Here is a 72,089-nt window from a genome sequence, read left to right as displayed (position 1 = left end):
TCTTGCCACTTGGCCCTCTGGAGCCGGCTTGGCTTCTGCCCATGCCCGGGCCTGTTTTTCCAGCCTTCTCATTGATTTTCTTAGCTCCTGTGGGCGGGTCTAGCCCAGAGTCTGTTTGGTTTTGGCTTTTTAGTTAGCAAAGCCAGAGCGAGGGTTCTAGAACAGAGGGGGTGTGGGAATCCCCTCCGTCCACAACAGGCAAGGCAGGGGCTGGGAGCTTCCTAGAGCGGCCACCTCTGCGTGGTGCGCAGTCCCTCCACAGCCCGCCAGAGTGCAGCCCTGGCAGGCCTCCCCAGGAGGAAATGCCAGCCGCGTTTCTTTAAGCCTCACTCGGCCTCCCCAGGGACCCTCTGGCTGCCCTAACGCTTCCTCTGAGGCTGTGTCAGTGGTGCAGGCCTGGTCCGCCCCGGGTGGGCCTCCGGCAGGGGCCTGTGACTCAGGGCTCAGTCAGGCAGCAGCAGGATGTCAGCGCCATTCACTGGGCCACGAGGAATCTCATTCTTCTATTTATAGGCTGCGCCACTGCTGGCCCAGCTTGGGGGGAGGAAGTGGCCATTGCTGCCGTGCATGGTGGGGGACGGGATAGCAGGTCAGGAACCAGGACCGGGGGAGGCATTGGGCCGCCCCATCTGCCTGGGGGGACTTCCAGGTTAGGACTAGTTCTTCTATTCCAGGATGGCCAAGGCTGGGACAGGCCAGGACAACGGGCCCATGTGGCCATATCACATATTGACTGATGAGAAGTGGGAGATACTAGTTAGGCCATGAGCTTTGAAGGGTGAGGTAGGATGGGGACTTCCCTGACCCTGTTTGGGGGAAGTGCCCAGTAGCCTGGCATCCAGAGATTTCATCTTACTCTTCCTGTGTCGGGGTCCCTACTTGCTTCATCTGTCAAAGACCCCTGTTCTTACCTCCCAGCTTGTCCCCAGGCCAGGATGGCTACTTGTCCATAGGAAGCTGAGACTCTGATATCTACTAAGGACTGAGCCCTGTCAGGTAAAGCCTCTCAGGCTGACATCAGCTTTGTGACATAAGCCCATTTAACAGAAGTCAAAACTGAGGTGCAGAGTGATCATGGTACTTGCTTGGCTTTGAGTGAGAGTACAAATATGCCCCCTATGTAAAAATAGATAAAATGTGGGCTTCTGGGCTGGGGATGTGGCTCAAGCGGTAGTGCGATCGCCTGGCATGCGTGCAGCCCGGGGTTCGATCCTCAGCACCACATACAAACAAAGATGTTGTGTCTGCTGAGAACTAAAAAATAAATGTTAAGAAGCTCTCTCTCTCTCTCTCTCTCACTAAGAAAAAAATATTTTAAAAAATGTGGGCTTCTCACTTGTCAGAGGGACATTGTGAGGGACAGAGTGGGGTCCCTTGGCCATTCTTAATTCGATGCCGTTTCTTTGCAGGAGCAGGGCTGACAGTTCTCAGCTGAGCCTACCTCTCAGATTGAAGGATCCTGCATTTGTCTTGCTCCACCCTGAGGTCTGGGAGCAAGTCCTGCTCCTCTCAGCCCAGCCCCTGCCTAGAGCCTGGTACCTTGCTAGGGATCCCTAGAGCTCCGCCTCCCCATCCTGGGAGCCCCAAAGGCTCTTGCACCCTCACATTCTGGTTTCCCTGGCAGCAGCCCTTCCAGCTCCTCTGCTGCGTGGGGCCTGAACACAGGGCAGATGCTCAGAAAACAAGCAACACTGCTTTCAGCAGGGGGGCCAGGCTGGGAGTCTAGGCCTTCTGTCCTGATGTCCTCCTGGTGGGATCCAATTTGCTGAACAGCAGATCCTTCCCAGAGAGCCCACTGGGGCCAGTTCAGAGGGATCCAGGTGAGGGCCACACTGCACAGTGCAGATCTGCCCTCACTGTGGGGAAATGTGGGAGGAGCCCTCGCTCCTTTGTATTCCCCGGGGCAGCCTCCCAGGCCAGTTCCTTCCCGGGGCAGCCTCCCAGGCCAGTTCCTTCCCGAGGCCCTGAGTGACTAGTCTGCAGGGGTGCTGCACACTCCCCCGGGCCCCCATGCACATGGCTGAGCACAGGCCAAGTTACCTCTCCCGCTCTGCCCTGCTCCATCTAGCCTCATGGGCCCTGGGGAAGCTTGAGACAGCTACCAGGGCTCAGGCAATTGTCCCAAAGCCAGGCAGAATTGGAGGGAAGAAAGGAGCGGCAGAAAGAATCAGGGTCACACTGCCCTGAGCCCCCAAGGAGTCCCTCCAGCAGTGCCTGTCCATCTCCTCCTCCAGAAGCCTCCGACCAAGTTCTCACCCTTCCTTCCAACCACGGGCAGCACATCTCCTCCCAGGATGATCCGCCAACCTCGGGACCCTTCGAGTCCCGCAGAGTTGGCAAGTGTGACATCTGAATGGCTTCTCTCTTCTGAGCAGGACCCAGAGGTAGCCAGCACAGAGGAGGGAAAGGCCGGCTCTGAAAGGCTTCCCAGGGAGGGAGGCCGAGTCAGAGTTAGTGCCCATGGCTGCTGGGGTGAAGGTCAAGGAGACAAGCCAGAGGTGGGCAGGATGCCATCTTCCCGGTGAAGGCTGACAGGGGCCAACCTGGTGCGGGGGGAGGCTGGGAGAGTGTGTGACATGGCACTGAGTGGCCTGGACACCCTCCCCAGGGCTCACCCACACTGGAGAGTGAGGACAGGGAGAGTCCTGCAGAGGCCAGAGACCCCGTGGGCTGCGCCAGCTGGATGGGTACAGAAGTGACATCACTTTCGTGTACTCAACACAAGGTAAACAGGGGTGGAAACCCAGGGCTCATTATCTAGCTCGGCTGCTGCTCCTTGACAACTGGTTTCCTGGGACTCTGCTGTCCTTGAACAGAGGGAGCAGAATGGGGGCTTCCCTCCCGCCCACAGAGCCTCTGCCCGTGAGGCCGAGTCCTTCCTAAGGGTTTCCGGAGGTTGCCCACTGAAGGTCAGGCCCTGGGCTGGACAGTGGGCGCCGGGGATGGCCAAAGCAAGCATGGCCAGGGGCTCTGGTTCTAGTGTCCAGATAAGTCCAAGACCCCAGGAGTAGAGGGAGGAAGGGGGTACAGAGCGGAGGTGGACAGGAAGCATTCGTGCATGAGCTGCAGGAATCCCCAGATACTAGACAGCAGCTTGGAAGCCACCTAGCCTCGCCTTTGACTTTACAGATGGGCAAAGGAGGCCCAGGAAGTCGAATGATTCAGTGGAAAAGAAGCAGGGCAGGACCAAAACCCAGGCGCTCCCAGAGTCCAACACAGATATTGGCCGACTCAAAAATGGGGAAAATAGACAAAACCAAATGGACACTTACAGACCAGCCCCCCCACCCCCACACCCCCACTCCTGGGCATGCACACATGTGGGCACTCCAGAAGGTCAAAGGAAATCTCCCACCCCATGCGCTTTCCCTTCACCCCAGATGGAGAAAGAGAAGGTGCCCCCTCCCCAACCCTGCGGATGTAGGGAAAGGGTTACCAATGACAGCCTGGCAACCTGGAGCACTAGCTCCTGTCCACCCACCCCGGGGGCGCTCCCTGCTCCCCACATGGAGGCCCCCATCCAGGAAGAAACTTTCAAACCACCCAGAAGTACAGCAAGCCCCTGGGGCTCTTCACGCTCAGGGGCTTCCACTTGCAAAGTAAATCCTCAAAAATAATCCTGTAGATTTCATTTTTTGCCTTAATAAACAATCGTGATGAGAGCCCCTACAGAATGGAGAAAATCTTTGCCACCTATGCCTCAGAGCACTAATCTCCAGGATATACAAAGAACTCAAACTTCACACACACACACACACACACACACACACACACACGAAACCCAAATAATCCAATCGATCAATAGGCAAAGGAATTGAACAGGCATTTCATAGAAGAAACATGAGAACGGTCAAAAAATGTATGAGAAAATGTTCAACTTCTCCAGCAATTAGAGAAATGCAGATCAGAACTACACTGAAATTTCATTTCACTGCAGTCAGATTGGCAATTATCAAGAATCCAAGTAACAATAAGTGTTGGTGAAGATGTAGGGGGAAAAGGCACACTCATGCATTGCTGGTGGACTGCAAATTGGTGCAACCATGATGGAAAGCAGTATGGAGATTCCTCAGAAAACTTGGAGTGGAACCACTGTGTGACCTAGTTATCTCAGTCCTCGGCATAAACCCAAAGGACTTAAAATCTGCATACTATAGTGACGCAGCCGCATCAATGTTTACAGCAGCTCAATTCACAATAGCTTAAGCTATGGAACCAACCTAGGTACCTTCAACAGAGGAGTGGATAAAGAAAATGTGGTACATATACACAATGGAATATTATTTACCCATAAGGGAGAATGAAATTATGGCATTTGCTGGTAAAAGGATGAAACTGGAGACTATCACGCTAAGTGAAATAAGCCAATCCCACAAACCAAAGTCCAAAGGTTCTGATATGGGGATGCTATCACACAATAAGAGGGGGAGGAAAGAATAGAAGTGTATTGATTAGACAAGGTAGAATGAAGGGAAAGGAGGGGAACGGGAAAGACAGTAGAATGAACAGGACATCACTTTCCTCTGTTCATATGTGAACACACGACCAGTGGAACTCCACATCACGCACAACCACAAGAATGGGATCCTAGTTAGAATATGTATAATATGTCAAAACCCACTCTATTGTCATGTATACCTAAGAAGAAGAATAAAAAAACCATGAACAATGGCCACACCTCTCCCCCCTTTCTAATGAGAAAAACACGCAGGCAGCATGGAGAAGAGCTGGAGAACTAGCCCATGCCCTGGACCCATCCCCAGCTCCCCCTGGGCCTCCATTCCCCTGCTGGCATTGAGCAGGGGAAGGTGAGGCAAAGAACCTCACCCCCCCACCCCCCGCTGGTACAAAGACCTATCCACAGGTGTGGCTGTATGCTGGACCGGTAGTCAATGACGGGTAAGATCTAATTGCAATGGTACCAACCTAAGACAGGAGGCTGACGCCTTGAGGTCAGCTCATCTGATGATGGTTAAGGACCATATGTAGTACTGGACAACCTAAGGCAGGCGCAGTCCCTAAGCCACATGCTTGTTGTTTAAACAGAGAGGGGGAGATGTTGAGAGCCACAGCCAAAGGGGCCCCAGCAAACTTCCAGCTGCCAGCAAACTTCCAGCTGCCAGCAAACTTCCAGCTGCCGGCTGATGATTGGCTCACAGCGGCCCCAGCAACTTCTAGCTGCCAACTGATTGGCTCCTTTGCAGTGATGCTCATTGGGCTGTTTCCCCGCCCTTTCAGACCTCAGAGCTGTTCATTGGGGGACTTTTTTGGCTCCGTCCACACGACCCAGCCAATCAGCCTCAAGAACAGGAGGAGTGGGGGAGGTCGAGAGGCTTGTGGGAAGCTGGTGGTGGCAGTTGGGCTCTGAGGGTTTTCCTGAAGAGCTGTGTGGTGCGGTGTGTGTTTTCTAAAAATAAAGTTCATTTCCTTTGACAAGTGGCTCCTCAATTGTGCCCAGCCAGACTGTGGCACCAAGCATCCCTGACCTGCGCTCACCTGCGTTTGGATGACCCTCAATACAAAGGCCCCAGTTGGCTTCCCTCGAAGCCCCACTTCTGCCTTCTGGAGTTCTGATCCTCCATGTCTGCTCAAGGGGGGACCTCTGCCCACCCTCTTGGGTTATATGGTCGGCTGATACATGGCCCTGGAGAGATGCTCACATCCTACTCCCCAGAACCTGAAGGTCACCTTATGTGGTGAGACATCCTGCAGGTAGGAGTGGGTAAGGATCTTGATGGGGGTCTGGCCTGGACCATCAGGCCCCCAGGGTAGGCCCAATGTGACCATGAGCGAGGCCAAGGTAGTGGTGCCATGGGACAGAAACAGAGGGGGGAGGGCAGGTGTCACAGAGATGTGAAGAGGGGGCGGAGGGAGCCTTGCCGGTGGCCTCTGGAGGCTGGGAAAGGTGGGCAGCATGTTCTCCCCGAGAATCTCCAGGAGGACACAGCACCACCCTGAGAACTTCTAGCCTCCGGACCGTGGGACAGAGAGTATGCGTTAAGGTAAGGTGGTGGCGGTTTGCTCCAAAAGGGATAGGAAACGGACACAGGTTTGAACAGCCCATTCAGTCACCCAGGGCCACCCTGCCTGGCCTCCTCTGCCCCTTCCACTGGGCATTGCCACTGCTGCTGGCCTCACCCTCCACATGGGCTTCCTCAAAGGGCCCCCAGAGTCTGGAAGTCTCTGTTCCCCCAGCAACACTCATTGGCCACCTTTGAGGAACAGTGGTCATTTGGCCCTTCCCTGGGTCCCGAGTGATACCTACCTGCTCCCAGGTAGAGCCAGTGGTCATGTGACTCACAGGACCATCCTGACCAACCCCACCCAGTCTGGCTTCTGAGGGGCTCCCTTGAGTGGATGTCCCTTTCCTCAAATTCCTCCACTCCTCCCACTGTTTCCAAGCAGCCGGACATTCCCAGCGCCTGACCACAGCTGCGAGTGAGCTACGAGTTCATGTATTTCTTCCAGAGGCTTCTTAGCCCCCACATAAATCACTGACCAGCATCAACATAGAGGGGCCAGGGTCGTGTTAGGGGCCAAACTCTACATGGGTTAAGCCAGGGACTAGCTTAGTGGGCGTGATGTGACCTGCCCACGTGGCTTGTGAACCTGGTATATCTGTGCGGTGGATTTATGGCCATTTATGCACCCTCACACACCTGTGGTCACATTCTTGCCTGGACCCTGAATCCCGACATCCCCAGCTCCTCTACTCCCCCGGGTTTGTCCTCCGGACTCCTGGTTGTCAATGACATCCACCAGCCCCTCCGCCTGGCCCTGTTCAGCAGCTTCTTTCTGAAGCAACCCCTGACAACGTCCAGCTATGCAGGACCTTAGGAACACTTTTGCTTTGGAAGACACTTCCACTTGTCTTTAATTACGCAAGGGGCCCATGTTTCCCAAAGGGGAAAGAGGAATGAGGGGGAAAAAATAAGCAAAAAAATCTCCAACAGCAGCAATAACAGAAAACCCAAAACCCAACAGATGGGATCTCAAATCCTTCCCCTCTAGAGATAACAATCCAATAATCCACAATCTAACCGCCTTACTTAGACTATTAGAAGAGTCTCAACATTCTAAATATTTAGGATCATCTGCTAATTTGTCATTACTGGATCATCATCTGTTTTTACCATAGTCACAGCCATGACACACAAACTACGCCAAGGCGGGCGAGCTGCGCTGTCATGGTAGCATGTGCCCTGTGAACGTGTCGTGTTGCACCATGAAGTTTCCTTTTTTCCCCCAAACTGTTTAAGCAACACTGCCTCGTAAATGCTTCTTTGCTCACTTACCAGCTATTAAGATAAAAAAAAATTGGCTACTTTGCCTCTAGGAGTTTTTTTTTTTTTTTTTTTTTTTTTAAGACTTTCAGGCTCTTTCGGAAAGACCCATTTGTTTTCTGCTCCGGATTTGCCATCCACTTTAGCATTTGCTCAAGGAAAACTAAATTTAGTGGGGGATCTGCTATTTGGAATTCTCTAGGCTACTTCTCTCCATGAATATGTTTAAACAGGAAGGGGGTTAGAAAAAGAAAAAAAAAGACTCTAGTTTTTTATCTTTTTACAATATCAGGTATATTCTCGCTCCAGTGTTCGGGGGCCCCCCGGCTCTGCCTGGTAATTTGGGGAATTGGATTAAATGCCGATTTCCTTCTCGTGTCAGAAGTTCTTGGAGGAAGCCAAAGATGGTATAACTTCGCCGAGCCTCGGTTTCCTCATCAGTAAAATGGCAAGATCATCAAGACCTTGCCGGCATTTGATGCAGTACAAAGAACCCAGCTGGTGTCTGACGCCTGGTGAGATGTCAGCATTTGGTTTCTTTCCTCTCAGCTGGGTCCGGGCAGTAGAGAGCAGGGTTCTCCTGGCTCCTCCGGGCTCTGTTTGTAGCTTTCTGCCCCCACATTTCCAGCTCCCCAAGGCTAACCACCCCCGGATTCACTCTACCTTAAAAGGTCCTTGAGCTCTTGGAAGGACAACCAAACAAGAGAACAGAACATTAGAGAAAATTGCTCGTCTAAAATAGACAAATAATTTCCATTTCATCCCCTGCTCTGTGTTCGGCTTTATCTGTCTCCCCCGCCGTCTCTTCTCCTACATAAGCCAGGCAAGAGGGCGATATTATTCTTATAAATTCTCGAGATGGATTATGTAATAACCTAGATGGAAGACTTGAAAAGACAACTGCTTGGTAAGTGGATAGAAATCTCTGCGACCATTTACAAAGAGAACGCCGGGGTCTCTCTTTGCTTCTCCACTCTGGGTAGCTGCCCGGCCTCACTCTTGGGTTCTGCAGCCACAGTCAAGCTGAGCTTTGCTCTCACTTGTGGCGCCCCTCCTCCCCAGGATCAGAAGCACCCCAGGGGCTGATCAACAGGCAGGTTCCTGGGCCCCAGCCTAGACCTTCCGAGTCAGGTTTTTCAGAGGAGAGCGCTATACATGTACCAAGTGGCCCCAGGGAAGTCTTATTATCAGGAAAAGGGGTCCACGTTATACAAGAGGGAGGAAACCTTGGTGGTTTTCAACCTTGCCTGTACCTTGGAGACTCCCGAGGACCTCTGAAAGCCCAGATGATCAGAACCCAATCATCTGGAACCAAGTTTGAGATCAACAGATAGAACTTAAACTACGCGTATGCAGAGAGTCCAAGTTCTTACCTTGATTTATCACTAACTTGGGGGGTGATGTCTCCATACCCCATGGACTAGCCCAGTGGGAAAGGGCTTCCTGTCCCATGTGTTAGCCTGGGGACTGAGGATGGGGCTCAGCAGAAGAGAACTTGCCTATTATGTGCTAGCTCCCAAGTTCAACCCCCAGCATTGCCAGAAAACAAAACCCAACCCAACCCACACCACGTGTCAGTCTGATGGACGGGTAGCTGTGTCGCTGCCGGGGCCCACTGGAGAAGGATGCCGAGAGGCTGGGTTCCACAGGAAGGCTTCTCGATGAACCCAGGATACCTACCCCGAGTGCAGACAGAGGGTGCGGGCCCCACATCCACCCAGATCACAAGCCAACTGGTAACAGCCCTGGGGCCGGGTGCCATCGCCCAGGGAAGGTGGAGACGGGCCAGGAAGTGGGCCAACAGAGGAAGTCTACTCAAAAGTTTTCCAAGAAAGGGCTCTGGGATCCCCGCTCGCCACAGCCCTGGACATTTCCCCGTGTATGGTCCGAATCTCCTCCAGGGGAAAGGAAGAGAATGTACTGGAACAAACACAGGCCTCTGTGCCAGACCAGCTCGATTGGAGCACCTTTGCCTTTTGTTTGCTGTGGGAGTTTTGGCAACTCCTGGGGCCACTGTGAGCCTCGGCTCCCTCTCCTGGAGAAAGGCACAGCAGCTGGGTGGAGCCGGGAGGGAGGGAGGGAGGGAGAGGAGGAGGGCGGGCCAGCTGGAGTCGGCAGTGCTGCCTCCTGCCCCTCCCTTTGGCCTTCTCCTCCTTGGCAATTAGCTGTGCTCTCTCAAAGCATTACGAGCCATGGTGAGTCATTTCATTATAAAACTAAAAAAAACCGATAAGTGCTCCCTCAATGACTGTCTCCAGAGAAGCCACCGAGAGCCAGGTACATATGTCCCTCCTTTTCCCGCCTCTATCACATCTGAGCAAGAAAATAGATGCTGGCCCAGGGGAGAAAGGAACATCAGCCCCCTGCCGCTGGCTCTACGTGGTGACTCACTCCGCTGGGGAGGAAGGGCTGCCTGGTCCCATGGGGCACACATGGTCTTGCTCCCCCGACAGGACACGTGATTGCTGGAGACCCAGTCCGCCCCAGGGGCCAGGATCCTGGCGATGGAGAGGCTACGCCTCCCCAGCTCCTCTCCCAAAAGGGAGGGCAGGGAGTCCCCCCAGGCCACTGCCCAGGCCTCTTGCTAACTACCAGAGAGGCATTTCTCAGCCGAGTCCAAGTTGAAGCTCTGCTATTTACTAGCTCTCTGGGCTGGGCCAAGTGTGGAACATCCCTGTACTTCTCTTCTCCCACCCGTAAGACAAAATTGAGAGACTGTTTACATGTTGTTGGTAGGAAGGCAAAATGGTCCCACACCTGTTGAGGGGAATCTGCAACTATTCTTTGATCCAGCATTCATACTCCTAAGAATCAATCCCCAAACCATAATAACAAAAATACAGAAGATAAAGACATAAAAGCTATTTGTTATAGCATAATTTATACTAGAAAAAAGGGTATAAAGCACCCAAATGTTCATCCATCAGGGACTGGTTGAAAAAAATATGGTCTCCCCACAATGGAAATGATTCCCGAGACACAGATGCAATGGCTAGAACTCTGGTAACCATCTTGGACCATGAACACAAGGGTCGTATATTCTACAAATTTCAGAGCAGAGGGTTGGGAGGAGCCTGCATCCTTGATAATTCTGTGACGTCACCAGGCCACTTCTGAATTTTAAAAAAGTGAAAAGGCGAAGGAAATCAACTTCTGTGAAAGTCATCGTTGTTTTGTGATTTCAAAAGATACAGTTTAAGAAATCCCAATCAATCCGTTTTTACCCCCAGTAAGCAGTTCGGAAGCACCTCTGCAGGGCTGTAGACTACACTGGAATGTCTCTGGATGTGGTGACCCAAAGTTTCTGCCCAGAACTGATACATGTCAATTCTGCTCACATCTTACTGATTCCAACCAGTCACAGTCTGGCAAAGGGTGGGGATATATACTCCTCCTAGAGGGAATGATAGAAATATCTGGACAGAATAATAAAATCTACCTTAACGGTTGATAAAAACCCAGGCACAGAGAGGCAAAGCAGTTTCCCTGCAGTCTTACAAACAGAATCAGGACTAGGGTCGGGCAATTCCAGTGCTCGAGTGCTCTTTCCATCATACAACTGCCTCTCATAGGGACACAAATAGATAAATAAAAATGCCAAATGTTTTTGTTGGGGAGTACTGAGGATTGAACCCAGCGGTAGTGGTACTTTTACCCCCCGAGTTACACCCTCATCCTTTTTTATTTTTTGACACAGGGTCTCACTAAGTTGTCCAGGCTGGCTTCAAACCTGTGATCCTCCTGCCTCAGCCTCCCAAGGTGTTGGGATTACTGGCGTGCACTACCACACCCAGCAATTTGACAACTTAAAATGGTTCCCCAGAAGGCAGTGTTTGGTAAAATTAGGCTCCCATTCTAGGTGTAAAACACATTTAATTTATAACTAAACATTCTCTGGCAAAGGAAACTGCAGGCCTGGATAACTGTCAGCAAATTCCACCTAATACCTAAAGAAGGGATAATGTCATCATGAAAATGCTTGTAGAGAACAGAATGAGGTATTATTTCCCCAACTTATTTTGGAAATCAGAATGAGTTTCACAATAAAAGCTAGAACACTTGGAGAAAGGAAAATTATAGGCTAATGTCATTCATGAATATAGATGTAAACATTTTAAATAGGAGCTGGGGTGGTGGCTCAGTGGTAGAGTGCTCATCTAGCATGTGTGAGGTGCTGGGTTCAATCCTCAGCACCACATAAAAATAAATAAAGATTTTATGTCTAACTACAACTAAAAAAAATATTAAAGAAAATTTTAAACAATATTTTCAAAGTGATTTGTGAATAACTAAGTTGAAGTTTATTCTAGGAATGCAAAGTTGGTTTAATTAGGGTTGGGGTATAGGTTGGGGTGGAGCGCTTGCCTAGCATGCACAAGGCTCCAAATTTGATCCCCAGAACTACACATACACAAAAAAATTGAAGCTGGGCATGGTGGTGCACACCTGTAATCCCAGCGCCTCAGGAGGCTAAGGCAGGAGGATCAGGAGTTCAAAGCCAGCTTCAGCAATGGTGAGGCACTAAGCAACCCAGTGAGACCCTGTCTCTAAATAAAATACAAAATAGGGCTGGGGTGTGGGTCAGTGGTCAAGTACCCCCAAGTTCAATTCCCAGTATTAAAAAAAAAATTGAAAAAAAATCAATGCAATTTTTTACATTGACAGCATGCATAAAAATCATTATAATATTGACAGGGGAAAGGTTTTTATAAAATTCAATATCTATGTCTGATTGTTAGGAATAGAAATAGATTTTCTTAAAAATATTTTGGAAAAGTCAATAGTAATCCTTATAAGTAATGATAAAATGTTGAAAGTTTTCTCTTTGAGATCAGAAAAAAAATAAGGATGTTTGTAAACACCAATTTTATTCAACATTGTATTAGCCAAGAGCAGTAAAATTAGATGAGATTGAAAAGGGAAAAAAGTCATTATTTGCATATAATAAGATATACATTGTATAGAAAATTCCAAAGAGTAAAATCTATTAAAAATTTATTCAAGAAAAATTTGGAGAATAAATAAGCTTAGCAAGGCATTAGGAAACAAGGTCAATTTTTAAAAATTGATTACATTTCTTTATACCAGGAAAAATGAAATGAAAAGACCATTTGCAATAGTATAAAAATAGAAAACACCTAAGGAAAAAGAAATCTAATAAAATAGTATAAAGTAAACCTTCAAACAGCATGAGAAACAGCAAATGAAAGCAAAATAAATGAAGGTGTATACCATGTTCATGGATGAAAAAAATCACTTTTTCTGTGTGGAGTTTAAGAAGCTGGTTTTAAAGTGCATACAAACATGCGAAAGACCAATAAAGAGCCAGACCATTCTTGAATGAGAAAAATATGAGAGGACTTCTTTTTTGAAAAAAAAAATATAGAATTATAAAGCTATTGATGCTGAAAGCTCGGTTCTTGTCCCTGATAAGGACCTGGTTTTTAAGAAAAAGGAAAAAAAAAAAAGATTTATTGCTTTGCTAGAAGAGGAGAAACACAGAGGACTCCTATCTCAAAAGCTATGACTCTGCCCATCAGCAGGAATAGGGGGCTTTTCAAGAGTTGACTCAAAGGCTACATTCCACAGGTTCTCTGCAGACGGAGACTTGTTAATTTGGGAGACGGTCATTTCTGAGATCATCTGGTATCATCCCCAATTGGGATTCCTTTGTTCCTGTGGTGGGTGTGTACTCAGGGACAGATAATTCTGCCTAGGGTGGGCAAGAAAGGTAATCCTGTTTCCCCGAGAATAGGAGGGAGAGAGATTAGGGAGGAGCAGGGAGAGAGGAAGAGAAAGAAACAAGTCCATTTAAAAAATCAGTTGCAGTGGCAGAGCAGCAAGGGCTACATGCAGAGCATAAAGTGGACCATTGTTGAACTATCACATTTAAGATAGGGTGATAAAGGACAATTAACCAATGTCTGGGAGTAGAAGTGTTAACAAACCCAGATACACACAAGACCTTCAACAAGGGTGGTAGTCTTTTGCAGAGGTACCTGGCAGTCTTTTCAATAAATTTGTGTTTGAAAGAATGTACGATAACATTTTCCAAGAATAAATGTGCACTATATAATTCCATTTATGTTAAGTGGAAAATGTGAAAAAAGAAAATTGGGAAAAGAAAGAAGGATGGAATGAAGAAAGGGAGCCCTTCTAGATTATAGCTGTGAAGCTCTTTAAGATCTCATGGAGGAGAAAACTTTTCACAACAGGCCATGGAAAATACCAGCCATAAAGGAAATAATGACTGATGTTGACGATATTACTGAATTAAGAACTTCTGATTATTAAAAGATGTTAAGGGGAGGAACAAATCTCAGGTGAAAGAAGATATTTACAATGAATATAATCACAAGAGACATTCACCACATTTTAAAAGTCTTTCAAAGCAATACACTCTCTCTCTCTCTCTCTCTCTCTCTCTCTCTCTCTCACACACACACACACACACACACACACACACACACACACACGGCAAGCATTCTACAATAGTCATGTACAAATGGCCAGTAAAGAAATGAAAAGATTCTTGATTGATCAGAAATGCAAAATGAAACACACAGTACCGTCAGACACCCATCATAATGGCTAAAATGAAACAGTGACAATAACAAGAGTGGACAAGGATTCAGAGAAGGGCCTTCTCGTGGGCCATCAATGGGAACTCACAGGACCACTCTGGAAACCTGTCTGGCGTTATATACTAAAGCAGCACGTCTGTGTAGCCTCTGATCCGAGTTTATTCCTCGGCATAAATCCAACAGAGATCCACACACACAAAGGCCCTAGGGACACATAACGTGCATAGCAACATCCTTTATAAAATCCCCAAACTTACAGCAACCCAAGCGGCCATCAGAAACAGGATGGATCGCCACCCACTTTGGCATGTTTAGATAATGAATCATCTACAGACCTATGGAGCAACATGGATGGGTCTCGCAAACTTAATGTGAAGTGAGATAAGCCAGCGGAGAGGAGCACATGCTTCTAATTCCATTTATATGAGGTTCGAAAACAGGCAAAATTGCATTGGAGTTGAGAGCGTACATGGTTAGTGAGGAAGAGGCAAAGGATGTAGCTTAGTGGTAGAGTGGTCGCCCAGCGCGCATGAGGCCCTGGCTTCCATCCCTAGCACCACAAGGGAACAAAGAAAAAAAAAGTAAGGAAGAGGTTAACATCAGGATTGTGGTCTCACAGGGAGGGGGGAGATTGGGAAGAAGTGTGAGGAGGCTTCTGGGAAGTGGAACATGGTCATCTCCCTTCCTGATCTTGGCGGGAATGGGGAGGCGGGCCTTGGTGCCCTGGAATTCACTTTATGCTGATCCATTCACGTGCAGGTTTTGTTTCCCACTGTGTGTCAATGTTATAGTTTAAAACAAGATTTAATGTTTGTTATAGACAATATTGATGCCAATATTTAAAAATAAAGTTTGCGGGGGGGGGGGAAGAATGAGAAAACATGGAAAAAAAAAAACCCTAGTTTGATTAGTTGACATAATAATAGGAAATTTTTATCCTGAATATCTGTCATTTTTAGCATTTTTTTTTCAATCAAGTAACTTCTAAACAAATACTCGGGAACAGTATTGGGAAAGATAAATTAATCCAGAATGGGTTGAGGCCTATGAAATGTGCTAAAGAAAACACAAAGGAATTTTTTTAAGGTCCACTCAGAGAAAGGGAAAAAGAATTAAGGATGATAGGTCAGGAATGTGGATTTTGAGGTAATGTAAAAAGAAAATGTGGAGAAAACAGAGCCACCCCACTTTTATTTTGCTCCTGTCTTCAGAATAATCTTCAAACTAAAGAAGAAAGATCAGAAACATGGAATTAAAGCCCGAGGTGAAGAAACAGACCTGTAAAAACTTGATCAGAGAATAGTCAACAGGTTACGAGGAGTCAGACGAATGGATGGAAGAAAATTCAACATTTTCATTTTTGATACATGGGGATTGAACCCAGGGACACTCGACCACTGAGCCACATCCGCAGCCCTTTTATGTTTTATTTAGAGATGGGGTCTCACCGAGTTGCTTAGCTGAGGCTGGCTTTGAACTCGCGATCCTCCTGCCTCAGCCTCCCCAGTTACTGGGAATATGGGCATGGGTCACTGTGCCCAGAAACAATGACTTTTTAAAAAAAAAAAAAAAAAAAAGGAGGAGGGTCAGGTATGTATGTCCCTGACAAGAATCCAAGATAAGTTCTGAACAAATTGTGAACACCTCTGCCAAAAGGGCGCTCGCTGGGAGCCTCCAGTGAATTGGCAAGAAGTGTCACCACCTTGGGGTTATTTCATTTTCAGCACAGAGGATGGCATAGCTCAAGTGAGGGTCCACGCAGGGATTTTTATGAATTTGAAATCATTCAGTGATTTTCTGGAACAATAAAGTGACTACTGCAAATGGGAAGTTACCCTAAATTGGGCTCCTGAAGTTTGACCAGGAAGACAGGATCCATCAGTGAGGACAAGCTAGGTGATGCTGCGGTAATGAGACGACCCCAGGGCTCAATTCTCCCTCCTGCCCTCAGCCCCTGCGTGGTGGCAGCTGGAGGCTCTGCGCGCCCCTCCAACTTCAGCACTCTGGTGGAGGGAGCCGTCCCAGCCAGGAGCACAGCTGGGTACCATGGCAATAGAAAAGAGCACAGTGGACCTCCCATGGGCTCTGAAAGTGTCACTCAGGAGTGACAAGACAAGTCTCACAGCCAAGCTTGGGGGTAGGAAAGATCTCTGCCCTGCATGGGGAATGTGAGGGGCCAGCACCACTGACACAGTCTGCCAGGTGTCTCGTGCAGCAACCCAAACTCCCTCGAAAAGCAGGCTCCGAGCAAGAAAGAGTGGGGCAGAGAGTCAGCCCCTGGGCATCCGATTGGGGTCCCAGGAGAAGGACCAAGCCAGAGGCCTGGACCAGCCCAGCCCAGGGCTAGGGAGAAAGAGGCATGCAGAGAGGTCTGAAGGCAGTACCAACCAGCCAACCAGAAACACAGACTAACACAGCTATTGAAAATGAACCTGAACTCTATCATCCCTAGGAGCCACCAGGTAGCCAACTTGACCTTTCTGGCCTTAGTTTGTCCAGCTGTGCAAGAATATTTCAGAGAATTGCATTGAGATACAAATTAAATGTAAAGGGCTTAGGGCGAACCCTGTATGGAGAAAGCATCCAATAAATATTCAACGTTAAAACAAGTTTTATACCACTGCCTCTGAATTTCAGCAAAGAATTGGCAAGTCACTCAGGGCATCTTTGTAGGCAGAGGGGAAAATCCAAGGTCGGTTAACAGTAGTAGTAAAATGAATCATAGTAAGTTGTAGTAAAATGACATGACTTTCCTATGTTCGTTCGCATAGGAGTACAGCCAGGGAGACTCCACATCATGTACAACCAACTGCAAGAAGGGGACGTTGTACTCCGTCTCTGTGTAAGATGTCAAAATACACTGTCATGTGTGACTGAAAACAAGAAAAACCAATAGTAAGATTGGGTGAAGTCTGAGCAGACTACACACCCGCAGAAGAGAATCATTAAGGAATCAGTGTCACTTTTCAAAGCAGGCGTTCAGGGTGTGACCTCAGTAAGCCAGCCTGAATGGGATCCAGGGATGCTCTGGGCTCAGTCAACAAGTGTCCAATTTGGCCACACTTGGAAAAAAAGAGGTTAGGGAGGAGCCTCGCTATCCCGTCACACTCAGAAATGTATTCCTGACACGCGAGGGGGCCAAATGTGAACCCGGATCGGAGGTTTAGAAGAGAACCGGTAGAGGAACAGTCTCCATTGGGGCAGAGGACTTTGACTTCTCTGGTGGTGTGGGGTGGAAAGTCCGGAGCAACCATGTCCCCTGTGCGGCTCTGGGGCCCCTAGTGACTCTCAAGAGTCAGTGTCTGCCGAGGGTGGCTCTAACATTCAAAGACACGCATGGTGTGGCATGGAAGGGGAGCCAACCGCTTCCCCCAGAGCTTGATCCAAGAAACCATCCCAGGCCGGATCCATACCAACCATGGAGGAAACCCCGACCGTGTCACACTATGTAGGCGTTAGTGTACGTTTCCCCCAGAAAGAGGCCCCCCCCTAAAATAAGGCATCAGTGTCCCCTTTTGCAGCTGGGGTTGTGGCTCAGTGGCAGAGCCGTTGCCTCACAAGTTATGAGTCACTGGGTTCGATCCTCAGCACCACACCAAAAAAATAAATAAATAAAACATTTCCCTTTTTGCAAAGGAAATTTACATTTGTAAGGACATTTTTAAAAAAATATTTATTTTTTAGTTGTAGTTGAACACAATGACTTTATTTTATTTATTTATTTTTATGTGGTGCTGAGGATCGAACCCAGGGCCTTGCATGTGCTAGGTGAGTACTCTACCGCTGAGCCACAACCCCAGCCCTTGTAAGGACATTTTTATTAAGTGTTATGATTTGGAGGCAAGGTGTCCCCCCAAAGCTCCCTGTTAGTGCAAGGATGTCCAGAGGTGAAATGATTGGCTCATGCGTGATAGCTGTAGCCCGATCCGTCCATCCTGGTTTGAACGGACTCACTGGGTGGTTAGCTGTAGGCAGGGGGCGTGGCTGGAGGAGGTGGGTCCCTGGGGGTGCCTTGGGAGGGTGCATCCTCCCTGCAGTCCCTCACCTTCCCCCCTCTCTACTTCCTGGCTGCCATGATTGGAGCCATGTTCGTCCACTATACCCTTCTGCCATGACATTCTGCCTTACGTTGGGGCCAGAGCAATGGATTTGGAGCCCTAGACTAAATCTTGGGAACCAAGCTGGGGCTGGGGCTCAGTGGTAGAGCGTTTGCCCAGTATATGTTGAGGCACAGGGTTCCGATCCTTAGCACCACATAAAAATAAATACATAAGAAAGATATTGTATGCATCTACAGCTTAAATAAATCATCTTCCTCTAAGTTGGTCTTATTGGGTGTTTTGGTCACGGCAATGAAAAGCTAACACATCAAGTTATCCAAAGAGAACTGTTGCTAGCCAATGGTCGTTCACCTATGACTTGTTCATCAGGCATCTCTCCCCCTCCCATTCCCATAATTTGTCTCTACCGCCCTCTCCAATCCCCACTCCTCTCTGTAGCTCAGGATGACACATAGCCCCAATCATCTGGCCACTTCCTTGACTCTCTGGGACTCCCGCTGAGCACATATGTAATTAAAACTGTTTTCCTCCTGTTAAGCTGTCTGATGTTACTATAATTTGTAGACCAGAGAACCTAGAAGGGAACAATATTTTCTTCTCCTTCCTCCCCCTCTTCAAATTGTGAGCTCCAGGGAGAACAGGTAATTTTATGTTCTGCTCACTGATAGACCCCAAGAACCTACCAAAAAAAAAAAAAAAAAAGGCACCCGGCTGCCACTTGTATAAGTATTTGTTGAATTACCATGTCCCCATCTAGGTAAAGGTCTTTCATGCTTAAGATTAAAGAAAGAAAACACAGGAGTATACCGATAGCTCATGCAAAAGTATGTCTGCACTATCACAAAAACAGAACTCAAGTATCTAACAGCAGGTAGCTCAATTGATGAATATATCTCCATATGACGGGTGCCTCCGCCCTTTAGAATGCCACTGTAAGTTAGTGTGTATTGTCATGAGGACTGAGATATAAAGTGGGGAAAAAAGAGGTTTTTTTTTTTTTTTTTTTTTTTTTTTAAACGGGGTGAGGGGATAGGGATTCAATCCAGGGGCACTTAACTATTGAGCTACATCCCCAGCTCTCTATTTTGAGACAGCATCTTGCTAAATTGCCAAGACTGGCTTTGAATCTGCGATCCTCCTGCCTCAGCCTCCCAAGTCTCTGGGATCACATGTTCTAAAATGTTTACTCAATGTTTATTTTAAAAAAAATACAGGGAAAAATGTGTTTTTCTCCCCTGAAGGTTACGTTTTAAAGGATCCATCATTAAAGTGATATTTATCATGGTGTCACACCAATTTATTCATGAGGTAGTTAGTGTTCTCTCTGTATCCCTAAATTTCTCCGAGTCTCTAAGGGAAAAACATCCCTGTTAAAATACAACCAACTTGTAAACAGTTCACCAGCTGGACAAAGGAGCGGAAGGGACTGAAGAGGGACAGAGTGTCAGGATGCACGGAATAGCCCATGAATTACTTTGTAACTTTCCAGTTCCCTCTAGGTTTTCTGGAACACAGCAAAACAGGAACAGGACCTGGGTAGAAAGAGAACACTGACCTCATGAGGGCCAGGGGCTGGCATTTGATTGGACCATCAGTCAATCACCTGACCAGTGGGAAGATGCCATCCACGTGGACCTGAACAAACCTCTGTATCAGGCCAGACCCCTAGATCCGGGGGGTGGAGGGACCTGATCTTACCGAACATTTCACAGCCCCCAAAGGGGGTGTCACGTACCCTAACTGAAGCGTGGCCTCAGTCTTTATGGTGCATCTTGCTCTCGAGATGGCCCACATTCTCCTCTGGGAGTGGACCTTCCCTTTATCACGACTGCTGCTCCTTCCCAACTGTCCTTATATTCCCTTCTGTGACACGGTCAAGAATCTGGAAAGCTCGAGAGGGGTCTCTTCTGCCCCTGAAGAGACCCCTCAGGCACTCAGTGACCGCAGTGCATGGGTTTGGTCTGGTGATGCCGAAGGCCCTTCAAGGCCTGCTCTGCGTTGGTTGGTCATTGTCTGTTCGCTAGGTAAGCTAGAGACAGAGAGGAAGACTTGGATGCGTCTACACCCTCCACCCCTAACCAGCATACTGTGAAAGTGTATATCCTTCATCCTAAGAAAAGTTTGAACAATCCAACAAACAAACAAGTGTAGAAAAGTATCTAGAAGATAACATGAAGATAGGCTTTTCCATGGATAATTCAGTTATGCATTTTCTGTATTTATTTGGGTACTGGGGATTGAACCCAGGGGTGCATAACCACTGAACTACATCCCTAGCATATATATATACCCACATACATAATTTTTTTTTTTTGAGATAGGGTCTCACTAAGTTGCTGAGGCTGACCTTGAAGTTGCAATCCTCCTGCCTCAGCCTCCCGAGCTGCTGGGATGACAGGCGCACACCTTCACACTTGGCATGATTTTTAAATATAAGTATGTGCAGAATGAAAGTGAAATAGCAAAAAAAAAAAAAAATGAAAAATATTCACAAATTAAAAAGACAGCTAGGAAAACCCCTATGGACAAAGACTTAGTGGTCAGTCTAATGGACACCCTGTGGCTGAATCAGTATGTTCGACAATACTTCGGGGGAGCCTGTGAAGATGTTTCTGGGTGCCATCTGCATGTGGGTTGCTGGATTTGGTAGCAGGCTGCCCTCCCCAGAGACAATGGGCACTACCCAGTTCCTTCCCCAAGAGGACATGCGTCCGAGGAAGGTTTCTCCTTTTGCTGCCTCCCTGAGCTAGGACACTTCATCTCATCTTCTGCCCTGGGACTGGGACCTGGACACCAGCGACTCCCCTGGTTCTCAGACTGAATCACCACCGCCGCCCCCCAGCCCAGTTTTCCTGGGTCCCCCTTGCAAGAGGAAGACAGTGAGACATCTCCGCCTCCATAATCACATAAGCCAAATCCTCAGAGTAAATCTCCCTTCATGCACATGGCACCTACTGTTTCTGCTTCTCTGGAGAACCCTAATACAGTGCCTTTGATATATAAAGAGTTCTTTAAAACCAATAAGAAATTCTTCCTCTTGCCTTTTCCCCACTTCTCCCTTGCTAAATAATTCGGTTCCCAAATTCTTAGGTCAGGGGTGGGGACCTAAGGTGGGCACCCCAGTCATTGGGGATTGTGGGGATCCCTAGTGGTCAGAGCAGTGTCAGACCTCAAAGAGGATGGGGAGGGCATCCGCACAGGAGGGCTGCCCCTTGTGGGGCAGAGCAAGGTGAGGAGGGGTCCCCCTGGGGGTGTTATGGATATAGCTGGGATATAGTTTTGAGTTTGTCCTCTAAGTTCATGTGTTGGAAGTTTGGTTCTCAGTGCGACAGTGTGCAAGGCAGCGGGACCTTTAAAAGGTGGGACCTCGTGTGAAATGGTTACGTCACTGAGGGTGCCGACCTCGGAAGGAACCAACATAGTTGTTGGGAGACCCTGGTTAGTTCTACGAGAGGGCTGTGAGCCTGACCTCTGAGTTACCCCCAGCCTTCCTGTCTGCTCACGAGACGTCTTCCTCCGACATGTGCCCCCATCACTGTGATGCTATCTACCAGGAGGATTCACTAGAGCCAAACTGGTGCTGGCACCATACCCTTGATCCTCCAGAATCATGAGCTAAAACCTCTTTTCTTTATAAAGTAGCCAGCCTCAGGCATCTCATCATAATAAAAGATAATAGACTAAAATGAGGGCAATGCTGTGTGGGTATAGGAGACCAAACGAAGCAAGGGAGATGTCCCCTCTACCAGAGGGACCTGCTGCAAGGAGCTGGACTTGAGTAGTAGTAGTGTGGGGGACAGCTTAGCTGAGGAAGGACACCCACATGGCGTGGTAGGTGGTATAAGGGGCCAGAAACCAAGTAGGATGAGGAGGGTATCCACACGAGGAAGCAGCGCAGCATGTGCATCAGAACCTTGGTCTGTTTTCTGCTATGACAATACCCCAGGCTGGGTCAGGGACAGAGAGAAGAAGTTTCCCACAGACTCAGACTGTTGGCAGGAGCCCCTAACACATCCTCTCTCCATACTTGGCTTCCTCGGTGAGGTTTCTTACAAGGAGGCCTGGGTTCTGAGAAGGAATGTTCCAGCAAACAAAGCAGACGCTGCGTCACCTTTCCTGACTTGGACTTTGAAGCCGTGCAGCGTCATTTCTGCTACATTCAGTGGGTCACAAGCAAGTCGCAAACCTGCCCAGATTCAAGAGGAAGGAAACATTGGCCCCCACGGCTCAATGGAAGGCGTGTTAAGGTCACGTCGTCAAAGAACACGTGGGTAAGATACCGTGGCCGCTGTCTGGGGGGAGGGGGTAACGACCATCTGCCACCAATGTCAATGTTTGTTTCCCAATTTTGCCGACGAGGTAGGAGAGACGCAGTGAAGTGCTTCGCAGGTGGCGAAACACGGGTCCCCGAGTGACTCGGGAAAAGTTCTCCAGGCTGCATTTGTGAATCCGAGATGGTCTCAAAGAGGATGCTTAAAATTCAGCAAGAGGATGTCACTCTGAGAAAAATCACATGGGAGACTGACTAGGCCTAGCCTAAAAAAGTACCAGTGACTTGGTTTTAAAGCAAGGTTTAAAATGTTCGGTCAAGGTCATCAGACAGATGCAAGTTACTATAGGGAGAAGTTGGCCTTTGGCAAATGTCTTCAAAACATGGGTGGAAGAGAGGGCAGCCCCCCTCCAAGACAGGAACTCGGCACCGTACGTATTTCCTCAAGATGCCAGTCCTGGCAGGATTCCAGAGGGTTCCAGAAACACCACAGTACAGGCGTGCCCCGATTAATACCATCAGCCCCCCACGACTGGACACTTGCCTTTAAGAAAATAATACGGAAACGACACGACAGTGAGAATATCTGTATGTTGAACTTTAGGCCCATCTTGAAGTGGGGTGCTCAAGGCCTGATCCCTGGGGGGAGGCCGAGGTACTTCTGCCTTCTCACCGAGTCTGTGTTTCAACACATCCGATGCCTTTTGAGCCATGTGTATGGGCAGCTCTGAAGTCCCAAGGGACGACGACATAATAAGGGATGTCCTCTACTGCCCTTGCTCCTGCTCAGGGCTGCCCGTGCGCTCTGCCTGGCCTCCAGGAGGGGGAACACACAGCCTGGTGTCCCTGGCCAACAGATCGGCCAAGCCTGGGAACAGGGCCCCTGAATTACAGGCTAGAGTACCTTAAATTACCGGCTCCCAGGAGTCTGGCCGGCATCTGAGGAGGCAGAAAACGACCCGCTTCAGGTGGCAGTCTGCGTTCTGTTTACAGCGGAGCCGTCTCAGCCCTGAGGGGCCGATTCAGGCCACTTGGCTGCCTGGCTGCAGGACCCTCGTCCACTCCCCAGGGCACCCAGGTCTTCCGGAGCCAGGAGCACCATTCCCACAGGCCTCTGGCCTCTCCCAGAGCAGCCCAGCAGGCTGCCAGGGCTCCGTGGCTGCCTCACAACCTCCCAGAAGGCTGCCCTCCTCCCAGGACTCCCTCTCAGCAGCCCTCCGGAGCCCGGATGGCCAGGCCTCGTTCACTGCCCGTTTTCCCGACTCCTGGGTCCAGTTGGCTCCAGTCATTCCCCAGCGCCTCAACAGACTCCTCTCGTTCTCTCCCAGCATCCTCCAGGAACATGATATTTGGAGCACGTGAAGTTGACCAAGGAGTAGTACCCAGGATACATAAAGAACTCCTACACAGTGAGAAGGGGACAGACTAGTTGAAAAATGGGCAAATCATTTGAAATTCAGGCCACAGAAGAGAAAATCCAGTAAAGGTCAACAGGCCCATGGAAGGATGTCTAACTTCACTGGGGAAATGAAACCTTCTTTACTATGTTGCACCCATCTGGTTGGCAAAATTTGTTTAATTTGATACCCAGTATCAGGGGACAATTAAGGAAAGCTAGGAAATTTTAATTTTTTTCTTAAAGAGAGAGAGAATTTTAATACTTAATTTTTTTAGTTTTTGGTGGACACAACATCTTTGTATGTGGTGCTGAGGATCGAACCCGGGCCGCACGCATGCCAGGTGAGCGCGCTACCGCTTGAGCCACATCCCCAGCCCGATAAGAAATTTTATACAGAGGATGGAAATATGAATTAGAGCATCTATTCTGGAGAGGAATTCAGCATTTTCTAAAAAACTGTGCCTCGGTATTAAGGCGACTGGTGGGTTAAAGGCAAATGCAAATTCTCTGCCACTCACCCTGCTGAAGGGTGGGTCTGTCCCTATAACCCTTGATTCCTGGCTGGCTTATTACTGGTTATGACCAAAAGAATACAGAGGAAGCAACACTGCATCACGTTCAAGACCAAACCTTAGAGAGCTGTAGCCTCCACCTTTGTGTCTAGAATGCTCCTTCTGACAACTCCATGCCCCTCCGTGAAGAAGTCCAAGCTGGCCACGTGAAGCTATGGCTCACCACAGGGAAGAGAAGACTACCCAAGCATGAAAAGTAAGAAATTCTTCTTGTTGGAAGCTGTACATTTGTTACATAGCAATAAGTAGCTGAAACACATCGGTTCTACTCCTGGGGGTGTATATATACTCCAGAGCAATGGGCACAAAGAGGGCACATATACCTCTATACTATAGCATTCATGCCGATGGAAAGAAGAATGGTAACAACCAAATGTCCACCAATAGGAACATGGCCTAGTCATGCCGTGGAATACTATATAGCTCTTAAAAGTCAATGAGTCAGAACTACACACATCATCCAGGATGAACCTAACAATAGTACATGATAAAAGGAGGATGCATAGCTTGATACCTTTCATGAGAAGGTCTGTATCGTGCAAAACACCACCACTTGATGTTTAGGATGCACTCGTATGTTTCAAGTAGAATGAGAAATAACAGAGGATAGCAGTCCTCTGTGGGGAGACAGGAGCTAGGGAGGGAAGTACGTGGGGGAAGCTCACAGGGACCTTCAGAGGTATCTGGGAGGTTACGTTCCTTTTATTTAGGAAGTGAAGCAAAAACAGTAAAATGTAGAAATTTGGCAGAGCTGGGAAGCGAGCAAGGGGTGCTTATTATTCTGATGCTGAAAATATTTCATTAAAAAAAAATACACCAGAGGGGCTAGGATTGTGGCTCAGCGGTAGAGCACTAGCCTAGCACATGCGAGGCCTTGGGTTCCATCCTCAGCACCACATTAAAAAAAATAAAAGATATTAAAAAAAAAAATACGTCAGAGACGGGCTCGGTGGTGCATGCCTGTAATCCCAGTGGCTCAGGAGGCTGAGGCAGGAGGATTGCGAGTTCAAAACCAGCCTCAGCAATTTAGCAAGGCCCCCTGCCCCTAAGTAAAATATAAAAAGGGCTGGGGATGTGGCTGGGAGGTTAAGCTCCCCTGGGTTCAATCCCCGGTATAATAATTATATCTAAAAAGAAAAATGGGGCAAATGAAGGATCCCACATTTTTCCTTAGTTCTAGGGAGGCTGAGGCTTTGCTCAAGTTCACTGGGAAGATCCCAGGGAACTTACCGCTGAGACAGTGTTGTGTCGCTGAGACAGTGTTGTGTCGACCAATTCCGCAGCTCTGTCAGCCCCACCAGGAGGGGTGGCTCCCACCAGGACACACATGGCTGTGTGCAAGATCTAGGGGTTTGATTAGGTTCTTGGTCTCGAGCCCAAGTTACTTGTCATGGCCTCGATGTTATGTCCCCACCCCTGACATTTCATGTGTTAAAATCCAAATTCTCAAGATACGAGGGTGGAGCCCTTATAAAAGAGACCCCCATCCCTTGCATTGTGTGGGGAACCAGCAAGAAGCATCCTCTATGAGCCAGGAAACAGGTGCTCAGACACTGAATCTGCTGGTATTTTGATCTTGGACTTCTCCATCTCCTGAACTGTGAGAAATCAACTTTTATTGCTGCTAAGCTACCTAATCTAGGCTTATTTTGTTATGGTAGCCAAACTAGGAAAGTCCTGTGATGTGCTGTTCACACCTGGGCTCCCAGGGTATCCAGCATACTCAGGAGGAGCTGGCGTGCACAGTATGGGAGCAGAGGGTATCCCATCAGGACAGGGAGTTCAGTGGAGCAGGGGCTGGGGGGGTCCCTTCTCCCTCCCTCCACTCTCCCCCCTCCCCTTACACACTCTTGCCATCACCTGACATCCAGGAACCCGGAACTAGCAGTAGAACCATTTAAGCAATGATTTTCCCAGGCCCGATGGGAGAGGGGTCCCAGAATCTTTCCATAGTTCTTTTGGGAAAGAGCCCATTAGGAGGTGGCTGGATCCCAGTGGCTCACATCTGCCCCAGAGAGCCACCACCAGGACTCTTCGAGCTTGTGCTTAAAGAAACAAAACACCCCAAGACACCCCTTTCAGGCAGGAGGATTGCAAGTTTGAGGCCAGCCTCGCAATTTTTTAAAAAAAAATATTTTTAGTTGTAATGACACAATACCTTTATTTTATTTATTCTTATGCGGTGCCAAGGATTGAACCCAGTGCCTCACACTTGCTAGGCAAGCACTCTGCCGCTGAGCTACAACCCCAGCCCCAACCCCAGCAATTGAGCCAGAAGCTATCTTAAAATGAAATCGCCCGTGGGACAGATGTGTGAGGAGAATGCACTTATGTCCACCTGGTAGGGTGCCACCGTCCTCACCCAGGTTGCAGCCAGAGGCAGATTCTCATCGCCTCTAAGTCCTGGAGATTAGCTAAGTTGGATTTGGCTGGCTGAGCCCTGCGGTGGGGTGCGACATCGGGGAGGGAGTGCCGGAACACAGGGTGACACCGTACAGCTTCAGGGCAGAGTGACATGACACTTCCAGTCAGACCAGCCCGACTCTGGGCCAAAGAATCTACCCTCGCCTGCTGCCCAGACGGTCTGCCCAGAGAGTGCTGTGGACACGTCCACGCCATGACCCGTGGCCTCCTGGGCCCTTGCCAGCTGCTGGGAATGCCTTTTGGCATGGCCTCTGGCCCCCTGGGCGTGAGGCCTCACCCCTCTGAGCCCGTTTCCTCCATTGTGCATAGAAATGACACACTGAAGTCACACAGCGTTCAACTCCGCCCGTCCCCCTCCCCTCCAGCCCGCAGCATCAACAGACCCCCACCCAGCGTCCAGTCCACACTCGGGCATTCACCAGCCAAGGATTTTGGCCAATCATTTTACTTCCTTGAGCATCCGATTCATTATCAAATGAAACGAAGGATTGAGGACCTTCCTATCTCCCAGCAGCTACGATGACAATCACCTGGACTAGCGTCTGGGGAAATCCTTCACAGACTCCAAAGCCAGCACCCGCTCCCAGCTGTCCCACCCCACCCTCTGGCCCAAGTTCTGAGGTTAGAGCCCAGGCGGTCTAATCCCTGTTCCTGGTCAGTCCCTCCCGGGACAGCTCCCTGCTTTCCAGTGACTCAAGGGTTTGGGAATGGCACATTTATTCATTGAGTGACCCGGTTGGTTTCCTCCAACAAAAGCCTTTTTTTTCTTTAAAAAAAAAAAAAAAAAAAGATTTTTTGCATGATAAACTCTCAAGGTTGCCACGCCTGACGGTCTCTACTTTTTTGTCTCCCCTTCCTCTCCTCTTACTCAGCAAATGTTCAGGACAGGGCAGATGGCTGGGGTCCACAGTGTAGGCCCCGGGCAAGCAAAGCCAGGGCATCGAGGCTGCTTAGGTATAAAGGTCATCGGTCAGAGAGGGTCCACTGCTGGGCAGCCAGGAAAGAGACTGTCAGTTCATTTCATTAGTAGGAGAGTGCTGAGCCAATTGGGTAACATACCCTGAAAAACACAGCGCACAGCCCCTGAGCTCATGGTCCCACGGTCCCACACCACCAGGCCTGCTCCTGTCTGAGTCACTCCCGAGAGGCTGGGTGGGTGATCTTCTGTTAAAAGGTCTCCCCACCCTGGGCTGGTGGCACCTGCCTGTAATCACAGCTGCTCAGGAGGCTGAGGCAGGAGGACCACAAGGTCAAAGCCAGCCTCAGTAACTTGGTGAGACCCTGTCTCTAAGATATAAAAAGGACTGGGGTGTGGGGCTCCGTGGTTAAGCACCTCTGGATTCAATCTCCAAAAACAAAACAACAACAAACAAAAAAATGAGATTGATACCCAGAGTTGTCTCGCCTTTCGCCCTTTTAAAGAGGGCCTGCCGTCACGAACAGGACAGCTTTGACGTGGCCTTGAGTCAGTCAGTGGAGCAAGTAGCGGAGATGGAGCGGTCAACATGGAACTGTCCCCAGAGTGACCAAGCGATTCAGGCTTCCTGTCCTTTCACTTTGACTTGACCACCCTCTCCCGGCCGTGCCAGAGGGGACGCTTCCTTCAAGAACGAGATTCCAGTATCATCTCCACTACTGACTCCACGGACCGACTCATGTCCACATCTGGCACAGTACTTAGTGTATAGAAAGTGCTGGAATAACCAAATATTTGTTGGATCCACACGTAGTGGTGTGAACGAGAATTCCAAACATATTCAGACTGAAGGAGAAAAGGTCATTCCTTTCACCATAACGGATGTGCATTTCTTATGACTGCCCCCCACCCAGGGAAGCTAGGTCGGCTCAGACTTGCCCGTTAAGAGAGTCCAGTGTGGGGGTGTAGCCCGGTGACAGAACACTTGCCTAGCATGTTTAAGGCCCTGGGGTGAATGCCTACAAGCACAAAAAAGTTAAAATTTAAAAAAAGAAAAGAAAAAAAGAAGCTGGACGTGGTGGTACATGCCTATAACCCCACAGGAGGATGACATATTTGAAGTCAACCTGCACAATTTAGTGAGATTCTCAAGATAAAGAGGTCTGGGGGAGCTGGGCTGTAACTCAGGGGCTGAGTGCTCACCTAGCATGTGAGAGACACTGGGTTTGATCTGTGGGACCCCATAAAAATAAACAATGAAGACATGCTGTCTACCTACAACTACCAAAAAAAAAAAAGTCTATCCTGCAGAGTTAATTGCTGGAACACGGGCACTAGTTTGAACTTCTCAGGACCCCAACACATCTACTTGCACACTCCTTATTCCAAACCAGGGAACCCCTCATTCTTAAAATCCCTCGGGGTTAGAAGTGGTACTGTCCAGGCCTGTCACTTCCTCTGCATTAAATCTGTTCTGGACCCTAAAATGGCCAGCTCTGGAGTCTCCCACCTGTGGAGGGAGTGATGACAAGGTCCCCTCCATGTCAGGTGTGGCAGACTCTAGAGGGACCGAGAATGCCCTGCTCTCCAGCTCATTATCCTGCTAGAGGTTCAAACCTGTTAGAAACCCAACTGGACAAGGAGACACGGTGACTGCTGTCTAGTAGATTACTGTCCCCTGACCCCCTCCCTGGGTGAGAACCTCACAGCAACCAAACTTACAGCATGGAAAGATACACAGGGAAAATGTACTCTGTAATAAAAATGTACTTATAATCACAACCTTAATTATACATCAGTCCTCGTGATTCAGACGTCAGGTTTTCAAATTTGCCTATACTTGTTCATATTTACAACCCACCAATGGAGTTCTCTCTTTCAGAGCTGGAGACAGGGCCAGGGCCTCACGTGCGTACACACTACCACTGAACCACCCCAGCCCCAGATCTGTTCTCAGCCCTTTCACGGTCGTTCACACAGAGGAGAAGAGGGGCAAAAACAGACTTGCCCACCACCTGTGCTCAGCTGAGGCTGAACCAGCAGACGCTCTGCCTTACCTGTTTCCACACTGGTACCGCCAACCAGTGTCCTTTCTGTGGGCCCATTGACACTTTCTGCAATTTTGTGCTTGTTGGCGATTTTGCTATTTAAAATGCACCCTCAGCATAACACTGCAGTCCTGTCTAGTGTTTGAGTTGAGACAACTGTGCCTTGCCTTACACATGGAGTATAAGCATCTGTGAGTTTAATGTTAAGAAATCAACATTTATTAAATAAGATGTTTAATCAGGCACATGGTGGGGCACGGTGGCATGCACCTGTAGTCCCAGCTACTTGGGAGGTTGAGGAAGGAGGACTATAACTTCGAGGCCAGACTTGGGGATTTGGCAAGACACAGTCTCAAAATAATATTTTTGAAAAGGACTGGGGAGGGCTGGGGTTGTGGCTCAGTGGTAGAGCGCTTGCCTAGCATGTTCGAGGCACTGGGTTCAATTCTCAGCACCATATACAAAAAATATATATATAAAAAAATAAGGGTCCATCAACAACTTAAAAAAAGAAAAGGATTGGGGATATAGTTCTGTGCTGGTATGTCCCTAAGTTCAATTCCCAGTCCCAAAAACAGAGGCACCCATCAAAAAAGGTTGCATATTAATCAGTAAATGAAAACGCTGTGTGACCAGAGGCTCAGGGACCCCGTCTTTATTTCCCTTTAGAAGCCATGGTTCATACGTATTAATTCAGTGTGTGGGTGACTTTGTAGAACGTAACTCCCACAAACGACAAAACTTCAGAAAACCCAACAAACATGTACACACTCCACATCTAGTTGTTTGTTATGATCTTTGGCCACCAGCATCCAGATCCCCTGGATATCTAGGGCATTCCAAGCTAACACATCCTGGACACAAGGAGTCCACCTCCACTCCAGAGCCAGGGCAGGGGTGGGGGATTCGTTTTTTGCCAACCAGATCTACCAGCCTGGAGTTGGAGTAGATCTAGGGCCACAAAACAGAGAGGAGTTTCAGAGTGATCAGTAACTCTGGTACAGAGGTGGTGGCAGCAGAGACAGGACTCTGTCCAGAAGCCAACACTAGAAGGGTCCCTGCAAGCTATGCTGCCCAAGACATCCTGATCTGTCCTAAGGGTGCACCACTGGTGGCTACACAGCTTGGAGCCTGCTCCCCCTGCTTTCTAGTCATTCTAGGGGTAACCCCATCTTTTTTTTTTTAAATTAGTATTAGAGAATGAGCCCAGGGGTGCTTGAACACTGGCTACAGCCCCAACCATTTTTATTTTTTAAATTATTTTTGGACAAGTTCTTGTTAAATTGCTGAGGCTGCCTTCAAACTCGTGATCCTCCTGCCTCAGTCTCCTCACTTGCTAGAATTACAGGCATGTACCACCACCCTGCCTGGCTAGGACTACATATCCTGTTGAGAGCCACAGCCAAAGGGGCCCCAGCAAACTTCCAGCTGCCGGCTGATGATTGGCTCACAGCGGCCCCAGCAACATCTAGCTGATTGGCTCCTCTGTGGTGATGCTCATTGGGCTGTTTCCCTGCCCTTTCAGACCATGGAGCTGCTCATTGGGGGACTTCTTTGGCTCCGCCCATGCAACCCAGCCAATCGGCCTCAAGAGCAGGAGGATTGTGGGAGGTGGAGAGGCTGGTGTTGGGGTGAGAGGCTTGTGGGAAGCCGGTGGTGGCAGTGTGGCTCTGAGGGTTTTTTCCTGAGGAGCTGTTTTGTTTGGCGTTTGTAGTTCTAAAAATAAAGTTAGTTTCTTTTGACAAGTGGCTCCTGAATTGTGCCCAGCCAGACTGCGACAATATCCTTTTTAATAAAGTTCTTTGGTTTTTAAGTTAGCCAGAGTTGGTTTCTACCATTTGCAGCCATGAACTTGGTATGTGTGTATGTGCATGTGCATGTGCATGTCGGCATGTATGCACTTGATTACTCTATGTATCCGTTTACAAGTGAATTTTGAACGGCGCCAAGGAGGGCTGGTGGAGAAGGTTTCATGAGAAGATTCCTGGGCTGAATCTTCAAAGATGGTCTAGGGTTTGTCAGGGGCACAAAGAAGGAAGATGTGCTGTAGGTAGGGGAGCACTCAACACTGAGCTTCTGTGTCCCCAAGATCTCTGACCTACACCCAGGCTGCTCTCATCCACACCCAGAGCAACCCCCTTTCACAGACCCCAGACGGCGTCAGCCTAGATCCTTCCCCGAGGGGGGAGAAAGCCATTTCACTCCCTAGCAGCCTCTTCTACGGAAGCCCCTCTTGAGGACATCACCCCGGGTTCTCCCAGAGACTGAAGAGATTGGGATCAACTCAAAGCCTGGCTCTTCACCCACGAGGGCTGCCATACTAAGACCCTCCGGCTGGGTGATTTCAGCAACTGACATTAATTTTCTCATGGTTCTGGAGGCTGGAGGGCAGAGGTCAGGTTGCCAGCGCATGAGGAGGCTTCCAGGTGGCCACCTTCTCACTGGTGAGAGAGGAGAGGAGAGGGTGGCTTTCTGATAAGGCTGCAAGCCTATTGGATGAGGGCCCCACCCTATGCCCCCATTTAACTGTAACTGCCTCCTGAAGACCTATTTTCAGATAGAGTCCTGCTGCGGGTTAAGCTTCAATACATGAATTGAGTCGGGGGTGTGGGACCCAACTCAATCCATAACCCAGACCTTCAACAAGAGCTTCCATCAGGTGGGCAGGAGCCCAGGTGGAGCCCGAGACCAGCTGCCCACCAGCCTGCTCCCAGCTGGCAGCCTGGCTCTGGGAGCCTGTGCCGTCCCTGGCATTATGTGGAACCTGAGATGCTCTGCTTAAGCCTCAAGATCCCTTTCTCTCAATTCTTGGAGGGTCCCAGGACTTTCTGCCTGAGGTTTGTGGGGGGGGGAAGCCTTCCTCAGTCTGTAAAGCCCCCCCCCCAGGAAAGGTGGGGTCAGGAAGAGCTTGGCTATTTTCTTTGCAGCTCTTCCAATGAATGTGCTTGGCACAGGGACCATCTGTTGCCATGGTGAGGACTTCCGGAGGCGCTGGGCCTGGCGGACCTGCTGCAGGATCCGCAGCATCCTTGAGGAAGCGGGTGCTGGAGGGAGGGAACGGGGGGGGGGGGGGTGTCAGCGGAATCCAACCTGGGGAGAGGACCAGAACTGATAGATTTTTTTTTTTCCCCTCCTAGCAGCACTGGCTGCAGATGACACTTGGGGGAAACAGAGGGATTTGGCAGTTTACCAAAAAAATCAACATGGGAGGAGGAATGAGAGGAGGACAGAGGTATTTGAACCCTACAACTCCAAGCGAGATTGTGGGCCGCAGCAATGGCACTACCAGGGAGCTTGAAGGCCACCCCAGACCCACCCACCAGAAGCTGCATTTTAGCAACTCCCTCAGGGTTTATGTGTGCACTAAAGTTCCAGAAGCCCCCAGGGTGGGAGAAAGAAGGCCAGAAGCCAGGAGACCTGGTCCTAGGGAAGGCTTTTGCCGCTCCAGTGTGACTTTGGGTAAGACACTGTTACCTTTCTGAGACCCAGTTGCTGTAAAATGGAGAGTTAAAAAGCATTTTTTTCTTCCCTGCCGGATGCAGGGGTACAGGCCTGTAATCCCAGTGGTGGGGAGGCTGAGGCAGGAGGATGGAGTTCAAAGCCAGCCTCAGCAAAAGCAAGATGCTAAGCAATTCAGTGAGACCTTGCCTCTAAATAAAATACAATATAGGGATGTGGCTCAGTGGTCCCGAGTTCAATCCCAGTTCCTCCCCCGCAAAAAAGGGGCCTTTTTTTTTTTCCCCCTAAGAGGCCATTACCTTCCCCTGAGGAGTTTTGCGTGGGACAGGTCAGCGTGACCTGGGCATGTCACCTGGCTTTGGAAACAGTTATCCTTGCTGCATGGTCCCCATTACCCTGCAGGAGCCTGGGGCTTTGGGAGTCACCGAGAGGAATAAGGCTTTTAGGAAACAAGAGGATCCTTGTTTTGGGGACCTTTCCATATGATTAAATTGATACCCAGTCAGTTCCCCCCACCACACCCGTATCTAGTCAAGACAGGACCTAATTTGGAAGAGGGTTACTCAGGGACGGTTGTCCCCTGCAGACCAGGTTGACTCCATCTCTCGCATCCTGGTGCAGTTATTTTAGCGGAGAGTTTTTTCAATTTGAGCTTACATCAGGGTCATGTGGAGGGCTGGTCAAAACCCAGATGACTGGGCCCCGCCCCAGAGTTTCCAACTCAGGTGCTATGAACTGAAGCGCCTGCTGTCCTCCCCCCACCAAAAACATTCATCTATCAAAGATCTAAAAATGTGACTATACAACCAGCCCTCTGCCTCCTCATCCAGACTCCACCAAGCACGGGTAGAAGATATTTGCACATGAGATTATATTCTGAACACGCACAGGTTTTTCTTCCTTTCCACGATTCCCTAAGCAATAGAGCATAACAACTGTTTACTTATAACACCTAATACCGTGTCAATGCTCTGTAATCTAGAGATGAGCTAAGGCTTATGGAAATTGTGAATAGGTTGTATTTAGATACTATTCCATTCCACAGAGAGTCCCGAATATCCATAGATTTTGGTTAACTTCAGTCGGTCTTGAACCTGATCCTTCTTGGATACCAGGAGACTACTAAATTTGGAGAGTTGGCTCTTAAGAGGTAATTAAGATGACATGAGGCTATAGGGGTGTGCGTTCCAATCCAATGGGATTAGTGGCTCTCTAAGGAGGAGAGGACCCCCACAATCACCCCTATGAGCATGCTCAAAGGAAAGGCCACATGAAGACACAGTGAGAAGGTAGCAACTCAGCAGGAGGGCTCTCACCAGAACCCACCATGCTGGTACCTGATCTCAGACTTCCAGACTCCAGAACTGAGAAAATAAACAGTTTAAGTCACCCAGCATACGCCATTTTTATTATGGTAGCTTGAGTAAACTAACAGTCAGTCAGTCCCAGGGAGGGCCAAGAATGTGTGTTTCTGACCCAGCTAATTCTGATGTTGCTGGTCTGGGGAACTATTTTGAGAACTGATGGCTCTGTTCTTTGGGATCCATTATTATCATTCTGCCCATTTTATAGAAAATGTCTACATGATTTTTTTTTGTACCAGGGATTGAACTCGTGTGCTTATCCACTGAGTCACATTGCCAGCACTTTATTTTTTAATTTTGAGACAGGGTCTCACTAAATTGCTGAGGTTGGCTTTGAACCTCTGATCCTCCTGCCTCAGCCTCCTAAACTTTGGGAGTATAGGCGTGCACCACCATGTCCAGCCTATATGAATCTTGCTGGTGGACAGGAAGGCAGACTGTCGATTCTGTGACAAGGGAAAGTCAGGAGTTAGCATGTGACATGGGGTCAGTCTTCCCTAAACTACCATTCCCAAGGAACTCAAAAGCAAAGAAAGGAGGCACCCTGATGAGCAGGTCTCATTTTGGAGGAGCAGAGGTCAGGGAAAGCATGGAGCCAGACCAGGCAAGGGACTCCGTCACAGGAGCAAGACACGTGCTGTGACACAGGATCTGTCAGCCAAGCTGAGCAGGTTCTGGGACTCTTGAGCCACAAGGATGGGATGAGTAGATTCTCTCTCTGGGCTGAACCTGCAGGTAGGAAACACTAAGGAGCCAGGCAGTCTATGACTCCAAGTCTCTGGGAACCAGAAGCAATGGGTGGAGTGGGAACCCAGAAGTGGAAAAGTCCAGTGCTGCTCAGCACAGGCCTGGGTGGTGTCACTCCTAGGCTCAGTCACTGGCAAAAGCCACAGGTCAATTCTGCCCAGGAGAGGACTTTCCCTTTGTTGTCCTCTGGGTAGAGGCTAGAGGCTAGTGAATTCCAATTAGAGCTGAGAACTGGGATTACTCACTCTCAGTGTCAGGCTGGGGCTGGCGGTGGGCATTTCTCAGGGTGTCATGAACCCAGATGGAGCTTCCCGCAGAGGGTAAGTTTGGTCCTTTTTGTTCATAGATAGAAGTAAGCCCATGTACTTTTGAGAGATAAAGCACCCTAACAAACAAAACCTAGTGGACTTCTTATTTGTACAATGTGGTCAGTCTGTTTGGGAGGACTGTCAGCAACCCCCCCCCCCATTTAGAAATCACCCTCCTCATGACCTCCCCCCACCCATCTCCCTTAGCTTCTGCTGAGAAGGCAGCCCTGGGTGGTCATGTTTGTAACCATGGGACTCATCACTTCTTTCCAGCCATGAGTGATTAGATGAAAGGTAGTTACCTGACCCCAAAGGGATCCAATCTATTGGTTGACCAATGACCAATCAATCTGTTAAAACTGAATTTAGAAAAAAAAATTTAAAAAAAAACCCTGAATTTAGAAATCTATTCTTTTTTGGGTACTAAAGCTGGAAGGGGTTAGAGTGGCCATGTTGCTCACTTTGTTTTGGCAAAATGGTCCAAGAGAGGGGAAAGAGAAAAACTCAACATCTCCACTTGAATGTCTCACAGGTACCCCCCAAAGTTATGATGTTAAGAACCAAACTTTCAGGCTGGGGCTGGAGCTCAGAAGCAGAGTGCTTGGGTAGCACATGTGAGGCACTGGGTTTAATCCTCAGCACATTAAAAATAAATAAAATAGAGACATGCTGTCCAACTCCAAAAAAAACACCTCTCATGAGAAAAGGTAAGACTCCATTTCCCTCTCCAACCTTGGCAACCTCTAATCTGAATTAGGTTTCAATGCATTTTCCAATTCTGAATATTTAAATGAAATTACATGAGGAGGAGGAGAAGGAACTACCAAAGTTTCCTTCCACTAGTTTGGTTCCTTTCCCACCATCGCTAGGTCAGTGAAAGGTGCCATCTTCCATCCAGGTAAGCAAACCAGAGAGACCTCAGGGTCATCGTGTCACCTCCTCCTCATTCACAACATCCAATCAGCCATCTCATCTTGTGCTCATTTCCTTAATCTCTCTCAAGCTCTGCTTCTCCTCTCTCCTCCCCCTGGCGTGCCCTAGGCATGATACCATCATCGCTTGCCTTGAGCCCCCAGCGGCCTCCCCATATCTCCACCTGCTGTCGAGTCTCTGCTGCACGCTCCCTCTACGGTCAGGATGATATTTTCAACGTGCATATCTGATGGTACCCCTCTCCTGCCACAGGGGAGGCAACCCCCACGTGATCTGCCCTGCACTCTCCACACCGTCTTCCTTACACCTCCTCCAATCTGGAATGCTGTTCTGCTCCTACTTACTACCTGAAAATGGACCCCCAGCAGGGCAGGAGGGTAGAAATGCAGAAAGATCTCAAGCCTCCACCTCATGCTGCATCTGCAGCTAGTCCCACTCCTGCAAGTCTCTTTTTCAACCCAGTGTGAATTGGATTTTTCAGCCTGAACTACAAAGACCCCTAATGACCGTTTCCTTTATTCTGAGCTTCTAAAATTGAGGCTTCTGCCTAATTCTTTTCCATATCCTCACCCAGAAGAGGCACCTGCCATTTCTCTGATGGGAAGAAAAGGGTAGAAGCAGAATCTGGGCATGAATGACCAGGAATGGAGGTGGGAGAGGTAACGGAGCTACTATGTACCAAATGTGATGCTAGCTATTTCACAAAGGAAAGAAGGAAAAGAGGAAGAGAGCCTCAGGGACCTATGGGACAGTATCGAGAGGTCTAATATGTCTAATAGGAGGAGAGAGAGATGGGGACACAGAGAATGTTTTTTTTTTTAAATGATAGTGGCTGAGCCAGGCACAGTAGCACATGCCCGTAATCCCAATGGCTGGGGAGGCTGAGGCAGGCAGGAGAATCACGAGTTCAAAGTCAACCTCAGCAAAAAGCAACCCAGTGAGACCCTCTCTCTAAATAAAATATAAAATAGGGCTGGGATGTGGCTCATTGGTCAAGTGCCCCCAAGTTCAATCCCTGGTACCGCCACCCCCCAAAAAAAGATAGTGGCTGAAATTTCTTCATGTTGAAAGATATAAATGTATATATCCAAGAGTCTCCGTGACCCTCCGAATCCAAGTGCCCACCTGGGCACATAATCAAATTGCCAACCAAAAATTTGAAAATGGCAGAGAAAGAACAACGTATTTCATACAGGGAAATAATGAACTCCTCCTAAGAATGGAGGCCAGAAGACAGTGGAACTGAAAAAGAAAAAAAAAATAGTCAACTCAGAATTATATGGAGAGTGAAATAGCTTTCATGAATATCTAAATGGATATTCCAAGTTCAAACAAAAACTAAGAGAATTCATTACCAGTAGACCTGCTACCAAGAGACACTCAAGGATGGTCTTCAGATGAAAGGGAAATGGAGACAGATTTCAGGATTATAAGCAACAAAGAGCACTAAAAATGATAAGTGTGGGACTGGGGTTGCGGCTCAGAGGAAGAAAGTTCACTTAGCATGTGTGAGGCACTGGGTTCGATCCTCAGCACTTCATAAAAATAAAAGTATTGTGTCCAACTAAAAAATATTTAAAAAAAAAAAAAAAAAGTCAAATGGATGGGTGAATATGCAAGACTGTTCCCCTTTAATTCCTTTCAAATGCACATGACCAGCCAGGTGCATGGTAGTACCCATGGTCCCAGCTACTCAGGAGGCTGAGGCAGGAGGATCACTGGAGTCCAGCACTTTGAGACCAGCTTGGATCAGGCAGGAAGACGCTATCTCAAACAACAGAAATGCATGCGACTGCTTGAAGTAAAACCTAAGACAGTGTATTTGGAGTCTGTGGTATTTGTAGATGTGGTCTATATGACCACTGTATATCACATAAAGGACAGAGGGGGTTCATGGTTAATAGGCCTATAAACCTGCAAGGGTTTTATGTTTAATGAGCAGGCTAAGTAATTTGCCAATGTCCTCCAGTCAGGAAGTGGTGGAACAACGCGTGAGTAATGTCCCAACCCCATCCTCTTTCTTCTACAGAGGAGTTGAGGGAGTAGGTGGGAGGGGAAAGTGAGACAGCAAGAGCCAGTCAGCTTCCAGTCGCCCCAGGGGCCCTACCCTGGCTGAGCAGGGAGGGTTCCCAGGCCCTGGAGCCTGACCCAGTGAAGACGGGGCTTGCTGTGCCAGGCGCAGGAATGAGGCATCAGGGAGGGGCCAGAGCCAAGAGCCACTCTCTCATCAAGCCTTGAATTCAGCCCTTGTGTCTCAGCGGATGTGCCTGAGAAAGGGTCACCTCCAGACAGACTAGGAAGGTGCCTATTACGACAGTGACTGTGCCTCTGCCCCCGCGGCCAGGGAGTGCCTCATTTCCATGGACACACACTTGCCAGTTGCCCGGGCTCGCTGGGGCCTCTGCAGACCTGGGCCCAGCAGACTGGAATTCTTGTGGGTGGGAGCCGGGGGTGGGGGTGGTGGAAGAGCGTTCCTTGGGCACCCCAGAGCCTGCTCCTCAGACTGTGGGAAGCCTGCTCGGTTCGTGTAGCATGCCCCTGTAGGGCCAAAACCCTGAACTCTGCACCCAGCACTGCAGAGTTCAAGAAAGGGACCAGAGAAGGGGACAAAGGACGGATTTGGGTCTCCACCTGGGGTTACCTGATCCTTTGCAGGAGTGGAAAAGATGGAAGATGCACTCACTATTTAACCGCTGCCCCTCAGCTTGGCTCGGTGCTGCTGGACTGCACCTTTGCAACCATATTTCGCAGACTCCTTTGCTGGCTGGCTTTCCACTGGACACTACCCATGGCAGGGCCTTGGTAGGAGACTGGAAGGAGGCAGGAGAGGGGAGAAGGCACTTCCTTCCTCCTGTGCGCTGTTCCTGCCAGTGCAGCCCTCCTGTGCTTGCTCAGAAGTCCCCACAGAAACTGGGGAGCGCCCCTCCTCCGAGCTGCAGCTCAGTACCCCACTGTAACTCTGTCCTCTTCCCCGGCCCCAGAGGCGATCACTGCTTTGGATAGGTTCTTTCTGCTGGGTTTTCCTAAGCATCCCCTTTTTCCTTTCCTGCCCTGTGTAATCAAATCCTTATATTAGATTTCCTCTGCTGAGATGCTGGCATGATTTCCGTTTTCTGACCTGCTTCTTCGGATACAGAAAGAAACGGAGCTGCTTCTCCCAGGGAGCCTGTCGGGGGTTACCAGAGACAGCGCGGAGCAGAGGGCAGGGCAGAGGTCACCCAGATCCAAAATCACCTTCTGCTTTTACCCACTGCGTAACTTTGGGCAAGCTCCTTGATTTCTCTGAGCCTCAGGTTCCTTACCAGAAAAAGAGGATTGATCCCACAAACCGGGTCGGTCAGTCTCTGTGGGCACCAGAGAGACAAAGATCAAAAATAACTGGAACTAGGTGAGGCACAAAGATGAAATTATTCTGGAAAGTTTCCAGAAAAAAAAATATTGAGTGCAAAGGTAAGAAGGCAGGGTTAGAGCTTGCTCACACCCTGTTGGAACTGGGAACACACAGGTATTTGGGTTCCTTTGTTTCTGGGTTTGAATCAGATGGCCCTGATTTTTACCATAGTCCCATCTTCTCTGTGTGGTGGGAGAGAATGAGCTTCTAGTAGCTTCCAGACTCTGGTGCTTATGGCTTTGCCCAGAGAAGAAAGGGTACCTCCTGCCTAGACCCGGCTTGGTCATCTCCAGGGGAGGGCTCCGACTGCCAGGGTGGCCCTGCATACGTCACTGTGGCTTGGGAGCAGGTCACCTAAGGGAGACAGCTGTCAGTCAGTTCTAACACAGCTGGGACTTTCCAAACTCAAGTGTTTCCAGGATGATCATCCCCATTTCATGGGGGCAAGAGGAGGCTCAGAGGACGGTTAGGGCTCCACTGTGGTTATGTGGCTTCTATCTAAGTTAACAGAACCGACACTATGTCATCGAAAACCAGATTTCTGGAATTTCTGCAGGCTTAGAGGAAAGCAGATGGGTAGGTGAGGAGAGGCAGGTAGACAGGAGAGCCAAGCCTCTCGTGTAGGCTCCATTTTTAAAAAGAGAAGAAAATGAAGGTTCTGAGGGGTTCTATAGCCGCGCTGCGACAACTCAGAGGAACTGGAATTCACCCCCAGCCTTATGGGTCCCAGTGTGACTCCTCCCTGTATCTGTATGCCCCATCCCCCCAAGAAGTGTCCTGCTGTTAGGCTCAGGATTGGATGATATTCCCTGTTCCTTTCCTCTGGTTGTGATGTCAGCAGAATACAAGATCCCCCTGGACGTCATGGCATTTGGGGGAAAAAACAAATGTAGGGAAAATGTGCAGAGAATCTAAAAATGACGATCAAGGGGTAAAGGGTGCTCAAGATGAAGCCAAATGGGTTGTTGAGCTGCTGATGACCTGTCCCTATCATTTCTCCAGCCCTAACTCTGCCTGAACCTGCAGTTGCAGGAAATGATTTATAGTTCCCCGAGTGTGTCACTATTTTCTGCCCTAAAAAAAAAAAAACCAACAACAACAACAAAAAACCTGCCTCCTTTACCTAAAACGCCTTTTCTACTCCAATCCAAATCCTATTCTAGAGAACTCCTAGACACTCCTCGAAACACATTTTAGCCATCTCCTTTGCAAAATCTTCTGACTTCTTAGCAGCAGACCTTCCCTGATCCATACCCCAGGTTTGAGCTCTCCTTTTTTCCTGCCCACCAACACACCCGAGACATCAGGAACAGCTGTGGGTGGCTGCTGCAACAGAATCACCTGAGGAGTCATTTCAAAACTCATTTCAAAAAGTGTCGGCACCACCCCACGACAGGCTGACTCAGGGAGTCTGTGATGGGGCCAGGTGTCAAAAATGTCAGCAGATGCCCCAAGTTCTTGTGCGACTCAGCCAGGGGTGGGAACTGCTGGGGTGTGTCCCTTGAAAGCAGGGTTTTCTCCTGTACACAGAGGCCTGGCTCAGGAATGCTGAGGGAGGAGGAATGGAGGATAGAAACGGGCATGATCCAGGATGGGTGGCAGGAAGCAGGGGTGTCGGGGGTGACGCACCTGGACCCCCCCCCCCCACATTACCCCTCGTGGATAAAGACACTAGTTCTGATTCGACATGCCAGGGTTGGAGCCCTGTTCTGTCACACACTCATGCACATGCCTGGGTGACTCAATCTCTGTCTCTGATGGTAATGACAGCGATATGCCCCTTGTCATGACCATTCTGAGCACTCAGCAAGTTTTTAGCCTCAACGCCTTTCAAGTATCCAGATACGTGGAAACCAGCTGGGGCCTTGGGAAAAGCGCAGATTGTGACTCACTTACACCTGGGCTGGAGCCCACACTCTGCTGTTCAGTGGGTCTCCCAGGAGGTGACGTGCACTGCGGGTCTATGGCCCAACTCTGAGCAGAGAGGACATGGATCAATAGCATATACTGCCCCTTTCAGAGAACCAACCTGATCCTCGGCGGCGACAGGATGGGAACAAAGCCAGGAGTGTCCTCTACAGAGCACACTGTGTGCCCCAGGCCCTGTGCTAAGCCCCTCACCCCACCTCTCTGAGTGGGAGGTCCCATCTTCTCAGAACTTGAGCAATAGTGACCCTGCATTGTCTAAACCAACTGTTCCCTTCTGCTACTGTAAGAAGTCACTAGAGCTGTGGCACATGCCATAATCTCAGCTACTCGGGAGGCCAAGACAAGAGGATCGAAAGTTGAAGGCCAGCCTTAGCAATTTAGTGAGGTCCTAAGCAGCTTAATGAGACTGATTCAAAAGAAAAAAATGAAAATGGCTGGGGATGTGGCTCTGTGGTTAAGTGTCCCTGGGTTCAATCCCAGGTACCAATAACAACGACTAAAAAAGAAGTAACCAAACCCCTGGTGGCTCCAGTTTCTGGAGGCTGCTGGAGTTCTTTGGCCTGTGGCCATGTAACTCCTGTTTCTGCTTATGCCGACACGTTGCCTTCTCCTCTCTGACCTCCCTCTTATAAGGGCCTTTGTGATTATATTGAGCCCACCTGGTTAACCCAGTCTAATACCCCCCATGTCAAGATCCCTGACCTTATCACACCTGTGAAGTCCATTTGACCTTATGAGTAGCACATTCATAGGTTCAGGGGAACATGTGCACATTTGGAGGGACCCTTATTCTGCAAACCACCATCCAGGCCTTTGATCAGAACCTCTCCAGTCAAAAAACCCCTGACTGCAGATCTTAGGCTGCTCACCATCTCCTGGGACCTACCTCATCTTCCTTCACCTTCCCTGCAGAGTCTAGCCTCTGAGCTTCTAGCAGCAGGCAAGAGAGTGACTCTTCCACTGGTCATTCCTTCCCACGGACCCTCCCTGCTTCGTGCCCAAATTATAGCCAAGTGTCAGGGCTGAAGGAACGGGGCCAGGGTCACAGTGTTCCTCAAGCCCCGAGCACATGCTTGCTGTAAAGCACCCTGCTGGGCCAGTGGTGACCTCTGGGACAGCAAATCTGCAAGAATATTGGCCAACTGGCCAGAGAGAAGTCAGAGCATTGGTCAAGGAGGCCGCCACCAAAAAGGAAAAGTCTGAGAAAACAAACAAAGCTCTACTTTTCCCTGAAACAGTTATTCTCTTAACCCTGTGGACCGCGACACGCGGCGTAGGCCAACTCCCCGGATGGCCGCGTGTTCTGAGCCCACTCATGGCACTTAGAGGCAAGCTGAGTGACAGGTGCCCATTCCTGCAGTGTGTCTGCCTAGAGGGTGGGACCATGAGGCAGATGGAGCCAGCCTTTGTCCTGTCCGCCATCGCCATCAAAGACTGTACTTTGGGTGACACACCATGCCCACTTTCCCGGGGCGAAGGGTTTCCCTGGGAAAACTAGGGCAAGCCGGTGGCCGTATGCACCCTGGCAGTGGGCTGGGCTGCTGTCTACCCTCCAGCCCTAGGCGACTTGGCAGTCAGCCCGACCCCTTCTGCTGGCTGGGTTCACGGCTGTTACAAAAGCCTGTCCACGTGAAGCAGCGTCTGTGGGTGACAGCTGGAGCGGACGGGCTATTGAGTCACATTGGGTCAAGGTCTGGATGACTTGGGAGCTTGCTATTTCTCAAGTCTCCAGTGGGGCAGAGGTGGGCTGCGGCTGGAAAGGAGGTCAGGGAGGAATCGAGTCCTTCGGGAGCCTGCTGTGGGCAATGCATCGCCTCTCCGAGGTCAAGGGTACTCTTGCTGGGCGCCCAGGACCCGCTGCTGCAGGGAGTGTGGGATGGTGAGACTGGGTGGGTTGTTGGGGCCAGATGTACCTGCATTACCCGCCCGCCAGCATCCCTGAGCTTTATTTTCTCACTTGTAAAATGAGACTAATGATAGCTCTGTGCAGAGTCAAAATGAACAATCAACCTGTGAACTTGCCTAATACCCAGTAGGTTGCTTCTACCCTCAGGCCCAGACCAAGGTCTATGAATTAGGACAAAGGGAATTGAATAATCCAGGGCTTTGTGTCTTCCTGGATCCAGTCTTTCTTCTGCTCCATCATCAGGATTCCTAACCAGCCCCCTGGCTCACCCATCCATCTTTCCTGCATTACCTCATGCTGGCTGTGTAACAGAAGAATTCAATTCTGGTTCCATCCTATGACACATGCAAACCCTGCTAGGCTTTTTTAAAACGTAAGTGATCTCACTTGACCAGCGAGCAATCTTCTGGGGGAGGGGTGGGGAGGTTTCACTCTCCCTGTTTTACAGATGTGGAAACCGAGGCTTGGAGGGGTTGAAGAAATTACTCAAGGTCACATTGGTTCGGGCCCCCATGCATAGGCTCCAAGTGCCACGTTCCCCGTGACATTGCAAAGGATGTGAGGGAAGTCCACCCAGCTGTCCTGCCGCATTCACACAGCACCTAGAAAGTGTCCCATCCTTGGGACAACTTCCTGACAGTCCCAAATTACAGATCTGCTGGGAGGTTCTTTTGAAAAAGGATGGCCTCTTGTTTAGTACCCCACCCCACCCCCCTCAGCCGAGTGGTAAGTCAGACACAAGAGCCGGTCACGAGGCTGGCTGGCCTGACCTTGCCTAAATCACATAGTCCAGCTGTGGCATCCATGGCACCGCCTCCCAAGGGCCTGTCCTTCCCAGCCTTTGGGGAGGACAGAGGGCCTGGGCTCTGGACGCAGTGCCCTGAGTAATCTCTCCAGAACTTTGTTATTGACTTTGCAGAGGAGGAGACTTTGAAGCCCGGATTTGCCAGAACTTTGGCTCTGAAGGACACACCAAAGCTCTCGTCATTGGATATGGCTGCACGTTGGATCAGCCCCGCTGCCCAGAGAGGACGGCACATGTCTTAGCCAGCTGTTACACTGCTGTGACTGAAAGATCTGACCAGAACAACTTTAGGAGGAAAAGTGTATTGGGGGGCTCACAGGGTCAGAGGTCCCCATTCATAGACAGCAGGCTCAAGACGAGGCAGGACATCGTGGTGGAAGAGAACGACAGAGGGAACCAGCTCAAATGATGATCGGGAAGCGCAGAGAGGCCTCCACTTGCCAGATACAGGTATATACCCCAAAGCCACGCCCCCAGTTCCCACCTCCTCCAGCCACTTAGTTGACCAGTTAATCCATATTAGAGGATTAAATCACCCAATGAGTTTCGAGAGTCTTACCCCATCATCCCCTCTGGACCACCTTGCAGCATCTCACACATGAGCCTTTGGGGGACACCTTACATCCAAACCACAACAGTAGGAGTATAAAGCAGGGATGGACGGCAACCCCACAAAATCCAAGATGCATCCAGGGATGATCACTGTGGTGTCCCTTGGTCAGATAGAACTGGGGACAGCCTCCCTGTTCATCAATAAAGAAATGACCAAATAGCGGGACGCCGTGGAACACGCCTGTAATCCCAATAGCACGGGAGGCTGAGGCCTGAGGATGGCAAGTTCAAAGCCAGCCTCAGCAACAGCGAGGTGTTAAGCAACTTGGTGAGACCCTGTCTCTAAATAAAAAATACAAAAACAGGGCTGGGGGTGGGGCTCCGTGGTTGAGTGCCCCGGAATTCAATCCCAGTACCAAAAAAAAAAAAAAAATAGAGCAAATTGACTACAGTAGCTTTGCCTATTCCCTGGGATTCTCTATAGTACTTAGAAGAGGATAAGGATGATTACATGGATGCGGACAGTTCCTATAACTATTCTCTTTTTAAAATAAGATTTATTTCAGAACATGCACAGCATTATCATTTATGTTTAAGAAATTAAACAAGGCAATTATATATTCATATTTATGCATATAGTTGTAGCAAAGGATAAGGGTCTGTATGCATCCAACTAGTGCCTTTGTCTTTATCTCTGGGCAGGGAAATGGGGTTGAGATGATGGTTGGGGGAATTTGTGTGTAATACTTAGGACTTGTATTCACATATTAGGTAATTAAAACAAATGACTTTTAGTAAAACGAATGTTTGAAACAGAAAGCAAACATGGTCTCCTGTTGGGCAAGATTCATTCCAAACACCAAAGAGGGGGCGAGTTTCCATGGGGCAGGAATCTCAAGAATCACCTTGCAGAGCTGGCTTCCCTCCGTTTTCTGTCCCAGGGCTGAACACTGTTCAGGGTGCCGAGAACTTGCTTCCTCTCTGGCCAAGTGGCCAGCATGCCACTCCATGCCATGGCACAGGGAACACAAAAGGAGGGCAAGTTCCTCACCCCCACCCCCACCCCCCGCCTTCCCTCTGCACTTACACTAAGGCCTGGCTCCACCTCTGCACCCACACCTAGGGCAATGGCCTTTGAGAGCTGGCCCGAGTCCCTGTGTGGCATGAATTCCTCTACAGCCATCCCTGGGTCTCTGCAGGCTTCAGGACCCCTTTTGGATACCCAAAAGTATAGGCCCTCGGGTCCCTTATGTAAAATGTTATATTGTTTATGTGTAACCTACACATCCTCATATATATATTTTTTTAACATTGCGACCTCTAATACCAATAGAATAATTGTCCTGTGGGCCTTCAATATTAATACCCCATACTGTGACCTCTAACACAAATATCATAGCTCTCTGATCTTTAATATTTTTCCTAGTTTTTTTTTTTTAGATATACATGACAGAATGCGTTTTGACATATTATACATACATGGAGTATGACTTATTCCAATTAGGTTATTTTTTTTATTTTATTTTATTTTTTTTTGGTGCTGGGGATTGAACCCAGGGACTTGTGCATGCTAGGCAAGCATTCTACCAACTGAGCCATATCCCCAGCCCCAAAGGATCCCATTCTTGAGGTTGCACATGATGGGGAGTTTCACTGGTCGTGTCTTCATAGGTGAACAGAGGAAAGTTACGTCTGACTCACTCTACTGTCTTTCCTACTCTCATCCCTCCTTCCTTCCCTTCCTTCCCCTTCTCCCCTATATTTTACATCACCTCTGGATTGCTCCCAATACCTAACACAATGTAAATGCTACTTAAGTAGTTGTTACACTGTATTGTTTAGGATATTATGGTGAGAAAGTCTGCCCATGTCCATATATACTTGATGTTTTGTTTTTTGGTACTGGGAATTGAACTCAGGGGTGCTTAACCACTGAACCACATCCCAGTCCCGTTTTATTTATTTAGAGACAGCGAGGCACTGAGCAATTCAGCGAGACCTTGAGTTGCTGAGGCTGGCTTTGAACTAGTGATCCTCCCGCCTTAGCTTCCCGAGTTGCTGGGGTTACCGGTGTGCACCACGGTGCCCAGTTCTACTAAAATTTTTTTTGATGCAAGGTGAGAAGCCGACCGTTACAGGAAGGAGCAGGTGGCTAGTTCATTCGTGTGGAGCAGCATGGGAGCAGGAGGAAGGAAAGGCCATGGGAGAAGAGTAAGTTGGACCAAAGTGGCTCTCCTACTCAGCTCCCTTGCATTCCTGGCACACTGGGAAACAGAAGCTGTCAGAAGAAAGGGAGAGTGGCCTGGAGTTACTGTTAACCCAGGTAAGGGCTGGAAGCCCCTAGCAGTGGGCAGCGGCTGAAGCGGCAAGGTACTTCAGTACGGGACTGGGTACAAGCCACGGAGGTCTGGACCAACTTCCCTAGAAGATGACGGTACCCAGGCCAGTCTCTCCATGGGACTGAGGGGGCAGAATCGGAATCGGAATTGAGAATTCTCTACCTAAGACATTTGGCTTCTGGTCATGTCAAGCTAAAGTTTCGGAGCATCCCTTAAAGTATGACAAGGAACCTGTCGACCTTGACCGCAGAACAACCAGGAAGGCCACAGAGAGGCCAGCAAGGAAGCCGGCCAGGGCTCTGCTGAGCTGCCGTGACCCTGGCCTTCCACTCTGGTAGCTGCATGGACCCAGGGAATAGGGGATAATGCCTGAGGCCCATCAAGGGAAGGACTCTAAATGCCTCCCCAGAGGAATCTGGGGCCCAACAGAGTAAAGCTAAAGAGCGAGCGAGCAGCCGTGGGTGCTTGGCACTGGGGGAAACCGCCCTGGAGACTCAGAACCACGTGGAACCTGCACGCGGGTTTTGCTGTCAAATCGTGTGGCCGTGACATTCAAACAAACAGCAACTTCAAGTTCAAATGGTTGTTGTTTTCAAATTGTAAATTCTGCTTAAAATGTCCTCATCTGGTAACACCTCCTTTCTAGGGAACACATCGTCTCTGGGAGGACCTTCAACTTGGGCCTCCAAGAATTCTTACCAAGGGCCAGGATTGTGGCTCAGTGGTAGAGAGAGCACTTGCCTAGCATGTGGAAGGCCCTGAGTTCCATCCTCACTCTACATTTTAATAAATAAAACAAAATAAAGTTTAAAAATACATTAAAAAAAAGAATTTCTTCCAATAATATTCTCCAGAAAATGAGCCACTAGGATGAAATAACACCCACCCCCCCCTCAAAAATACCCAAGGAAACAAGCCACCAAAGTCCCCAGAGGGAATACCTTGATGTCACATTTCTGGCTTCCAGAACTACAGGAGAATAGATTTATAAGGATTTTGAATATTTTTAAGCTACCAAGATTATGGCAGATTGGTTCTGGCAGCCCGAGGACACTAATGCAAATGATGGATGAGAAATTTTACAAAGAGTTATAAATTGTTAATACCAGATCCAGTGATCCCAGTTAATCCCACTCATAGCTGTTCAAAAGGAATCCCCACCTCAACACATTGTGTAACACTTCAGAACACCAAAGACAACAAGAAGATCCCAAGAGCAGCCAAAGACAAGACACACTGCCCAGGGGCCGCCTTCTGGACAGCTCGCAGTGGATGCTAGAAGACAGTACGACAGGATCTTCAATTGGCTTAGAGAAAGTGACTTGTTCGAGTCGGGCGAACCATGGTTCCAGAAAGAGAGTCAAGTGATATTCTTAGGCACGTACAATTCCTTCCGATAATTCTCAAAGGGAATTCTAGGGTCTACATCAGAAGAAGGAAAATGATACTGACTTTAGAAGGTCCAAGAACAAAGAAAAAATAAAGTAGTAAATATGAGATAGTTTTAAGTAAACCTGGACCGTATGAAATAGGGATACAGCCTAGAGATTGGCTGCATTATGCTTGCTTGTCACTAAGCCTTGTCCTCGTCTTATATTGCAGGGTTGGAGGCTAGAAGCTATATTGCGGAGACTCCCATGGTGGCAGGATTTCAGGTTAGGTTCGAACAATGAGAAGCGCCTGCATGGTTCTCCAAGATGCAGAAGGATTCTTGCTCATTGTCCTAGAAGTGGTAGCAGTAGGTGGGAACACTGAGGAGCCTTGTGCCTGTTGTCAGTCACAGATTCCTGCAATTTCTGACATCTGGGTAGCATTCCTCAACCCACTATTTTGTTCCTACAGTCCTTCCAACCAATTCATATAGAACACAATTTTTCATCTCTCTGGTTTTACACAAAGTAGAGTCACATCCTTCGTGTCTTCTTACGTGTACTTAGGGTAATAATGACCATCGCATTCCACCAACTTTCCTACCCCTAGACCCCTTCATTTCCCTTTTCCCCTTTGTCCTATCTAGAGTTCATTTAATACTCCCATCCCTACCCCCAGCATATTATGGATAGGCATCCTTAAATTGGAGAAATCATTCGGCATTTGTTTTTTTTTGGGGGGGGGATTGGCTGATTTCACTTTGCATTATATTCTCCAGCTTCATCCTTTTACCTGCAAATGCCAGATTTTATTCCCTTTTAATGCTGAATAATATTCCATTGTGTGTATATATATATATACCAAATTTTCTTTATCCATTCATCTACTGAAGGGCATCTAGGTTGGTTCCACAGTTTAGTTATTGTGAATCGTGCTGCTATAAACACTGATGTGACTGTGTTCCTGTAGTATGCTGTTTTTAAGTCCTTTGGGTATAAACCGAGGAGTGGGATAGCTGGGTCAAATGGTGGTTTCATTCTCAGTTCTAGACTCGTATAGCACAAGAATTAATATCAAGAATCAATAAATGGGATGGATTCAAACTAAAAAGCTTCTTCTCGGCGAAAGAAACAATCAGTGAAGTGAATAGAGAGCCCACTAATTGGGAACAAATTCTTACCACATGCACGTCAGAGAATTAATCTCTAGAATATATAAAGAACTCAAATCTTAACACCAAAAAAACCAAATAACCCAGCCAATAAAGGGCCAAGGAACTTAGCAGGCACTTCTCAGAAGAGGATATACAATCAACAAATATATTAAAAAATGTTCGACATCTCCAGCAATTAGAGAAATACAAATCAAAACTAAGGTTTCATCTCATTCCAGTCAGAATGGCAGCTCTTAACTATTAACAAGTGTAGGGAAAAGGCACACTCATACATTGCTGGTGGGACTGCAAGTTGGTGCAGCCAATATGGAAATCAGTATGGAGAATCCTTCCAACAAATTTATAACCAAATTTCTCATGTTAAATCTTCTGTTTAGGGGTTGGGGCTCAGTGGCAGAGTGCTCGCCTAGTGCGGGTGGGGCCCTGGGTTCAATCCTCAGCACCATATGGAAATGAATAGATAAAATAAAGGCATTTGTGTCCAATTACAACTAAAAAAATAAATTTAAAAAAATCTCTGCTTAACATACCTAGAGTAATTTGTTTCACTGATGAAACTGTTACACAAGGTTGAACACACACATATACAAATGGAATTATAATGCATGGTGACAATAGCATCTACTCCAGAAGGGAGTTAATGACATCAAGTGATTTAAAATTCTGTTTGGGAGGAAAGCAAAGGTTTTGATTAATTTGCGACTTTGATAGAGTAAGAACACATGTTGTGCCTTCTCGAGTATCAGTAAAAAAAAAAAAAAATGAGATTTCTAAAAAATGAAATTAATTTTTTATAGATAGAGTTATTCCATAAGAAGGTAAGAAATATGGAACAGGCCAGACAAATACAAAGCAAAATTAAGATGGTAAACTTAACACTAAATGCATATTATATAATTATTCTGGTTAAAAGGTAAAGATTGTCAGCATAAATTAAAGAAAAAAATTGTTTTGAAAGCACCAGTTGCATAAGAATACATAAAAGATGAATGACAGACAGAATAAGAAACCATGCAAATCTTAAAAAAAAGAAAGCCTATGTCTATTGTGTTAATCATTACATTCATTTTATTAATATCAGACAAATAGACATTAAGGCAAAAGACTTTACAAAAGAAAAAGGGTCACTTTGCATTGGTAATAGTTTCAATTCACCTAGAAAGCATAATTATAGGCAAAAAAAGAAAAAAAGACACTAGAAAAGAAAAAACAAAACTTATCTGTAGATGATATAAATTTTTACCTACGGCCTACGATTGTGGCTCAGTGGTAGAGCACGTGCCTAAAATGTGTAAGGCACTGGGTTTGAGTCTTAGCATTGCATATAAATAAGTGAATAAAATAAAGGTCCACCAACATTTGAAAACAATTTTTTTTTTGCTCTAAAAGGTTCTAAGGGATTTATAAATGAACCATCAGAATTCATAAGGAAGTTTAGCTGAGTATAGTGGCCAGTGCCTCTAATCCCAGCTACTTGGGAGGCTGAGGCAGGAAGATAGCAATCAAGGCCAGCCTGGGCAACTTATCAGGAGGACCCTGTCTCAACATAAAATAGAAATAAATGGAATATAGCTTAATGGTAGAGTGCTTGCCTATCATGTTCAAGGACCTGGGTTCTATCCTCAGTACCATAAAAAGAAAAAAAAAGTTAATAAGTTTGACAATATTGCTATTCACACCATCAATACATGCAAGTGAAGGAAGGTGCTCAAGGGAGAGAGGGAGGGAGGGGGATGAAATGGAGGTTACTTTTATGTGCTTATATCAATGTGTCTCAATGAACCCCATTATTTTGTTTAATTATAATGCATTAACAAAACAATGAAAATCAATACATGTAAAGTAATTCACATTTTTGCATCTGGCAACCCAGATTATAGGAAAACTTTAAAATACACACGCACGCACGCACGCACGCATGCCATTTCTAAGAGCCTCAAAGAAATATAAGGTAACTGGGAATAAAGAAAAGGATGTGTGGTCTTTTGTGATCTAATTATAAATCTGTCTTGAGACACGTTTTAAAAGACTTCAAAAAGACAGAAATATACCATGTTCATTTGATCCACACCTTTTACCCCATATTAAGGTTAACTCAAACTGGATCACAGACCTAAATGTGAATCCTCAAACTACACCAAGAAAACATGGCAGAAAACCTTTGCAACTTGGGCTTGGCAAAGATTTCTTAACTAGGACAATAAAAGCTTCATTCATAAGAGAACAAATTGATGAACTGGACTTCATAGAAATTAAAACTCTAGCTCTTCAAAAGGTATTGTTCAGAGAATAAAAAAGAAACAAACAAGGGGAGGGGGAATTTTTGCAAAGCAAGTATCTAATAAAGGAGTTGTAGCCAGGATATAAAGAATTCTCAAAACTCAAGAATAAGAAAATTACTGGGGGAGCTTGGATTGTGGCTCAGAGGAAGAGCGCTTGCCTCATGTGTGAGGCACTGGGTTCGATCCTCAGCACCACATAAAAATAAAATAAAGATACTGTGTCCACTTATAACTAAAAAAAATTTTTAAAAAAGAAAATTACTGGGGATGGGGGATGGGAATGGCATAGACAGTAGAATGAATCAGACGTAACTTTCCTTTGTCCACACATGAATACACGGCCAGTGTAACTTCACATCATGTACAACCACAAGAATGGGAAGGTATGCTCCATGTATGCATGTGTCAAAGTACACTCTACTATCATGTATATCTAAAAAGAATATAATTTTTTAAGAAAATGACTGTTAAAAATAAGCAAAAGATCTGAGTAGACACTTCACCCAAGAAGGTATTTGGATGGAAATGAGCCTGTGTAAAGGAGTTCAACATCACTGTGGGAGAGAAAGGCAGGTGGGGGGATCATAAAAGGGAATTAAGAAATATTGGGGGCTGATGGATATACTCATTATCTCAATTATAGTGTTGGTTTCACGGGTGTGTGCATGTCAAAACTTATAGAACTGTTCGCTTTAAATATATGCGGCTTTTTTGTATGTCAATTATGCCTCAATAAAGCTATTTTTAAAAAGACTTCAATAAAAGCAGAAATATACCATGTTTGTGAGCTGGCAAATGCAACAGTCTCCCAGTTTGATTTATAGATTGAATGCAATCCCAATAAAAATTCTAGCTGCTTTTTTTTTCTTTTTCTTTTGTGGATCTTGATGAGCTCTCTTCTAAACTTTATATGGAAATGCAAAGGATGAAGAATAGAGTCAAGAAACTTGAGATTCCCCCCCCCAACACACACAAGGTAGGAAAATCATAAACTAGAAAGTTATTATAAATCTGTGGTAGTGAAGACAGCGTAGCGTTGCTCAGGGGTAGACCAGGAGACCAGTGGAACAGAAGAGAGTCTAGAAACAGATTCTTGCTTATAAGACAGATCCTTGGTATAAGACAGAGGTGGACTGCAGAGCAGGAGGAAGGACAGACTTAGCAATGGTGCTGGGAGAGCTAAGAATTCATACAAAGACATGACAAGAGGATCCCTACTGAAATGAAGTTTTGATTTTTCTTAAGAGAATAAAAAGACAAGTTCACAAATAGTTTTGACATTACTATTTGGTCACTCTATGTTGGTTTTTTTGTTTTGTTTTGTTTTTTGGTACCAGGGATTGCAACCAGGGTGCTTAACCACTGAACAACATCCCCAGCCTCACTACACACACACACACACACACACACACACACACACACACACACACACACACACAGTACTGGGGATTGAACTCAGGGGTATTCTGAGCCACATCTCCAGCCCTATTTTTTTTTATTTATTTTTTAAGTGGACACAATCTTTATTTTACATTTATGTGGTGCTGAGGATCAGACTCAGTGCCCCAAGCTAGCTAGGCGAGCACTCGACCACTGAGCCACATCCCCAGCCCTATTTTGTATTTTATTTAGAGACAGGGTCTCACTGAGTTGCTTAGTGCCTTGCTAAATTGCTGAGGCTGGCTTTGAACTCTTGTGATCCTCCTGCCTCAGCCTTCTGAGCTGCTGGGATTACAGGTATGTGCACCATGCCCAGCAAGTAATATCAAAACTATGTAAAGATCAGTAAATCCTGTAGGTAATTGGCAAAATTTTTTCTAGGCACTTGATAACAGAAATTTCAAATTTTTGCTAATAAACATATGAAAGGTGATAGGAAAATGCTAACTGAAACCACAGAGCTATTACTACATACATAAAGGACAAATTCTGACACTACCAAGTGCCACAGTAAGGACAAGGAGCTATGGGAAATCTATACACACCTTGTAAAGACCGACACGTGACCAGGTATGGTGGCACACACCAATAATCCCAGTGACTCAGTAGGCTGAGGCAGGAGCATCGCCAGTTTAAAGCCGACCTTAGCAACTTAGTGAGACTGAATCAAAAACTAAAAAAAGAGATGGGGACGTGGCTCAGTGGTAAAGTGCCCTAGGTTTAAAAAATAATTATAATAATAATCAAAAAATAAAGAAAAGGACCAACACAGGATACGACTACTTTGGTAAACATCTTGGTGTTTTCTGGTACAGTGGGACATAAGCATACTCAGGCTAACTCAGGCAACATATCTGCACCAAGAGTTATGAACCATAAATGTCTGCAGCAGCTTTCTCGTTAAACTGAAATATTAGAAAGAGTCCAGATCTTCATCAACAGTAGACTGGATAAATGAATGGCCGTGCTTTCAAAATTGGAATGCTACCCAGAAATGGACTGGACACCAAGCCCGGCCCGCGCCACCTCGCCTAGGAAAGGCATGGCCTCACCAAAAAAAAAAAAAAAAAAAAAAAAAAAATCAGCAGCTCTGCAACACAGAAAGATAATCGGGTGGATCAGATCTGAGGCTTGGGAAGCAGGCGTAAGAGTTCGAAACTTAGCCAAGGATCAAGTCCTCCCCCACCTCCATTCCCCGCCTGCATTCTGAACCTAGGAGAACCGTTTTCAGACATCATTACGTGGCAGCCATCCCGCCATCGCCCATAAATATTTTTCTATTGACTTTTGTTGTAAGTCTCTAACAGCATCCTCTGAGCGATTTCAACAAACAGTGGGAGACGGAGGAAGAGGAGTTTCAGAGAGCAGAGTGAGTCTTTTGCAGTGTTAATATGCGCTTGGCCGGCTCTGGGCTGCCAAGGAGGAGTGTAGGGCACAGACCGAGCATGGATGTGGCCATCAGGGCTCTTGCCAGCACCTCCAGCAGTGTTGCGGAGCAGGGAGGGAAGGAAGTTTCCAGAACAAAAGAAAGCCAGCTGGAGGGGGGAGAGAGGAAGAAGGCCCGGCCAATGACAGAGCTCTGTGTGTCCTCAGAAGCCCATGCCCCACTGTGATGTGATGCGGAAGCAGGATTCAAATCCTGCCTCCACCACCCACTAGCTCCAAGTCCTCAGAGCTCAGTTTCCCTGTCTGTAACTTGTGGATAAAAGTAGGATATATTGGCGCATACCCCTGTAATCCCAGTGGCTGGGGAGGCTGGGGCAGGAGGATCATGAGTTCAAAGCCAGCCTCAGCAAAAGCGAGGCACTAAGCAACTCAATGAGACCCTGTCTCTAAATAAAATACAGAATAGGGCTGGGGATGTAGCTCAGTGGCCGAGTGTCCCCAAGTTCAATCCCTGGTATAAAAAAAAAAAAAATAGTAGTAGTGTAAGTAGTAGTAGTACCTGCTACCTAGGCCAATGTTAGCATTAAATGAGATGATTCACACCAAGTCATTAAGCACAGGAGCTTAGTTAATCGTGCCTAGGCAGGGATTTGGGGTCTCTGACAAACCCCAATGGCACTCTGCAAACCACTCTCTCTGGAGAGACCGATTATCCTCAAATTCCTTTCCTTAAACCCCAGCCCCGGTTCTCCCAAAGCTGATCAAGTTCTAGGAAACTGGTTGCCATAAACTGTTAACTTAGGTAAAGCTATTTATTGCATAAAATGGTCCACGAATACCTGGAATAGTTAATGCTGTTCCCAGGAGGCAGGGGCATTCAGAAACCGAGCCAGGCTGGTGACCCCAGGGATGGAGCGAGCAGCAATGTCTCAAGGCAAAAAGGACCCCAGTTCCAGGATGGAGCCCGGTTCCCACCAATTGTGTGGGCCCTTAACCTCTTGGAGCCTCAGTTTTCTCATTAATATAATGAACATGATTGTATATCACCAGGATTACTGAGAAAAGCAAATGATAGTTAATGCAAAGAATGCACAAGCAGGTACATCCCCAGTCTTGAGACTAAATGAATGTATTCTCACTGAAGTCAGAATATCTGGGCGAGACTTCCAGCTTCGCTGAAACCCCATTTCCCTGTCCAGATCCATCTGGATAACAAGCCTGTGAGTATTCAGCAATGACAGTCATTTGCAGAGATCCTAATATTTACTATGTCCTTCTACGTGTTCGGCCTCACTGAGACCTGTGAGGCTCAGAGAGGTGAAGTGATGAGCTCGGGGTCACATAGTAAGTGGACAAATGGGAGATCAGATGCCAAGTTTTGCAACTTTGTATCCTAACTGTGTATCTGCTTGCCCCAGAGCCTGGGGTTCTCAGCCTGGGTTCAACAGCCACACTATCCTAGTCCCTGGCACAGCAGCCCAAACTGGCCCTGCCTGCCAGCCCTTTCCCCACTGGTGAAAAGACCCAGGAATGAGTGCCACTGTCACCCCTAGTTTCGAGATGGAGGGGCTGGGCTGGGAGCCCTGGTCAGTCTGACTTCATATGTAGTGTCAAAGGCGTGCCCCATTACAAGCACCAAGCCCAGGGCATAGCGTGTACCCATCCTCAGCTGGCCGATTTTTGCTGGACAATTACCTCTTAGGGCCAGGAACCATGGTTTGTGCCTCTGAACTCTGGTAACTGAGGACCAGGGGAAAAAAAACACACAGCACTCTGGGAAAGAGCATTCTATGGGACAGGAACCCATAAGGAGCACATGAAAAACACCACGGGAATGCTCAGCGAGGGGGCTGGGGGTGTAACTCAATGGTAGAGCACTTGCCCCAACACACACACACACACACACACACACACAGACACACACACACAGACACACACACACAGACACACACACACACGCGCGACCCTGGCTTGATCCCCAGGACTACCCCAAAAATCATTCAATTAATGAAGTGGTCAGTGAGGTAGGAGGAGAATGAAAGGGGTGTTTTAGTGCAGAAATTGAGAGGAAATAGATGCCAGCAAAGGATGTCATGATGTCACATGCTGCCCAGAGGCCACTGAGGGTTAGGAGGGAGGCTTTTTCCCTTTGGACTTTGTAATCAAGAGGCACAGGAGGCCTTTGCATGAGCAGAGCCAGGATCATCAGGTGGCAGAGGTCTAGATGCCGCAGGAAAGAAGGCAGGGGATGGTAGACTCAGGACAGCTCGGCAGGAACCGGTGCCATCTATCTAGGGAGCATTTAACACATGCCACTCACTGTCAAGCATGTACTCGTACATCATGTCAGCGACTCCTCTCGATGAGCATGCAAAGTGAACTACTGTCCCCATCTTAGATGTGGCAAGGCCACACAGTCACACAGCTAGGAAGGAAGAGATGTCAGAGTTCAGCATATTTCCCCCTCGGTTTCTCAGCCAAAGTCTCAACCAATCTTGGGAAGAGAAAAAAAAAAAAATAGAGGAGAGGAACCCAGGGCACAGGGGGCTGAGGGCTTGACTTCTTCTGGTTTCTGCTCCTCTGAGCCACCTAGTGTGAACTAAAAGTTACCTTGGGACGTGTTCACAGCTGTACAAAATGAAGGAACCACAATTCTACAAATGTGCCCTTTTGGTAGGGGGCAGCCAATGCAGAAACCTTCTATCGTCTCAACCTGGCTTCCCACCAGCTGGGGTGGACATATGAACTCATCCCCTTTGACAGACACAGCAACTGAAGCTTAGAGAGTTTGTCAGGCATAGAGATGGCCAAGGGCTCAAGGGCTCTGTAGAGAGGAAGAGGTCATCTTGGCCAACTCTCAGTGATCAAAGAGGATGAGATCCGAGGACACAGTCGGAGAGGAGGGAGCCATCCATCCAGCCAGCCTCTGCTACTGACCACCTGCCTGGGAGCCGACTCCATTCCAGGCAGAATTGTAGAGACAGAAAGATAACAGTTCCCAGCCTCAGGGGAGGAGACAGATGAGGAAACAGCTGAAAACCGGCTACTCCTCCAAGTGCCAGGGAAGCCCAGAGGCCTTGGAGCAAGGAAGCTGGACAGGGCTGATCAACTGCCAGGCAAGGCCGGCCGGGGTGGCTGTCCTTTGCTTCCCAACATGAGCAACATATTCCCCGTCATAACAGGCAGCCAACACTGAGACATCCGTGGTGTTCTGATGCCCGACCACAACCCTGCCTTCCCCTTCCTCCCCAGCAGCCTCAAAGGCCAGCCTGGCAGCCCCCGCTAAGGAGCCGAGATCTGGGGGCAGAACCTAGACCCAGCATGATCAGGCTCAAAACCGTCTCATCTCTGCCACCAACTTTGTGCATCCTGGGATCACTCATCTACACCCCTGAGCCTTGGTTTCCTCATCTGTCCACCAGCCTGGACCCTCAAAGCTGCAGGGAGAATGAGGTGGGCTGGTGGGCTGGTGTCCTTGGAAGTGCTTTTTTAAGCCAATCGATCTCTTGACGCCGAGCAGGAGCTGGTGCATTCCCACGCTAGAGGTTCAAGACCAACCTTGGCCATCAAAGGCAGCTGACGAGTTAATTCTTAAGCTCTTCGGCCCATGGGAAGCAGAGGCAGAGCAAAGGGCAGGCCTCAAAGCCTCTTTTGGAAATGACAAGATCCATTTAGCAATCAATTAGTGCAGTCCCCAGGCTCCAGGCCTGCACGCCCCGCAGAAAGAATGCGACGCACTGGGCTGATTAGAAACAGATGCGCTGGCAAACAGAGCTGGCCCAGCCCGGCCGGAATTCCTGGGCACCCAGCTCCCGGCCAGGAGATGGGATTTGTTATTACATTCTGGGCACCGGTGCTCAGAGGGAAGCCAAGGAAACCAAGCTAAGAGAGCAGCCTGCCTGGAGAATGTGTACCTTTGGGGGGGGGGGGATTCAGAGGGAGGAATGTTGACTCTGTCAGCAATAATCTGGGATAAAATTAGTTCGGCCAAATGCAGACTATGACTTTTGACCAACAGATGCTGAAATTCCAAATGTGACATGGGTGACACGTGAGGAAATAGTGAACCGGGAGCTGAGCATGCTGCAGGAGGCCTGGGTATCTCTGGTGCCTTGAGAAGTCACCACTGCTGCCCTCCATGGATCTCATTTGCTGAGCTCAGATAGTACCCCAGGCCCTGCACCAAGCCCTTCATATACCATCTCCTTTAGGAATCACAGCTCCTCTGTTATTAGATCTGTTTTGCAGATGTGAAAGCTGAGGCACAACAGAGAGGTTGAACAATTAGCTAAAGTGGCACAGCTACTAAGTAGGGGAGATCCAGTACGTATCCTTGGACAGTTTCAGGGCACCACTGTGAACCGCGCCTTTATGTTTCTAAGCTATGCAGCCGCTAATCTTCTTCTACACGCTAGGATCACAAGGCTCTCTTATCGCCAGCACCCTTCCCTGGGTGACTTCCAGCCCATTAATGTCCCTGGTGGGTCTGGGCATGGATGTGCGGGGGTCTGCCAGGTCTCCTATCTCCCTAGAGCACAAAAAGGAATGCTCTTTAAAATATTATTTTTATTAGTTTGTCATTATAAAATGGATACAAAGCCGGGTGTGGTAGGGCAAGCCTGTAATCCCAGCAGCTTGGGAGGCTGAGGTAGGAGGATCACAAGTTCAAAGCCAGCCTCAGCAATTTGGTGAGGCCCTGAGAAACTTAGCAAGGCCCTAAAATATATATATATATATTTTAAAGGGCTGGGGATGTGGCTTAGTGGTTGAGCACTCCGAGTTCAATCCCTGTACCCTGCAAAAGAAACAAAGAATGAAAGAAAAAAAAAAGAGAAAGATAAAAGAGAAAGGAAAGAGAAAGAAATAGAAAGACAGTTCCTCCATAGGAAATATAGAGAACGCAGTAATTAGAACAAAACTGCCTCCCCAGAGAGAAAAATCGTCATTGTCACCTCCAGCCTTCTTGCTCAGCTTAATTTTTACCTAACTCCATTCATCTACATTTGCACACTGGGTGCCCTGCTTTTTCCACGACAGCACAAGCAGTCTGTGGTGTTGTTAGGGGGCCTCTGAATGTCACTGAGGGCCACACAGTATTCTGCAAAGGGGGCGGAATCCCTGGTCCACTGCTCTCATCCAGGGCGTGGCTGCAGCCCTCTATCCCAGTTCTTGACCACGGGAGCTCCAGGTGTGCTCAGCGTCTCCACAAGATGTCCCGTACCTTCTAGGGGATAGGACCCACGTGTCTATGCTCCTGGGATGACACCAAGGCCCTCCCATGCCCGCCTCGCCCCGACCCACTGCATTAACGTGCAAGCGCAGAGGCCGCCACCAACCTGCAGACCCGTTTCTGTCCCACGCCCCCTGCTCAATTTGATAAGCACGTGACACTCGGTTTTAAGTCCAGCTGGAAGATGACACTCCGACCCAACAACAAGCAAAAATCCAAACAAACTGGAAAAAAAAAAAAAAAAAAAAAATCAACAACTGTCCCCAGATCCAGCCGAGAAGGGAGGTCACAGGGCAGACGGCGGCTCCCCAGTCTGGAGAGGTGGACAAAGACAGAATCCCAATTTACCCCAGCAGAAATGGCCACAGCTGGTCCTGGGGTGGGACAACCTGAGCCCTACCGGACCCTACTGGAGAGTCAGTGTAGACAAGACAGAGAAAAGTCCCCAGAGAGACCCCATACTCCTGTCATTCTTAAACAGGAGCCTTCTGTCCTAACAAGGCCAGGCCGGGCTGTAGCTTGTGTGCCACACGCAGATGTTGTAGGCCCAGACAGCAGGTCTGCCTTCAAGGAAACTGTTTTGTCATAGCCCTGGGTTTTACCAGAGCCCAGCTGACCAGGGAGGAGGGAAATACCCACTTACAGACCCCTGTAGCCATCTTTTCCCACCTAAGGCAGAGGACCACATTGAGAAGCACGGGTGAGGCTCACAGGGACACAGGCTCACCAGAGACTGAGAGCCAGTCCTAGGGCAGCAGACATCCCCCTCCCCTGAACCCTTACCACATCCCTGAAGGCCTAGTTCCTGTGCAAAATGAGGCAGCATTAGATCCAGGCTCAGATACAACAGGGTGTTAGAATTAGCAGACCAGGAATACTTACAAACTGTGGTGGATATGCTACTATGGTTTGGTCAAGTGTCCCCTGGTGACAAAGGCTTAGGCCCCAGGGCATTGGGGGTGGTAGAATCTTTGAGAGGTAGGTCCCGGGGGGAAGTTCTTAGGTCACTGGGCTATGCCCCTGAAATGGGTTGTAGGAGCCCAGTCTCAGTCTGTCTCCGCTTCCTGGCTCACAATGTAAGTGGTTTGCTTGGCCATATGTTCCTACCATGATGTGCCACTGTCGCCAAAGGTCCGAAGTAATGGAGCTGCCGATCTTGGATTGAACCTTCAAAACTATAAGCTAGATAAGCCTTTCTCTTTGTAAGTTACTAACCTTGGGTATTTTCTTACAGTAACTCAAAGCTAACTAATAGTAACTCTAATAATTCAAATCTAGCGGGAAAAGTATATGCCATGCAAAATGAGTGAATAATTCAAGAGATAGAGGGTCTAAGGAAGAATTAAAGAGATGCATTCTTTATTTCTGTTGCAGGGTTTTTTGTGGGTTTTCTTTGTTGTTTGTTTGTTTAATCTCTAGCAGAGAACCAAACATATAAAAACAGCAAATCTGTTGCCAGTAGACTAGCCTTGCAGGAAATGTTCAAAGAAGTTCTTCTGCGAGAAGGAAAATTATGTAGGTCAGAAACTTGGATCTACACACAAAAAGAATGATGCTGAAGGTCAAGTAGAGCCACATGATGTCAAGCCAGAGAGGCTCTGCAAGATCATCCTCATAAGTTGCAGATGCTAAAACTCAGTCCAGAGAGGGCAAGTGAATTCCTTATGCACACACAGGGGCAGTGCCCGATCTGGAGCTAAAGGCTCCACTCTCCCAATTTAGGGCTGCCTGCACTGCCTCCCCACACTGCCCAGGGTGAAGACAGCTCTCAGAGCCAGGAAGGGCTCAGTCTAGGGCAAGGTTGATTATTCTTTGACATCAAGAATAATAAGTCAAGCAAATCATTTTTAGCTAAAACAACTATCCTGGGTAACATGTACATCCTGCTTCCCAAGAGTTCAAACTCAATAATCAAAAGGGAGGGATTAGAGCTGGGCACAGTGGTGCACGCCTGTAATCCCAGCAGATAAGGAGGCCGAGATGGGAGGATCTCGAGTTCAAAGCCAGCCTCAGCAACAGCGAGGTGCTAAGCAACTGAGACCCTGGAGGGCTGGGGATGTGGCTCAGTGGTCAAGTGTCTCCAAGTTCAATCCCTGGTTCCCCCCCACACACAAAAAAGGGGGGGCAATAGAAATCCGCAGTGGCACAGCAGGCCACAGAGGAGGCAACTGGGACTCGTTTTCATTGTCCCCGATGTCCACCTCTCTCCAGCCTCCCCTCTGCCTCTTCTCCACAATCTCAGCTGCCTCCAAGAACCCCTTTGGGATCACCAGACTGGCAGCCCTTGGGAGTGAATGTCCTGAAACCTAGAGGAGGGGGGGGGCCCACGCGGGGCAGGATCACACCCTTCAATAATAAGACCTGGAGGGTATAACTTCAGGGGAAAGTCCTTCCATGACTTCAGGAATTGGTAAATTTGTAGAAAGCATAGATGAGTGAATGAATGACGGCAAATAGAATCCACAGAACTGGCACTGAACTTTCAAAGTCTCCTGCTTCTGTTTCAGAATTAATTCATCCAATTCATTTTATAAACCTTCCCCCACCCCCACCGCTTTAGGTGCTGTGTGCCAGGCTCTGTTCTAGGCACTAAAGAAAGGCCAAGAGGTTTAAGGATTTCAGTTACCAGGAGAAACAAAGAACCAAACAAGACAATATTAAGATAATATCTTTCCTTTCCAAGCATTGTGATAGGCAAAAAGGAAGAAAATAATTAGCAAAAACAAATGATAGAGCATCTGGTCTTGAAATACGATTCAGGAGATAAACTGAATTCCTCCTCCTAATTAATAAACACCTGGAACTTCTGGGTAAAGTGTACAAAAGGGCAAGAATAGAGATGCTAGCAATTGGGATACTCCAAGGAGAAACTCTGAAGTGCTTCCTTTAGTGAAAAGGCGAAAGTTCTCAATTCCATAAGGAAAGGGGGGTAAATCACAGGCTGAGACTGCTGAGATCTGCAGGAAGAACAAATCTTTGAAACTGTGAAGAAAAAGAAAGCTGCTCTAGTTGTGCAGTTACTCCTCAAACTGCAAAAGTTATGATCACAGTGCATGGTAAGTGCCTAGTTAAGATAGAAAATTTGCATTAAATTTGCATGTGCATATAGAAAACAACAGAGCATGACTCTCTCTCTGCTTTCTGGTTCCGTGTCCTAAACTGCTTTCCTCCACCACCCCCTTTCACCGAGATGCTCTGTCTCACCTCAGGCCCAGAGCAAGAGCGTCAGGCCTCTGTGGACTGAGACCTCTGACACCGTGAGCCCCAAATAAACTTTTCCTCCAAAATTGTTCTTGTCGGGTCTTTTATAGTCACAGCAGCGAAAAAGCTGACTAAAACAGAAATTAACCCAAAATACCCATGTTTTTTTATTTTGCATTGCCAATCGAACATCATACCATAGAAACCCTGAGTAAAATTTCTTGACAATGTTGTGCCAAAGTCATTAAAAGAATTTTTCCTTCTGGGATGGGGGGGAGGAAAAAAATATATACAGTGTACTGTTTATGGTATTCAGTATTACTTGAGGTTTCAGACACCCACCGGGGTCTTGGAAACCTATCCTCTGCAGAGATTGGAAGACAACTGTTATGGATCCCCCTTGAAAAATCAGGGCTAAGAGTTCAAGAAAGGAAACCTTCAGGGTGCACAACTTGACAGAGTAAATATTAAAGGAATAAGTTTTGGGGCTAAGGCAAAGCTCTACAGGGCAGGGAAGCGAGTAGAGGGGATGGAGAAGTTACAAAGAAGATTTTCTACACTAGCCTAGGCTCTGAGTGGGGGAAAACCTCCCCAAGAGCTGTAACTTTGGGGTCTTCACCTCATGTAGAATAGGAAACTCTGATTACCTCTCCTCTGAGGTCCATGAAATCTCAAACTGTCCAAGAAACGTGACGATTAGCTTCAGGACAGTGATTCTTGACGGTAACAAACACAAAACTACTCAAGGCTGCACATGACCGGAAGGCTGCTATGAGGCGCTCAGAATCCAAAATGACAAAATAAGTGAGCAGGAGTCAGATAAAATAAGCCATAGGTCTGATCACTCCCACCAAGAATTTTAGCATTAGAGGAGGGAAAAGCTGGGGGGAAGGGTGGAATCATGAACTGAAATAGAATTCCATCTTATGTATGAGTTTGTTGGGATGGACCCAATTGCTAAGTATAAAGCTCTAATTAAAAAAAAAAAAACAACTTAAAAAAGAATTTAACCATTAGAACAAACAACATAAAAACAACTAAATAAGTATTCCTTAAATAATTAGCAACATAGGGAGTTTAAAAAAAAAAAAAAAAAAAAGAAGACAGAAAGAACGAGATACCATGAAAAAGAACAAGCACATTTGGACAAAACTCAGCTTGAACTATTAGAAAAATAAAGTCACTGAAATTAAAAACCCAATGGACGAGTTAAATAGCAGATTAAATGCAGCTGAAGAAATAACTGCTGAGCCAGAAGGTAGCTCTGCTAATAATTCACCTTATTTCTTTTTTGCAATGGAACGTTTCTGAAGAGTATGAAAGCTTGCAGTGTCATTTTGAGGTGAACCATTCAAAGGCAAAGAGAAATGGATTAATCAATATAATGAGATTTTTAATATCAACTGTCAAATATGCTTCTACTTACATTTGAACAGACTAGCATCCTAACACTTCACGCTGTTCATCCTTTGATAGCTGTATCCTGCCCGTGATGAGCACGGTGAGAGGTATCACCACGGCAGGAGCTCTGGCTCCTGCACCTTACGCCATAATCCCAGCTGAGCCGACACTGGCCAATGGGCAGCATACTGTTCCTGAAAGCCATTCCTAAGCCAGGATGTCTGGCAAGACCTCATTTATAGGTAGAATTGGCTAAAACCAAATAATATATGCTGTTTGGCTGCATGATCTGTTGCCAACTGGGTTTCGCCATCACTTCTTTTAAGAGAAGTACTTTTCCTGGTATGGCTCCAGGTTAAGAGTTTTCCAATGAGAAAACTTGGTCAAGAATGGAAGGTAGAAAAGGAGGAGAAATATCAGTCTTATTTTTTTTTCTTGGAACGATATGGTCGTCAGGCATTGGTTCACGATTCTCCACAAGCTCCCACTTTGAGGTCACAGAGAAGCTGCAGCTCACCACCTTTTCCTGCCTGTTCCGTAGACACAGTGAGATGATAGGGTTTCTCCAATGGTCTCATAATCAGTGGGCCTCTCTCACCCACTCCCCAACCCTGGTCAAAGATGATATTGCATTGATTCATAGACTAATGGTTTGATTGGACGGGCAGGGACACTGAAAGAATAAAATTGGAAAATTGGTGACAAACCTATAGAAGGTGTGATCAGGGACATCTGCAACACGAGCATATTTGGGTGGGGTGGCTCAGGTCAGAGCTCCAGTTTGGTAGAGGAGACAATCCGTTCTGAGAATGTCAGTCTGCTACTCAAGGTGCTCCTCGCCCAAATGGCCCTGGCAGAAAGGATGGAGGCCACACATGGGCTGAGCAATAGGAGTCCCCGCTCACTCAGGCCAATTTGGTTATGAGCCCTGTCAAGTATCCAGCTGCCAACCCCAAAGACTAACGCTGAGCCCCGAGTACAGCACCATTTTCCAGAGGGACCAGCCAAGCTGATTGACAGAATGTCGCCAACATTGAACCCCATCAGAGAAGGGATAGAAACGGACAAGCCGATTATTAGAATCTATATGGAAGAGGACAGAACTGGGAAAAGCCAAGTCAAAATAGGGGAGGACGTACCCTACCAGATATCAAGATATAGCTTAATGTGCTCTTAGTGCAGGAGACGCAGACCAGACCCATAAAATAGAGGAGAGACCCCGGAAACAAATACAGGCATTTATAGCTCCATGGTCTGAATGTTGGTGTCCCTCAAAGTTCATAAGTGGAGATCCTCACTCCCCAAGGTGGCAGTTTTAGGAGGAAACTTTGGAAAGTGATTCCTTCATGGGGAAGGAGTCTTCATGAATGGGATTAGTGTCCTGATAAAAGAGGCCCCAGAGAGCCACTCCCCCAGCCCCTTCTTCCCTGTACTGAAGCAAGAACTTATAATCTATTAACTCATAAGATGACCCTTACAGACACCAATCTATCTTGATTGGGGACTTGACAGTCTCCAAAAATTAGAAATAAATTTCTTTTGTTTATTAAAAGCTACTCAAGTTTATAGTTATTTTTTGCGGGAGCATTCCAAATGGACTTAGTCATGGAAACTGGACTTATTTTTCATAGACGGTAGAGATTGGTAGGAAAAGGACAGGCCGGACCGAATGGTACTGGCACAATTGTTACCCATGTGGAAAAAAATTAAAATTAATTCTCCTTTCTGCTCTCTGTAAAAAAGAGAATTTAAGACAGACGAACCCCAAGTATAAAAGGTAAAATTGTAACCAAAAAATTAGAACATAGGACAGTAAATTTTAGGACCTTGGGGGTATAGAAGGACTTTTGAAACTAGAGACAAAAACGTGTTTACCTTTAAAAAAGAAAAAAAGAAAGACAAATGAAGAATTTCTGGTTTTTCAAGCGTCTATTTCATAAAGACTGAGGGAGGAAAAAAAAACCCACAAACTTGGTGATGACAATTGCAACACATATTACAAAAGATTAATTTCCAAACCATGTAAAGATTGCTCATAAATCAATGACAAAAAAAGGAAAATAACCCCAAAGAAAATAGATGAAAGGCCAAACCAGGCACTCCATTTGAAAAGACAAATGTCTAATAAACATGAGAATATGCTCAACACAACTGAGAACAAAGGAAATACAAATTAAAACCACAATACTGAAATTAAAAGTTTAAACACTCCCACACAATGCCATTCTGGCCCACGCTGACCAGGCTGGCAGTGAATAAAGCCCTGGCAATATCAAGTGTTAATGGGCATGTGAAGGAAGGGCAGGTCGTAGGTTGAAAGTGGGAACACAGATCGGCATCCATTGCTCAGAACTAATTAGCAATGTTGAACACACACTCACTCTCTGACACAAAAGTCCAGGCGATAAGTATGTATTTTTCAAAAAGGAAACATCTCAAGTGTCTGTAATAGATTCATATATTATACCTAAACAGTGAAATGTGGCAGCAAGAATGAATGAATGATGGAGATGCTCATCAACATGAATTAACTTCAAAAATATAAACTTGAAGGGGAAAGAGTCATGGAAAAAATAGGTGCGATACTATTCTTGCATGCACTTTTAAAAATAGGCACAATTAGTCAGGTGCCGTGGTGTGCACCTTTAATCCCTAGGACTCAGGAGGCTGAGGTAGGAGGATTGCAAACTTTAGGCTAGCCTCAACCACCTGGGGAGACCTTGTCTCTAAATTAAAAAAATTAGAAAAGGGTGGGGATACAGTTCAGTGGTTTAGTACCCCCAAGTTCAATACCCTAGTAAAAAAACAAAAAACAACTTCCTCCCCACCCACAATACTGGTTATATGGGGACAGGATGCACTGGACAGAGGCCAAAGGGAGCATCTAACATTAGACCATATTCATTATTAACCTCAGTGCTGGGCACGTTGTTTTATTATTTTATTTTTAGTTGTCAATGGATCTTTTTTATTTATTTATATATGGTGCTGAGGATCAAACTCAGGGCTTCACACATTCCAGGCAAGCACTCCATTACTGAGCCGCAGCTCCAGCCCAGGGGCACATTGTTTTTAATATTCATTTTATGGATGCTTTATGCTTGATACACAATACAAGCAAACACACAAAGGATTGAACCAAGTGTTACAAAGAACTGAGGCCACAAAACCAGTCTATTTTACATTCTACCTATTGGGATGCAATAGTAGCCACGTCAGCTTTAAAGGGTACCGACAGGTCAGACAATTTGATGATAAAAAGTGCATATGAGTTAATGATGAGTTTATTAACTCATTTTCCTAAGGTAAAAATTTAAATTAAAGGCTTTTAAAAAATTCTCCAGAATCCATGAGTCATCAGATATAGGAAACACAATGAGTTCTTAGATGGGCCATAACAATAACAACACACCTAGACACATTATAGTTAGGGTGATCGCCCAAGATGTCATTTTATAACCAAGGATTTTTAAAAGTTAATTTACTTATTTTACAGCAGAATGCATTTTGATTCATTGTACACAACTGCAGCACAACTTTTCATTTCTCTGGTTGTACACCACGAAGCATCACACCATATGTGCAGTCACCCATGGACTTAGGGTAATGATGTCCATCTCATACCATCACCTAGCAGAATTTTTTTTTTTTAAAGAGTGAAAGGGGCACTATATATATATATATATATATAGTCACTCAAGGAAAATGGATATAAACCTGGACTTTCCAGAGAAAAGAAGTTTACATCATCATTCTGGTGTCATGAGAAAATTCAGGTTGCCAGTATAGGCCAACTGTAGCTTTCTCAACAGCAATAAAAAACAACAGGAAAAATGGGAAAAAAATCTCTCAAAACAACTCAAAGAAAATATTATTCAACCTAGAATTCTATACCCACCTGGATGTTTAAAAAAAAAAAAAAACCTACCCTAAGACAGAAAGTTTATCATTTTTTAAAATGTTTATTTTTAGTTGTAGTTGGACACAATACCTTTTATCTATTTTTAATGTGGTGCTAAGGATTGAGCCCAGGGCCTTACCCGTGCTAGGCGAGCGCTCTACTGCTGAGCCACAACCCCCGACTGAGAAAGTTTCTCATTTTATCCCATGATGAAAGGAGAACTAAAAGATGCACTTTAAGAAAATTGAATATAGAAAAAGGAATGAGAAGCAATAAACATTATGATGAGCAAATTGGAAAAGTGATAAGTCCAGATAGATCCCGACATCACAAAACATTAATTATGATAATATCTTAAGGATATTGAAATAAGGTAAACAAAAAACAAGAAAGCAACATGTAAGCTAGAGGAGAAGGTATCCTTGTTAAAGCATCAACTGATACTTACATTGTTTAGGAGGAATAGAGATATTGAACAATTGCTACCTGGTTAAGTCAGATGTGTTTGTGTGTGTATAAAACTTAAGAACAACAGTTCAAAATAGAATGCATGTTTCCAAACTTATAGAGAAGAAAATGGGGAGAAAAAACCAACAAGATTCAATAGAAAACAAGAAATGGAAGAGAATAATAATCAGGAAGGACAAATAAAATATAAATAAAAGTATGATAAATATTAACAAAAATAGGAATAATCCATACAAATAGCCAGCATGTTTCATTTTAAAATATGAGATTATTCACTTAGAAATTAGGAATTTCTCTGATTAAGAAACTAAGTTGTATGTATGCTCTTTACAAAAGACACATCTGAAACAAAGATTCAAAAATATGGAATTTTTTTTAAGTGAAAAAGATGAACTAGGTAAATATTCATCAAAAGAGAGCTAGCTGGTGTCGTTAACCAATCTGGCAAATATACACTTTAAGGCCAAAGAATTATTAGAAATAGTTATTACGGAATAAGGAAAAGGTTACCAGAGAGTAGACAAGGTTGAACATTTCTGAACTTACATGCACCCAGTTAACAGAGCCCAACATACGTTAAACAAAAATTAAATATATAAAGCAAAAAAGTCAACAGAATTACAGGAAGAAATTGTTTTGCAGTAATGGGGCTTGAACCTAGGACTTGGTGCACTGAGCTACATCCCCAGTCCTTTTTATTTCATTGTTTTGATACAGGGTCTCACTAATTGTCCAGTCCGCCTTGAACTTGCTATCTCCCTGCCTCAGCCTCCCACACCACTAGAAGACAATTGAAATCTACAATCATTATGGGAGAGTTTAGTACATCTCTCCAAAATTGAATTATCAAGGAGACAAATAACAAGTCAGATTATAGATTTTAACAACACAACTGTGTATCTAATGGATGGATGCAGAACTCCACCACCAACAGCCAGAGAATAAACATTTTCTCCCCTGCCAACCCCATCCTGGGGATTGAACCTAGGGCCTCACACATACTAGGCAAGAACCCTACCACTGATTTACATCCCCAGCCTAGTACATTTTTTTAAGCAATAGTGAGTATTTACAAAATTGATCTTGAACTACAATACAAAGTAAATCAAGAACCAAGACCATTTTATCCCCAAACCCCAACCACCACACACACACACACACACACACACCCAATACCACATGGACATTCTCTTACCACATTTCAGTTAAATTCAAAACCAATAGCACAACACAGCTTTAAAAATTCAGTATGTTGCCAGGCATGGTGGTGCATGCCTGTAATCTCAGCAACTTGGAAGGCTGAGGCAGGAGGATCTCAATTTCAAAGCCAGCTTCAGCAATTTAGTGAAGCACTTAGCCACTCAGCAAGACTCCCATCTCTAAAAATATATAAAAAAGGGCTGGGGATGTGGCTCAGTGATTAAGCACCCTTGGGTTCAATCCTCCGTACCAAATAAATATACAAATAAATAATCCAGTATGTTGGGGATATAACAAAACATACTTTTGAACAACAAATGGGTCAAAGAAGAAATTATGAAAATTAGAAAATATTTAGAATTGAATAAAGTTCCACATATCAAAATCTGTGGCATGCAGTTAAAAGCACCACTTATAAGTAAAGCCACAGAAACAGATGTTAGAAGAAAATAGAAAATTGATAGAGGCATCAGATTCAAGATGGCATGTAAAATTCCATAGAGTAAATCCAAAGAAAATGGAGGAAAGTATAAAGGAACAGCAGAAAACAAACCATACAAGTAATCAAATCCGAGTCTTTATAAATACCAATAAACAGAGATCTATATTGATCAATGGAATAAGAAAGTAAAAAATAAATATTAGGAACTAAAGGAAGACACAACTACAGATATGGTAGAGAATTTTAAAATATTTATACCACCAATGCAAATATGCCAATAAATTAGTTAAAATGAAGATTCCCCCAAAAAAAGTAACATCAAAACTGGCCCAGTAATAGAAAATCTGAATAAACAAATAATTAAAGAAATTGAATCTACAAATCACACACACACACACACACACACACACACAGCCTGGTGATTTCACAAGTTAGTTTTACCAAATATTTGAGGAACAGAAAATCCAACCTCACACAAACTATTCCAAACAGGAAAAGGAAAACGGCCATAACCATTTTATGAGGTAAGTATAATCTTCATACCAAAAAGAAACAAGATTATAGAACAATTCCACTTTTTAACATAGATGCAACATTGTTAAATGTTCAAAAATAATTCAATATTATACACAACAGCAGCCAACAAAGATGTACTAGGTCAAATCTAGAAATAAAACAATGGTTTAACACTCAAAAATAATTCGTAGGAAAAGATCAAAGAGGGAAGAAATCAAATGATCATTTGATATATACAGGAAAAAAAAATCCTCTAGAAAACAATTGAAACATCCAGTCAGGCATGAGGATGCACACCTGACATCCCAGCAGCTGAGGATGGATCCCTGACTGAGGCAGGAGGATCAGCGGTTCAAAGCCAGCCTTAGCAACTTAGCGAGGCCCTAAGCCACTCAGTAAGACCCTGTCTCTAAATAAAAAATATAAAAAGGGCTAAGGATGTGGCTCAGTGGTTAGGCATCCCTTTCAATCCCTGGTACCAAAAAAAAAAAAAAAAAAAAAAATCAGTTTATGCTATATGAACACTTTTTAGCAAAATAAGATTAGAAGGGGACTTTATAACTTACTTTGTATACAACCAGAGATATGAAAAATTGTGCTCTATGTGTAATGCATTCTGCTATCAAATATAACAAATGAGAATTTAAAAAATGAAAAGTGTGTCTACAAAAACATGAAGCAATCACATTTTGAATGGAGTGCTTCTAATATTTGTGCACAAAGTCAGGGTCCAGACTGGATGGCTCATCATCGTCTCCTCTATGGAGCATTATTCTGAAGGCCCTCA

The 72,089-nt window shown here is 46.8% G+C and overlaps 1 long non-coding RNA gene across 2 annotated transcripts; it reads left to right on the top strand.

Moving 5' to 3' along the window:
• Positions 1 to 43,424: 43,424 nt before the first annotated feature.
• LOC144376120 (uncharacterized) lies at positions 43,425 to 50,360 on the top strand. Of its 2 annotated transcripts, XR_013436215.1 has the most exons (3): positions 43,425 to 43,567; positions 43,838 to 44,849; positions 47,069 to 50,360. It is a non-coding gene; the product is annotated as an uncharacterized LOC144376120 (long non-coding RNA). The 2 variants fall into 2 exon arrangements; XR_013436214.1 differs by lacking the exon at positions 47,069 to 50,360 and having other exon boundaries at positions 43,838 to 45,775.
• Positions 50,361 to 72,089: the final 21,729 nt, after the last annotated feature.

This window comes from Ictidomys tridecemlineatus, chromosome 3 (assembly GCF_052094955.1).
Source record: "Ictidomys tridecemlineatus isolate mIctTri1 chromosome 3, mIctTri1.hap1, whole genome shotgun sequence".
NCBI lineage: Eukaryota > Metazoa > Chordata > Mammalia > Rodentia > Sciuridae > Ictidomys > Ictidomys tridecemlineatus.
The sequence above is the reverse complement of the archived record's forward strand: the minus strand, read 5'-3'. Positions and strand labels throughout refer to the sequence as shown.